The sequence below is a fragment of the Aegilops tauschii genome, chromosome 6 (assembly GCF_002575655.3).
Source record: "Aegilops tauschii subsp. strangulata cultivar AL8/78 chromosome 6, Aet v6.0, whole genome shotgun sequence".
NCBI classification, from domain to species: Eukaryota; Viridiplantae; Streptophyta; class Magnoliopsida; order Poales; family Poaceae; genus Aegilops; species Aegilops tauschii.
The window spans coordinates 437,075,302-437,146,480 of record NC_053040.3 but is presented as its reverse complement, the minus strand read 5'-3'; the positions used below and the strand labels follow the sequence as shown (position 1 = coordinate 437,146,480).

At 47.5% G+C, this 71,179-nt stretch overlaps 4 protein-coding genes and 1 pseudogene across 5 annotated transcripts; 4 read left to right on the top strand and 1 right to left on the bottom strand.

Moving 5' to 3' along the window:
* Positions 1-17,811: 17,811 nt before the first annotated feature.
* LOC109746821 (uncharacterized) lies at positions 17,812-21,990 on the top strand. Its single transcript, XM_020305923.4, has 7 exons — positions 17,812-19,370; positions 20,273-20,312; positions 20,396-20,472; positions 20,817-20,911; positions 21,155-21,222; positions 21,304-21,411; positions 21,499-21,990. The coding sequence occupies exons 1-7, from the start codon at positions 18,134-18,136 to the stop codon at positions 21,896-21,898; spliced, it is 2,025 nt and encodes a 674-aa protein (XP_020161512.1). The 5' UTR covers positions 17,812-18,133; the 3' UTR covers positions 21,899-21,990.
* Positions 21,991-23,453: 1,463 nt separating this feature from the next.
* On the top strand, positions 23,454-27,788 carry LOC109746823 (uncharacterized). Of its 2 annotated transcripts, XM_020305925.4 has the most exons (8): positions 23,454-24,814; positions 25,682-25,765; positions 26,029-26,068; positions 26,164-26,225; positions 26,549-26,646; positions 26,851-26,918; positions 27,006-27,113; positions 27,220-27,788. In XM_020305925.4, the coding sequence occupies exons 1-8, from the start codon at positions 24,130-24,132 to the stop codon at positions 27,611-27,613; spliced, it is 1,539 nt and encodes a 512-aa protein (XP_020161514.1). In that variant the 5' UTR covers positions 23,454-24,129; the 3' UTR covers positions 27,614-27,788. The 2 variants fall into 2 exon arrangements, with proteins under 2 accessions (XP_020161514.1, XP_020161513.1); XM_020305924.4 differs by having other exon boundaries at positions 23,478-24,814; positions 26,851-27,113.
* Positions 27,789-43,506: 15,718 nt separating this feature from the next.
* LOC141026149 (uncharacterized) lies at positions 43,507-43,926 on the top strand. The gene has a single exon (XM_073502127.1). It carries the CDS (start codon positions 43,507-43,509, stop codon positions 43,924-43,926), a length of 420 nt encoding a protein of 139 aa, XP_073358228.1.
* Positions 43,927-45,066: 1,140 nt separating this feature from the next.
* On the top strand, positions 45,067-47,652 carry LOC109746824 (F-box/LRR-repeat protein 14-like; annotated as a pseudogene).
* An 853-nt stretch (positions 47,653-48,505) lies between these two features.
* LOC109746833 (uncharacterized) lies at positions 48,506-49,420 on the bottom strand. The gene has a single exon (XM_020305936.4). It carries the CDS (start codon positions 49,268-49,270, stop codon positions 48,785-48,787), a length of 486 nt encoding a protein of 161 aa, XP_020161525.1. The 5' UTR covers positions 49,271-49,420; the 3' UTR covers positions 48,506-48,784.
* Positions 49,421-71,179: the final 21,759 nt, after the last annotated feature.

The following is a 71,179-nucleotide window of genomic DNA, read 5'->3' as shown; positions in this document are numbered from 1 at the left end:
TAAGTAGACCGACTCCTGCCTGCATCTACTACTATTACTCCACACATCGACTGACTCCTGCCTGCATCTAGAGTATTAAGTTCATAAGAATAGAGTAACGCTTTAAGTAAGATGACATGATGTAGAGGGATAAACTCAAGCAATATGATATAAACCCCATCTTTTTATCCTCGATGGCAACAATACAATACGTGCCTTGCTGCCCCTACTGTCACTGGGAAAGGACACCACAAGATTGAACCCAAAGCTAAGCACTTCTCCCATTGCAAGAAAGATCAATCTAGTAGGCCAACCAAACTGATAATTCGAAGAGACTTGCAAAGATAACCAATCATACATAAAAGAATTCAAAGGAGATTCAAATATTGTTCATAAATAATCTTGATCATAAACCCACAATTCATCGGATCTCGACAAACACACCGCAAAAGAATATTACATCGAATAGATCTCCAAGAGAAACAAGGAGAACTTTGTATTGAGATCCAAAGAGAGAGAAGAAGCCATCTAGATAATAACTATGGACCCGAAGGTTTGAAGTAAACTACTCACACATCATCGGAGAGGCTATGGTGTTGATGTAGAAGCCCTCCATGGTCAATGCCCCCTCCAGCGGAGCGCCGGAAAAGGCCCCAAGATGGGATCTCACGGGTACAGAAGGTTGCGGCGGTGGAAATAGGGTTTCGGCTCCTCTTCTGATGTTTTCCAGGTACGTGGGTATATATAGGAGGAAGAAGTACGTCGGTGGAGCAATGTGGGCCCCACAAGGGTGGAGGGCGCGCCTAGGGGGGTAGGCGCGCCCCCCTACCTCGTGCCTTCCTCGTTGATTGCTTTATGTAGACTCCAAGTCCTCTGGATCACGTTTGTTCCAAAAATCACGTTCCCGGAGGTTTCATTCCGTTTGGACTCCGTTTGATATTCTTTTTCTGCGAAACACTGAAACGCGCAAAAAAACAACAATTTGGGGTGGGCCTCCGGTTAATAGGTTAGTCCCAAAAATAATATAAAAGTGTATAATAAAGCCCAATAAACATCCAAAATAGAATATAATATAGCATGGAACAATAAAAAATTATAGATACGTTGGAGACGTCAAGCATCCCCAAGCTTAATTCGTGCTCGTCCTCGAGTAGGTAAATGATAAAAACAGAATTTTTGATGTGGAATGCTACTTGGTATGGCTTTTTATGTAACCCTCTTAATTGTGGTATGAATATTCAGATCCGAAAGATTCAAGATAATGGTTTAATATTGACATAAAAGTAATAATACTTCAAGCATACTAACTAAGTAATTATGTCTTCTCAAAATAACATGGCCAAAGAAAGTTCATCCCTACAAAATCATATAGTTTGGTTATGCTCCATCTTCGTCACACAAAATACTCAAATCATGCACAACCCCAGTTTCAGCCAAGCAACTGTTTCATACATTAGAATTTTCAAACTCTTTCAACTTTCACGCAATACATGAGCGTGAGCCATGAACATAGCACTATGGGTGGAATAGAATAATGATGGGGGTTATGTGGAGAAGACAAAAAGGAGAAGATAGTCTCACATCAACTAGGCGTATCAATGGGCTATGGAGATGCCCATTAATATATATCAATGTGAGGAGTAGGGATTGCCATGCAACGTATGCACTAGAGCTATAAATGTATGAAAGCTCAACAAAATGCAACTAGGTGGGTGTGCATCCAACTTGCTTGCTCATGAAGACCTAGGGCATTTGAGGAAGCCCATTGTAGGAATTTACAAGCCAAGTTCTATAACGAAAAATTCCCACTAGTATATGAAAGTGACAAAACAAGAGACTCTCTATCATGAAGAACATGGTGCTACTTTGAAGCACAAGTATGAAAAAAGGATAGTAGCATTGTCCCCTTTTTTTAGGGCCTCTTTTTTTTGCCTTCCTTTTTTTGGGACAATGCTCTATGAATGATGATCATCACACTTCTATTAATTTAGAACTCAATGATTACAACTCGATACTAGAACAAAGTATGACTCTATATGCATGCCTCCGGCGGTGTACCGGAATGGGCAATGATTCAAGAGTGACATGTATGAAATAATATGCATGGTGGCTTTGCCACAAATACGATGTCAACTACATGATCATGCAAGGCAATATGACAATGATGAAACGTGTCATGATGAACGGAACGGTGGAAAGTTGCATGGCAATATATCTCGGAATGGCTATGGAAATGCCATAATAGGTAGGTATGGTGGCTGTTTTGAGGAAGGTATAAGGAGGTTTATGTGTGATAAAGCGTATCGTATCACGGGGTTTGGATGCACCGGCGAAGTTTGCGCTAACTCTCAATGTGAGAAAAGGCAATGCACGGTACCGAAGAGGCTAGCAATGATGGAAGGGTGAGAGTGCGTATAATCCATGGACTCAACATTAGTCATAAAGAAATCACATACTTATTGCAAAAATCTACAAGTCATCAAAACCAAGCACTACACGCATGCTCCTAGGGGGGAGGTTGGTAGGAGTTAACCATCGCGCGCCCCCGACCTCCACACAAGGGATGACACTCAAAGAACATCTCATGTTTCAAATTTGTTACATAACGTTTACCATACGTGCATGCTACGGGATTGCAAACTTCAACACAAGTATTTCTCAGTTTCACAACTACTCAACTAGCACAACTTTAATATTACTACCTCCATATCTCAAAACAATCATCAAGCATCAAACTTTTCTTAGTATTCAACGCACTCCTAAGAGAATTTTTTACTACAGTTGAACACCTTGCATATTAGAATTAATTTCATGATTAAAGCAAATTACCATGCTGTTTTGTAGGACTCTAAAAATAATATAAGTGAAGCATGAGAGAACAATAGTTTCTATAAAACAAATCCACCACCGTGCTCTAAATGATATAAGTGAAGCACTAGAGCAAAAACTATATAGCTCAAAAGATATAAGTGAAGCACATAGAGTATTCTAATAAATTCCGAATCATGTGTGTCTCTCTCAAAAGGTGTGTACAGCAAGGATGATTGTGGTAAACTAAAAAACAGAGACTCAAATCATACAAGACGCTCCAAGCAAAACACATATCATGTGGTGAATAAAAATATAGCTCCAAGTAAAGTTACCGATGGACGAAGACAAAAGAGGGGATGCCTTCCGGGGCATCCCCAAGCTTTGCCTTTTTGGTGTCCTTATATTATCTTGGGGTGCCATGGGCATACCCAAGCTTAGGCTCTTGCCACTCCTTGTTCCATAATCCATCAAATCTTTTACCCAAAACTTGAAAACTTCACAACACAAAACTCAACAGAAAATCTCGTGAGCTCCGTTAGCGAAACAAAACACCACTTCAAGGTACTGTAATGAACTCATTCTTTATTTATATTGGTGTTAAACTTACTGTATTCCAACTTCCCTATGGTTTATAAACTATTTTACTAGCCATAGATTCATCAAAATAAGCAAACAACACACGAAAAACAGAATCTGTCAAAAACAGAACAGTTTGTAGTAATCTGTAACTAACGCAAACTTCTGGAACGCAAAAAATTCCACCAAATTAGGAAGTTTTAGATAATTTGTTTATTGATCTACTGCAAAAAGAATCAACTGAAAAGCTCGTTCCTGAGATTTATGAAAACTAATCTCGTGCACGCAAAGTTTCTGTTTTCTGCAGTAGGATCAAATAACTATCACCGTAGGTTATCCTAACGGTTTTACTTGGCACAAACACTAATTAAAACACAAAAACGAATCTAACCAGAGGCTAGACAAATTATTTATTCCTAAACAGAAGCAAAAAGCAAAAAACTAAAATAAAATTGGGTTGCCTCCCAACAAGCGCTATCGTTTAACGCCCCTAGCTAGGCATAAAAGCAAGGATAGATCTAAGTATTATCATCTTGGATTTTCAATTTTTTAGCGGAATTATGCTCGAATCCGGGAGGTTCCTTACGTTTCCCTTCATATTCAGAAATTTTTAGATCTAAAGAATCCAACCGCTTATTGCAAAGGGTAATCAACATATTCATGTGGTGGAGATTCCCGCTAACACTCTTAAGAGGTTCAAGAGATTTTTGTAATATTTTCGTTACTTCGCAAATTTTCTCAAAAACTTGTGTTTCTTCCTGGGTATGATGAGGCCCCTTTTGTTGAGGTAATGTTCCCACTATACCTTCTATAATTTCATGAGCAATACTGGGATCAATTTCAATAAAATTGCCTTTGGCAACGCAATCCAAGAGTTGTCTATGAGACATATTCAGCCCAACATAAAAATTGCGAAGCAAAATTCTAAAGTTCACCTCTAGAGTACAATTACGATAAGATTCCATCATTCTGAACCAAGCATCTCTTAAGTTTTCTCCTTGCCTTTGTTTGAAGTGAAGAACTTCAAACTCGGGGGACAAAGGAGTAGATAAAGGACTAGCCATAATGACGACACAAGCGAAAAAGAGGCGAACGGAAAAGAGAGGGCGAATAAAACGGCAAGGGTGAAGTGGGGGAGAGGAAAACGAGAGGCAAATGGCAAATAATGTAATGCGAGGGAGATGAGTTTGTGATGGGTACTTGGTATGTCTTGACTTGTGCGTAGACTCCCCGGCAACGGTGCAAGAAATCCTTCTTCCTACCTCTTGAGCACTGCGTTGGTTTTCCCTTGAAGAGGAAAGGGTGATGCAGCAAAGTAGCGTAAGTATTTCCCTCAGTTTTGAGAACCAAGGTATCAATCCAGTAGGAGACCACGCGCGAGTCCCACGCACCTACACAAATAAACAAGAACCTCACAACCAACGCAATAAAGGGGTTGTCAATCCCTTCACGGTCACTTACGAGAGTGAGATCTGATAGAGATGATAGGATAATATTTTTGGTATTTTTATGATAAAGATGCAAAGTAAAATAAACGGAAATAGAAATAGCAAAGTGTTGGAAGATTAATATGATGGAAAATAGACCCGGGGGCCATAGGTTTCACTAGTGGCTTCTCTCAAGATAGCATAAGTATTGCGATGGGTAAACAAATTACTGTCGAGCAATTGATAGAATTGAGCATAGTTATGAGAATATCTAGGTATGTTCATGTATATAGGCATCACGTCCGTGATAAGTAGACTGACTCCTGCCTGCATCTACTACTATTACTCCACACATCGACTGACTCCTGCCTGCATCTAGAGTATTAAGTTCATAAGAACAGAGTAACGCTTTAAGTAAGATGACATGATGTAGAGGGATAAACTCAAGCAATATGATATAAACCCCATCTTTTTATCCTCGATGGCAACAATACAACACGTGCCTTGCTACCCCTACTGTCACTGGGAAAGGACACCGCAAGATTGAACCCAAAGCTAAGCACTTCTCCCATTGCAAGACAGATCAATCTAGTAGGCCAAACCAAACTGATAATTCGAAGAGACTTGCAAAGATAACCAATCATACATAAAAGAATTCAGAGGAGATTCAAATATTGTTCATAGATAATCTTGCTCATAAACCCACAATTCATCGGATCTCGACAAACACACCGCAAAAGAACATTACATCGAATAGATCTCCAAGAGAAACAAGGAGAACTTTGTATTGAGATCCAAAGAGAGACAAGAAGCCATCTAGCAAATAACTATGGACCCGAAGGTCTGAAGTAAACTACTCACACATCATCGGAGAGGCTATGGTGTTGATGTAGAAGCCCTCCGTGATCAATGCCCCCTCCGGCGGAGCGCCGGAAAAGGCCCCAAGATGGGATCTCACGGGTACAGAAGGTTGCGGCGGTGGAAATAGGGTTTCGGCTCCTCTTCTGATGTTTTCCGGGTACGTGGGTATATATAGGAGGAAGAAGTACGTCGATGGAGCAATGTGGGCCCCACGAGGGTGGAGGGCGCGCCGGGGGGGGGGGTAGGCGCGCCCCCCTACCTCGTGCCTTCCTCTTTGATTGCTTTACGTAGACTCCAAGTCCTCTGGATCACGTTTGTTCCGAAAATCACGTTCCCGAAGGTTTCATTCCGTTTGGACTCCGTTTGATATTCTTTTTCTGCGAAACACTGAAACGGGCAAAAAAACAGCAATTTGGGCTGGGCCTCCGGTTAATAGGTTAGTCCCAAAAATAATATAAAAGTGTATAATAAAGCCCAATAAACATCCAAAACAGAATATAATATAGCATGGAACAATCAAAAATTATAGATACGTTGGATACGTATCAGGGAGCAATTAGCTAGAGTAGCTCCGTGCAGAGTATTGTAGACATAGAATATTTGCAAAATACATACGGCTCTGAATGTGGCAGACCCGTTGACTAAACTTCTCTCACAAGCAAAACATGATCACACCTTAGTACTCTTTGGGTGTTAATCACATAGCGATGTGAACTAGATTGTTGACTCTAGTAAACCCTTTGGGTGTTGGTCACATGACGAAGTGAACTATGGGTGTTAATCACATGGTGATGTGAACTATTGGTGTTAAATCACATGACGATGTGAACTAGATTATTGACTCTAGTGCAAGTGGGAGACTGAAGGAAATATGCCCTAGAGGCAATAATAAAGTTATTATTTATTTCCTTATTTCATGATAAATGTTTATTATTCATGCTAGAATTGTATTACCCGGAAACTTAGTACATGTGTGAATACATAGACAAAACAGAGTGTCACTAGTATGCCTCTACTTGACTAGCTCGTTGAATCAAAGATGGTTAAGTTTCCTAGCCATAGAAATGAGTTGTCATTTGATTAACGGGATCACATCATTAGAGAATGATGTGATTGACTTGACCCATTCCGTTAGCTTAGCACTTGATCGTTTTAGTATGTTGCTATTGCTTTCTTCATGACTTATACATGTTCCTATGACTATGAGATTATGCAACTCCCGAATATCGGAGGAACACTTTGTGTGCTATCAAACGTCACAACATAACTGGGTGATTATAAAGATGCTCTACAGGTGTCTCCAATGGTGTTTGTTGAGTTGGCATAGATCGATATTAGGATTTGTCACTCCGATTGTCGGAGAGGTATCTCTGGGCCCTCTCGGTAATGCACATCACTATAAGGCTTGCAAGCAATGTGACTAATGAGTTAGTTGCGGGATGATGCATTACGGAACGAGTAAAGAGACTTGCCGGTAACGAGATTGAACTAGGTATTGAGATACTGACGATCGAATCTCGGGCAAGTAACATACCGATGACAAAGGGAACAACGTATTTGTTGTGCGGTTTGACCGATAAAGATCTTCGTAGAATATGTAGGAGCCAATATGAGCATCCAGGTTCCGCTATTGGTTATTGACCGGAGACGTGTCTCGGTCATGTCTACATAGTTCTCAAACCCGTAGGGTCTGCACGCTTAAAGTTCGGTGACGATCGGTATTATGAGTTTTTGTGTTTTGATGTGCCGAAGGTAGTTCGGAGTCCCTGATATGATCACGGACATGATGAGGAGTCTCGAAATGGTTGAGACGTAAAGATCGATATATTGGACTATATTTGGACACGGGAAGTGTTCCGGGTGGTTTCGGAGAAAACCGGAGTGCCGGAGGGTTACCGGAACCCCCCGGGAGAAATAGTGGGCCTTATGGGCCTTAGTGGAGAGAGAGAGGGCTGGCCTAGGGCAGGCCGCGCGCCCCTCCCCCTCTGGTGCAAATTGGACTAGGAGAGGGGGGTGGCGCACCCCTTTCCTTCTCCCTCCCCCCTTCCTTTCCCCCTCCTAGTAGGAGTAGGAAAGAGGGGAGTCCTACTCCTACTAGGAGGAGGACTCCTCCTCCTGGCGCGCCTACAGGGGCCGGCCGGCCTCCCCCCTTGCTCCTTTATATACGGGGGCAGGGAGGCACCTCTAGACACACAAGTTGATCATTGATCTCTCCCAGTCGTGTGCGGTGCCCCCTCCACCATAATCCACCTCGGTCATATCGTAGCGGTGCTTAGGCGAAGCCCTGCGTCAGTAGCATCATCAACACCGTCACCATGCCGTCGTGCTGACAGAACTCTCCCTCGAAGCTCTGCCAGATCAGAGTTCGTGGGACGTCATCGAGCTGAACGTATGCTGAACTCGGAGGTGCCGTACGTTCGGTACTTGGATCGGTCAGATCGTGAAGACGTACGACTACATCAACTGCGTTGTTCTAACGCTTCCGCTTTCGGTCTACGAGGGTACGTGGACACACTCTCCCCTCTTGTTGCTATGCATCACCATGATCCTGTGTGTGCGTAGGATTTTTTTTGAAATTACTAAGTTTCCCCAACACATACCCCACAAACTTAGGGACTGGCTTAATCTGTTTCAGCCAGTTGCAATCATCGGTGACATGGTTCTTTTTTCCACAAATCACACAGTGTCCAAGAGGGCAATCTTTTGTCAAGTGATTCGAGTCTTTGCATGTATTACATAGTGTCCTGTTCACTCCACTAGTTCCTGGCCTCCCCCATCCTGTGAATTTTTGTTGTTATACTGATCTCTGTCAATAGGACCAGATCCTCTCAGTCCTTGGGGTCCCCTCCACTATTTATCATCAATGTTTCTCTTCCTTGCTTTCCCAGGGTCCTGAGTTCTGAATTCACCTTGTTCTCTTCACTAACTCTGGAATCAACACCCCGCAGAGTCTGTCCAGTGCTAAGCCCAGGTCTGGGATTTGCCTCATTGCCAGGAAGAAGATTGCCTTGTGAGATTTGCGCTAATAGAGTGTTGAGCAGTACCTGTTGCTGTTGCAGCAGATCTTGTCCTCCTTTTCCTTGAGATCCAACAGGCTCTCCCTGAATAGCACCAGTATCTTCTTCTTTTCCTTTGTTCTTGTTATTTGCAACCTCTCCATCTTCAGCTTCTCCTCTGGCGATCAAATCCTGTCTTGTCTCCTGTCGCTCCTGAGATCTCCAGTTCTCTCTCCCTCTAGCAAAATCTCTCCTCTCCTCCCATGGCATCTGGTTTCTGTGGTAATTCTCCCCTTCCTCTTTTCTTCTGTGCTGCCACCCATCTCTCTCTCCTCTATTGAAACGACCCCTCTTCCACCAAATCTTCCTCCAAATCGATCCATATCTTCTTCTTCTCCCTGCGGCGCACTGGTAAACCCTAATCCTGGTTCCTCCCCCTTTCTGCCTTTTATATATAGGTCGGAGTTAAGATAGGAGAAAGAACCAGAAAGCTTATTCTCACTCTCCGTTTCCCCTTTCCTTGGGCCTGGCTGTCCTCTAGTTGGGCTCAGATCCAAGGCCCAATTCTCCAAATTATCATCAGTAATAATCCTTCTCATTGGTTGTTTTTTGTGATTCTACTGCCAATGGAAGTATTGATCTCACAATTAGGAATAACCAGGATATCAGTGTCTAAACCTATCTCTGACCAAAAATTTGGTATATCACTTTTCTTCCTCATTTTTCCATAACCAAAGCACCATCTATAATATCTCTATTGATTTTAATATTCTCTGCAACCACCTTTTCCCCAACCTCATTAGAACTTTTTTTGTTCTGATTATGATCATGTACATTGTCCATATCATCTATTTTCACTTTTTTCTTTTTCATATTTTCTTGCTGCCTTTACTATGACAAATAGTCATTTCGCTTTGGCATGTATTCAGCAAGTATTTTTGGGGAATGGTAATCTTACCTCTCGGATCTGATGAGGTGCCGTCCTCCTCCCAGAATCCTCCCCAGCCAGCAGCCAGAAGTGGTTGCCAGTGGGGGAGAAGCCTAGTCCTCCGCCGCGAACCTGGCCGCCTCCTGAAGACGCGGCGACCTGCGGAGGAAGCGCGGGGTGTAGTTCTTCTCCTTTATCTTCTTCTCTCCTCCTCGCTTCTCCACCACCTGACTCGAGCTAGCTCCCAGATCCATCTGATCCTCCTCCGAATCTGACTCGCTGTCGTTGATCTGAATGGGCACCCAACGAGTCCCCGGAGTGGGGATGGCCATCACCGCCCCCACCACGAACTCCTCCGGGCCGGTGGGGAAGCGGCGTCGCGGGCGGAACGCCCACCACTTCTGTCTCTGCGCCAGGTCGCCACCTTCTCTCTCCTCCATGGCCCATACCAGAGCGGCCAGCGAGCTCATCGGCGCACCAGATGGGGTGGTCATCCCATTCGGAGTGAGCCGCTCGTCTTCCTCCACCGTCAGGTTTCTGAAGACGCGCTTCGCCGCGCGTCGCATCTCCTTCCTGGTTGAGAACCAGGATACAACCTCCCTCGCCTTCTCCAGCTTCACCTTGTCTCCGCTCGCGAGCTCCACCATAGCACGCTCCATCTTCATCCTCCAATAGGCCATGGTCGCCGGAGTCGCGCGCCCGCGCTCTGGATGTGGATGCGATGGGTCGGGGTGGTTGGGGATTTTTGGCGTAGGTTGTGTCGACTCACCTCCGAGGGTGGGGGATTTATTTCCCACCTCCCCCTCGCATTCATGGCGGTCGCCTCCCTCGGAATTCCCCCCGCCGCCCCCAATTTCCAACCCCGCCGCGTCTCCAACCCGGGCCACGTGGCACGGCATCCAAATTATCGAGCTCGATGAAATTTCCTCCCGATCTCGCAACCCTCGACTGTCAACAATCCTTCCCTCCTCATCAATCAACAGGATTCTCCAAATCGTACCTTGGATGAGGAGAATTCCCCTCCGGTAGCATAGGATCCCTGCCTATAGAAGATTTGGGATGTACATGACCGGCCAGCTCTCATCGTCTCGATCTCCATCCGCCGGGGGATCGCCGTTGCGATCGAGCGCGTTGGCGTCGACCTTCTCCGGGAGATCGATCTCCCCCTCGTCGCCTCTCCGATCGCCTTTCTGGTCACCGTCCGAGTCGCGTGACGCGTCAGCCATCTTGTCAATAGTCGTTCAGTTGCAAAATAAATAAGTATAATAAATAAACAATAGAAAAGGTCAACCTCCACCTGTTTCCCCGTGATGAAGCGGAGGTCGCCACCGCCCTCAGCTCTGTCGTGGGCTCTCGCGGCATTGCAGCACCGCCGTATTCGTGCGGTCGTGCCACACGCCGGTGCGCTCACGGCACACTACGCCTGGGTCGCCCCACAACGCCCATCACCGAGTGTGCCGCACCTTTGTTGTGGTTGCCGCTCAGACCATCGTAACATTTTTCGTCGTCGGTCGCAGTTCTCCTCACAGAGTCGCAACTTTCGGGGGCGCCGGTCGCAAACTTCCTTCCGTGCATGTTGTAGTTTTTTCGGTCACTGGTCGAAGCTTTCGCCGTTGCTGGTCGCTGCTTTTTCCCGGGTGGGCGGTGGTCAGTCATGGCACCGCCGTCGACGGTTGCAGTTTTTGTTGTTGCCGATGTAAGGCCTCAGCCAAATCCACCGGCCGCTACGTCTGGGCGGGATCTAGACTTTCTTCACAGACCAGCACCTGTTTTTTCTGCACACTTTATCCTCACACGTGCACAACCCAACTAGAGCGAGTGGATGGAGCGAATGAGCATGAAGGGGCAGCCCAAACCCATGATTTCGAGAAACCCGGAGAACAAGTCCACATCCCGGATCAAGATGTAGATCAAAGTCATGAATTTTCTACAGATGCATCAGAATATTTGAGATGAACAGGTGCGCGTTGTAACCCCCCGAGAATCATGCTAAAGTAACTCCACACTACTGATGCCAAGTCACCCTTCTTACTAAACTAAATTGCCCCTTGATTGAAAACCAATTCAATTTCAAAATTAAATTTGCAAGTCAAATATTTACAATTTCAAAAATGCAAACAGAATAGTTCATAATTTGGCAAATAATCCCTAAGTATTTATCATGTAGAAACCTGTTGGGGATCGTAGCAGAATTTTAAAATTTCCTACGCATCACCAAGATCCATCTATGGAGTATACTAGCAACGAGGGGAAAGGAGTGCATCTACATACCCTTGTGGATCGTGAGCGGAAGCGTTTCAATGAACGGGGTTGATGGAGTCGTACTCGCCGTGATCCAAATCACCGATGACCGAGTGCCAAACGGACGGCACCTCCGCGTTCAACACACGTACGGAGTAGCGACGTCTCCTCCTTCTTGATCCAGCAAGGGGGAAGGAGAGGTTGATGGAGATCCAGCAGCACGACGGCGTGGTGGTGGAAGTAGCGGGGATCTCGGCAGGGCTTCGCCAAGCTTCTGCGAGAGGGAGAGGTGTTGCAGGGGGAGAGGGAGGCGCCAGGGGCTGTCTTGCTGCTGCCCTCCCCCCCACTATATATAGGCCCCCTGGGGGGGCGCCGGCCCTGGATCCCATCTACAAGGGGGGGCGGCGGCCAGGGGGAAACTTGCCCCCCAAGTCACGTGGGGCGCCCCCCACCCCTAGGGTTTCCAACCCTAGGCGCAGGAGGGCCCATGGGGGCGCCCCAGCCCACTAGGGGCTGGTTCCCTTCCCACTTCAGCCCATGGGGCCCTCCGGGATAGGTGGCCCCACCCGGTGGACCCTCGGGACCCTTCCGGTGGTCCCGGTACAATACCGGTGACCCCCGAAACTTTCCCGGTGGCCGAAACTTGACTTCCTATATATAATTCTTCACCTCCGGACCATTCCGGAACTCCTCGTGACATCCGGGATCTCATCCGGCACTCCGAACAACTTTCGGGTTTCCGCATACTAATATCTCTACAACCCTAGCGTCACCGAACCTTAAGTGTGTAGACCCTACGGGTTCGGGAGACATGCAGACATGACCGAGACGCCTCTCCGGTCAATAACCAACAACGGGATCTGGATACCCATGTTGGCTCCCACATGTTCCACGATGATCTCATCGGATGAACCACGATGTCGAGGATTCAATCAATCCCGTATACAATTCCCTTTGTCAATCGGTACGTTACTTGCCCGAGATTCGATCGTCGGTATCCCAATACCTTGTTCAATCTCGTTACCGGCAAGTCACTTTACTCGTACCGTAATGCATGATCCTGTGGCCAACTCCTTAGTCACATTGAGCTCATTATGATGATGCATTACCGAGTGGGCCCAGAGATACCTCTCCGTCATACGGAGTGACAAATCCCAGTCTCGATCCGTGCCAACCCAACAGACACTTTCGGAGATACCCGTAGTGCACCTTTATAGTCACCCAGTTACGTTGTGACGTTTGGTACACCCAAAGCACTCCTACGGTATCCGGGAGTTGCACGATCTCATGGTCTAAGGAAATGATACTTGACATTGGAAAAGCTTTAGCAAACGAACTACACGATCTTTTGTGCTATGCTTAGGATTGGGTCTTGTCCATCACATCATTCTCCTAATGATGTGATCCCGTTATCAACGACATCCAATGTCCATGGTCAGGAAACCGTAACCATCTATTGATCAACGAGCTAGTCAACTAGAGGCTTACTAGGGACATGGTGTTGTCTATGTATCCACACATGTATCTGAGTTTCCTACCAATACAATTTTAGCATGGATAATAAACGATTATCATGAACAAGGAAATATAATAATAACCAATTTATTATTGCCTCTAGGGCATATTTCCAACAAAACCAACCTCATTTGACTTCCCATTTTGCCCCTAGAAAATCAAATCGAGGAACAACAGCACTTTTTCAGCCCTTTTAAATTGCAAACATAAATTAAATGAATTCCGTTTGTCCCCAAACTTTTTGTGCCACCTAATAATAATATACTTGATTTTTGTGCAAAGTTTCATAGTTAACAAAAATTATTTGGTAACCAAAATAAAAAGAAAACCGAAGGGAAACAAAAAAAGGAAAAGAAATAAAGAAGTGCAACAGCCTACTGTGCACTTCGGCCTGGTTGCTACAGGCTGGCCCGGCCCAACGTGGCTGGCCTTTCCCCTACCTTCCGCCAGCGACACGGAAGGGGCCGACCGCCATGGCCAAACCGTCTGTTCTCCCTCGCCACTTCAGCACTGTGGGATGGATAAGGTGACTGCCACACACCCTCGTTCCCCTCTCTAACCCTAGCCGCGGTCCTCCCCCTCGCGCCTCCCTCGCTTCAGTTTGAGCTCGCCCGAGTGCATCCGTCGCCGCGCCCTCGCCGCGCCCTCGCCGTGCACTGATATGTCACCAACGTATCTATAAATTTTATTGTTCCATGCTGTTATATTATCACTCTTGGATGTTTAACAATCATTTTATAGCATTTTTGGGACTAACCTATTGATATAGTGCCTAGTGCCAGTTGCTGTTTTTTTGCTTGTTTTAACTTTGCAGAATATCAGTACCAAACGGAGTCCAAACGCAGCAAAACTTTTTGAAGATTTTTTCTGGATCAGAAGACACCCAGTGGGCCAAAGAAGTACCAGAGGGGAGGCCCGTGGGGAGCACAACCTACCAGGGCCCCACATAGCCCCCCTGCATCGTCTCTTCGCCCTATAAATTCCCAAATATTCCAGAAACCCTAGGGGAGTCGACGAAACACAATTCCAGGCGCCGCAAGTTCCAGAACCACGAGATCCAATCTAACACCTTCACGGAGGGGTTACTCATCCTCATTGGTGCCTCTCTGATGATGCGTGAGTAGTTCACCATAGACCTACGGGTCCGTAGGCAGTAGCTAGATGGCTTCCTCTCTCTCTCTCTTTTGATTCTCAATATAATGGTCTCTTGGAGATCTATTTGATATAACTCTTTGTGCGGTGTGTTTGCTGGGATCCGATGAACTTTGAGCTGATCGGATCTATATCCATTAATATTATTTGAGTCTTCTTTGATCTCTTATATGCATGATTATTTATAGCCTCGTATTTCTTCTTCGAATCTTTGGTTTCACTACAAAAAAAAGACACATCCGTGACATTTTGGGCCGAACGAATTTTTTTTCTGTCATACTTATGACACTTCTATGACGATAATTGTGACAAAACCCGGTATCACCATAGATGTGGTGGGCTCCTACTTCTGTGACAAAAAATCATGACAGAAAATGGGCTTTTCGTCCTGGGCTGGCCGGAAACGCAGCTGCATGACATTCTTTGGGCCGTCCATGACGGAAAAAACCGTGGTATAAGTGAGGGCGTGAAAAATATCAGGGAGTTCCCGGTTACGGTGGGTGGTCGGGGGCCGAGCGATGCGCGTTTCTCTCGTACGTACGTGCATGTGTGCGAGACGTTGGGCTCTAACTGAACCCGAGCGAGGCGTTGGGCTCTAACTGAACCCGAGCGATTGCACTGCAGGCTACGCGTTACTGAACCCGAGAGATCGATCGAACCCTTGCTGTTAACTAAACCCGAGTGATTCCTTCGCTACTGCTGCTAACTGAAGCCGATCGATGTTGCCTCTGGATGAACAGTGAGCGTTGTTGGGGGGTTTGGATGAACAGTTCCCGATGGGGGGTTGGATGAACAGGACCCCGTGGTAGTAGAGGCCGTTGCCACTGGATGAACAGGACCCCAATCGATCGAGCCGGTGGTGGATGAACAGGACCCCGTGGAGGGCTGGATGAACAGGACGACCCCGTGGAGGGCTGGTTGAACAGTAGCTGGTCGAGGGCTGGATGAACAGTAGCCCGTGGAGGGGTGGTTGAACAGGACCCCGTGGAGAGGGCTGGTTGAACAGTAGCCGGTGGAGGAGCGGTGGAGGCTGGATGAACAGGAGCCCGTGGATGAACAGTCGCAGGTGGAGGCCGGAGGAGGTCGACGGTGGATGAATAGTAGCCCGTGGAGGCAGTCGACGGTGGAGATGAACAGTATCCCGTGGACTCCCGTTTTGCGGTACGCCACACTCCTCCTAATGAACAGGACCCCCGTTTCGACCGTAGCGCTCCAACACAAGTCCGTTTTCTCCGTTTTGCAGTACGCCACACCCCTCCCGGTCAACAGGACCCCGTTTTGATCTGGGTCATGACATGATGGTTTAGTTCAAAAAAGCAAGACCAACATATGTAAATTTTATTAATAAAAATAATTTTATGATCTCAGAGTACTATATTTATGATGTGATGGAGTTTATTTACCAATTGTTGACAGATAAACACCGGGTCTCTCTTATTATTGAATTTAGGAACTTAGATCTAAAGGAATCTGTTAAGATACTAAGCTCCTTACTGAACATTTTTAAACCCGTGAACAGTTTTCTAGTTCACATGCATTGTTTGAAATCTACAAATATATTTTAAATTCATGTTAGAATTTATTTTTAAAATTTACAACATTTTTAATCCAGAATTTTAAAAAATACATGAAGTACTTTTGATTTAATGAACTTCTTAAGAAAACATGATACCCGTTTTTCTCCTAAGCTAGCGGTGCAGCGTGCGAGCGGGCAGGGAGCAAAGCTGAACAAGCGAAAGCTTCATGTGCAGGCTGATGTGAATGTTATAATAACAATTCTACAGTTTTAATGTGGAATAAGAACTTTCAAGGGGCTCACACAATCACCGCCGGTTGACACCGGGACATTGAAGCTAAAACGTTTAAGGACTCCACACCCATACACCTAACAACTTCACTATTCTCTCAGAACAAATATCATCTCCAACAGTAGCCCAACACAATATACGAACGGAATAAAAAACATCATCTGAACACAATTAAAAACCAAGCCAGCCTAGATAAAACAAAAACAAAACAGCCGATCACAATGCCCCCATACTAGAAAAAAAGCTTAATTAATCTATTAAGATGCTGAGCTCCCTATTTGGAGCTTCCTGGGCATCAGGGGCTATGGGAGTGCTATGGCCCCACCTGTAAGAATGTGTGTCATGGGCCAGTCGATTTTCTTGGTTTGAGAAGGCATTGCCTAGTTTATTTCTATGTTTTTATCAGTTTTCATAGTTTCTGTTTTTTTCCTGCTTTTTTCTTTACTGTTTGTTTTTCCTCTCTTTTTATGTTTCATTTTGTTCACATGCTAATTCATGAATGTTTATTAATTCATGAACATTTTAAACGACTTTGAACACTTTTTTAGAATTCATGATTTGTAAATTTGTGAAACTTTCAAAATATTGAACATTGTTTGAAATCCATGAATATCTTCTAAATTCACAAACATATTTATAATTTTTATTTTTAATTCTCAACATTTTTATATCCAAGATATTTTAAAATACATGATATACTTTTGATTTAATGAACCTCTTAAAAATTACGACACCCTTTTTTTGTTGAGCTAGCAGTGCATCGAACCGGTTGAGAGGTGGGGGAGGGGGGGGGGCAGAGAACCGAGCTGAGCAAGCGAGAGCTTCATGTGGCGGTCCATGTGAGTGCTATGACAACAATTCCACGGTTTCAATGTGACATAAGAGCATACAAGGAGCTCACATAGGGAGCGGCGCGCCAGACATTGTTCATGTGATCTGGTCCTCGCGGACCCTAACCTCGTGGAGGCCTTGGGCGTTGGGCGGTCCAAGACCAGCATAGAGACCTCTGTCCGCCACCGGATCAGTGACCAGCTCCTCATAGTAGGGTTGGCCGACTCCGAGCGATCGCTCACAACAGTGGGCGGCGCAAGCTCTTTGTCCGACCGTCGACGCAAGGCGGAGGCCACCGAGCAACTACACCGCGATCAATCATGGCTGTCGCGACGTCTGGCGGTCCTTTCGCCGCTAGAAGGACGACGAGTACGACGGCTTGAATACCGGCGTCTGCGGAGACCGTGCCTATGAGGTCAACATCCGGTTGCTCGTGTAGCTTTTTAATTTTAATTTCGATGTTGGAAGAAACTTTGTCAAATTTCGTCCCTTTTGATTGTAGATAATACTCCCTCCGTCCGGAAATACTTCGAAGAAATGGATGTATCTAAATGTATTTTAGTTTTAGATACATCAATTTTTATTCATTTATACGACAAGTAATTCTGAACGGAGGGAGTATATATCAATCAAAACATAACAAATATTGTCTGGTTTAGCATAAATTTTCACAAGTTTCACAAGTTTTGGCGGGTCTGATAGTGGAGGGCTGCTAAATGAAAAGTGAGGGTTCCCCTCCCCGTCCTCGATCTCCAACCAAATCAAATCAAATCAAATCAAAGAAAAGAAAAAATCCCCAAGCTCGCTCGTTCCCCGCATCGACGGCGCCGGTGCCGGCGATTCACGCCTGCGTCTCCCGCCGACCCGCCTCCGTACCACCACCACCACCACCACCCACCTTTCCCCAGTCGACTTGACCAATCCCGTGTTCAACAGGCAATCTGATCTGGTTCCCCAAATTTTGTTGGTTGCCCTAGCCTGTTTCGTCCGACCTCAGTATCCAGATCCATGGCGCCCTCCGATTTCTCCTTCCACCCCTCCGCCCTGATGGGCTCAAACGCCGCCGGATCCACCTCCCGGTTCCCCGACTGGGCCCTGCTCTGCGAGGAGCCGCGTCTCTCGGAGCGCCGGAACGAGACCACCGCCGAGTGCGAGACCAGCGAGGGCCAATCCGTGGAGGTCTCCTTCTGGCTCGTCGACCCGCCCGGCGCCTCCTACTTCTCCTTCAACTGCCCCGGCCTCCACGCCTCCGCCTTCGACGACTACGCGCCGCCCTCCCTCGTCTGCGCCGGGGCCGCCTTCGTCCTCTTCAGCCTCACAATCAGGGGCTCCACCCACCACTTCGTCTACAAAGCCGCCCCCGCAGGGGAGCAGTCACTGCAACTGCTCCCGGACCCTCCAGTCCCCAGAAGACGGCGGTTCGGCCTCTTGCCCCGCGGCGACGGCGAGCACTTCGCCGTGGCCTACCTCGACCGCCAGTGGATCTCCCAGGACGACGATTGGCGGTTTGATGCGCACGTCTATTCGTCTGAAACGCAGGAGTGGAGCAGCCACAGGTTGTCGTTGCAGCACTTATCCGAGTCTGACAAGCTCATGTGTTGTCACCATAGCTTGTACTACAGGCATATCGCCATTGCAGGCTCACTGGGCTGGGTTGATCTCCTGCGTGGTGTCCTCCTCCTTGGGAACCTGTTTGACGGGGATCCTGTCATCGAATTCATCCCATTGCCCGAATCAAGGGTTAACTTTCTCGACAAGGATGGTCTTCCTTACCGTGCCTCGGAGTATTACTGCAACGTGGCCTGCTGTGATGATCTCCTCAAATTCATCGAGATAGAATTTGACGACCCTCTTGTCAGGACCAACCGTAAAGGTTGGAGAGCCAATGTGTGGAACAGGAAGATCTCTTGGAACAAGTGGGAGCTCTGCTCCACAGTTGATGTTGCTAAAATCTCAGTGGACCAAAGTTATTCTGTTTTATTGCCTCAACTGCGGAGTGACGAGACCCAAAAACTGGACTTGCAGAAACTGATTTTCTATGCCCCAGTGCTGAGCACCCGTGATGACAATCTTTTTTACATGATGGCCAAGGTGAATGCTGAAGACGAGACTGCCTGGGCCATCGCAGTTGACATGGAATGTGCAGCTGTGGAAGCAATGGCCCCGATTACTCTTGGACAGGACCACTACCACATTGCAATGTTCTGTCCATGCGACCTCCCCAAGTACCTCAACATGACCCCAGGTGATTCTTCCATCTTTATCCCCCACGTGATTTAACTAGCAGTCTTATCTTTTGAATTCTTTCTTGTCTGCTGGTTATATGTGCTTAGGACAATGTTTCAGTATTGATGCTATGGACATTGGACTGTTCGTGGTCATTAACTTTAGCTGCTCTTCATTAATCTTAAAATCTAACTATGTTTTCCCATGTTTTGATTCATACATTTTGATGTGTTAGAAGCATGCATGAAGCTGCAGCCCGTACTTTAAAAAATGTGCTCAAGTTTCATATCGTGGTCAGATGCAAGTATGCAAAATGAAATAGCTGCTGATATTGTCAAAGATAGTCGAGGTGTATCATGAGGCCATTTTTTTTGTTTTTCGTGGGATGATCCCATACCTAGTTAACTTTAGTCAGCACATAGCGCTTATGATAACTGAGGCTGTGCATGATGAACTGACTCATCTGTTCCTCCAACCAAACAGAAAAAACAACGATTTGTTGATGCTATAATTCAAATCTGTTCCATGAACCAAATTAAAGTATCAACGGATATGGACAACCTCAAGTGGCTTATGCAGCATTAAATAACCAAATTATCTTGAAAACCCACTAATAACAGCAATCTGCTAGGGCGTGTCTTTTCATCTCATGTTGCTGGTTGTTTTGACCATGTGTGGTGGACCAACCTGCGCGCATCCTCAGACACCATATTACCACTGCAGGATGGCCTTGCTATGCGTGCTGTTTATGGCACACTGATATAATTCGTTAGAAGAAATGAGAGCAATCCAACGATGTATCCACCAAAAAATTGATCCATGATCTGCTAAGGAGGCAATAAAATTGCTCAATTGATAAGTTATATGTATTTCTTTTGCTGTCTTTTGTACCTAACTGTTCCTTTGTCCAAACTTTTGCAGGGGCAGACATGGATAATCCAGCGGACAAGTGCTCTAAGCGGTAGTTCAAACTTTGCTAATTTTACTTGTTCCAGTGTTTTTTTTTGCATGATGTCTTTTTAATTTATGCTGCTGCTTCTGTAGGATGCCTGTTGCCAGGTGGAGTGCGAAGCAGTGTGTGGTGCAAGTGCTGTGGACTCTAGACTGGCTTCGAGAACTTGGTAACTAATAAGTCTGACTTCTTGATATACGCTCTTTATTTGTCTTGGGTATACTAGATGTGCAGCCAACATTCACCAAGTGCATGTCTGGACCGTTGATCTACAATTAATTTCTGAATATCTGCTGAATTTAATCTGCCGCATTACTCTAAATGCTTGCCCATTTCAATTATAATATGCTTGTAAATTTTATATGATTTCACTCTTCATTTGGATGTTCTGTAAGTTGGTGAAAATCTTGAGCAAGTGCTGCCCGTGTGATAGCATTATTAGCTCCGGAGATATATGTTCTTGCAAATTGGCTGTCATGACCAGGACATTCACATCTGTATGGTCAATTGCAGATCAATGCTTGGAAATTGAGAGGTCAACTTACTACGCATGCAGATTATTACTTCAGTTTTCTCCAGTATCATCTCTGCGTTCCAGTATCAGACCAGTAAGTTCTGTTATTGTATCCCACAGATATAGTCCAGGGCTTCATGTTACGAGTGTATCCTTATCTCTTTGCTAACCCTTTGTGGTCAAGTTTCTAGTTTTCTTTATGTAGGCAGATGTGCTAGCGTGTTTATAAAACAATTGCTTGATTTCAAATTATGAACTCTCAGCATTCTTGGGCAATTATTTATATTTATATTATGAATTCTCAATGTGACTGAATCCTAAGAAAATCATGATGCAGATGGTAAAATATGCTTCCTATAATGGTCAAGATGAAGCTGCATCAAAGGCTGTGGATTTTTGCCTAAGGTATATAGATGAGGAAACCAGGCATTTGTTTGTGAAATAAACTTACCTTTATATCTGATCATAATGTTTGCTGTTTACTAGAGCTTTGGAAGATTTTGATTTGGCTCTACACGGATCACCGAGTGATCCATCAGCATCTGTTGAAGCCATGCGTAGCAAAATCAGCGATGTCATTCAAGCTTTGGACAAGTACAAGAAAATAAGTCACCTCTCTTCTTTATTATTGAAAGGAGCCCTTTACTGATCTTAATTTTATACTTGGTTCAATTGTTTCAGCGTCATGCAAATTGTGCCATCAACACTGATACAAAAAGAAAGGTTGCTTGGAGATGCCAGCGGCCAAAAAAGATCAAAGGCAACATTTGAAACTTGTGAGAAGCCAATCGAGACAAAGAATACAGCCCATGGGTGGCTGCAAGTGAGATTCAAGCCCATTCATCAGGAGAGGTATCAATGTCGCAGGGGATGGGGGAAAGCTAGCCATGAACAACGAGCTGTGGTCGATGCAAAGGATACACCTGGCAAGTGGGAGCAAGGGAAATTCAAGCCCAGTAATTCTCGAAGGGGAAAGGCGGTGGTCCTGGGTGTCTGGTTGTTGCCTCTCTGCTTGCTGATATCGATGGTCGTGGTTATGTCATCTTCCCGCCATTATGTAACGGAGCCGGTATCTTACTGATATGGAATGTCTGTAGGAGCATAAGCTTATTGTATATGGAATGTTGAGTTATGGTTTCGGCCGTGGTTAATGTATGAACATGATCATGTGAAGGTGCTGGTTGCTGCTACCTAGTAGACACCTAATTGTAGTACTACATATGTTGTTGCTACTTGCTATACCTTCTTGCTGCTTGCGTGCATGAAGAAACTGGTGGCAGGTTGTGCTCTTCTGAGTTAACTCCAATTAGAACCCCAGATCTCAATCCTGGTTGTACCTAGTAGGTGAATGAAGTGTCAATTGTTTTACTTGATTGCCATTTTTGCCTACACCGTTGCTTATTGTATCATAAGATGGACTTGACTCATGTTTTGTTGCTGGAGGCTGTAAAATCGAGTTGAGGTATTGATAAGTATGTAAATGGCGCGTGTTTAAACCCATTTAAGCCCACTTATTGGCCTAACAGTTAAACAAGTTTCTTTTCCTGAAAAAAATGAACTATGGAGCAACCAAACGGGCCTTGTGGCGCCGTTTATCATGCCATTCACATCCGAGGTATTGAGATTGAGTTATAAAACCTCAGAGTATTCTGGTCGATGTACACCCTGCTTGCTACTCCATCTGTCATAAATTACTTGTCATTCAAATGAATGTATCTAATGCTAAGCGAGGCGAAGTGGAGATGGGGTGAAGAGCTTGGACCGACAGCTACCATGTCGTTCGGCGGAGTCCGAAAAGTACCATGTCGTCTGGCGGGGTCTGGAAAGAGGGTTGATGGGTGGCAAATGGGCGATTTTATTGGTACCGAAGAAGGAGGGGATGGCGGGGTCTAGAAAGAGGGTTGGTGTGTGGCAGATGGGCGATTTTATTAATACTAAAGAAGGAGGGGATGGCGGGGTCTGGAAAGAGGGTTGATGGATGGCAGATGGGCGATTTTATTGGCACCGAAGGAGGGGGGGGGGGGGGGGTCAGCCATTAACTAGTTCTGAGTGTCTTTGTTTCAAAACAGCCATAATAACAAATAAAATATTTCAATATGCACCGTATAGACTGAATGAGTGAACGAGCACACCAAAACGTATATTCAGAAAAAAAGTTAGAAAATCTTATACTTGTGAATCAAAGGAGTATCTAAACTTTTGCTCCCTCCCGTCACAAATATTTAGATATTTTAATATGAACTACTAGTACATACATACCGGAGTAGGTGAAGACACTAAAATTCGTCTATATACATCCGAATCAGAGAGTACTTTGTGACAGTGAACGGAGATGCATATTTTGCTGCCTAAAATTGTAAAGAAAAGCATTTACCACACTGAGCTTATAGTACTCCCTCTGTTCCTTGGTATAAGGTGTATAGATTTTTGAGAAAAAATGCGAAATATAAGGTTTATTGCGTTGCACCACTCGTTTGGATATTTTTTTAAGGGATTTGATTACATTTCCTTATATAGGGCAAGCTCCTCTATTTTCTCATGTCAATTAGTCAGGTGCAATCTCTTTCAAAACTTGTGAAATTTTCTTTCCACATGTGTTCTTTAATTTCTGTACCAAAAACTATACACCCTATATTGAGGAACGGAGGGAGTAGAAAAGAGAGGGAGAGAAAGGCAATCCAATTCCCCGCGGCCGTGCCCTAGCTCGCCGCGCCGCCCTCGACCACTAGAGAGATCCATGGCGTGGATCACCACCGCTTCCTTCAACCCCTCCTCCCTGACCGGGCCATACATCGCCGGCGGCGCCGCCGCCTCCCCACGCTCCTCCGCCTATCCCGACTGGGTCCTACTCCGCAAGACGGCGCGCATCTGGGCGTTCCGGAACGCGACCACCGCCGAGGGCCACACGGCCGAGGGCCGAGCCGTCGAGGTGTCCTTCTGGCTCGTCGACCCGCCGGGCGTCTCCTACTTCTCCGTCCACTGCCCCGGCCTCCAAGAGGACGACTTCTCCGGCGAGCCCCAGGTCGTCTGCGCCGAGGCCGCCTTCGTCCTCTTCCGCGTCAGATTCAGCTTCCCCAGCGAGAGGCGGATCTCCACCCATCACTTCGTCTACACGGCCCGCGGCGCCGCGGGGGCGCCCTCACTGCAACTCCTCCCGGAGCCCCCCGGCGTCGAGGCCGTCAAATCCCACCAGCTTGGCCTCTTGCCGCGCGGCGGCGAGCGCTACGCCGTCGCCTTCCTCGATCGCAATTGGACTGCCCGAGGTGACGCCTGGCAGTGGCAGTTCGATGCCTACGTCTTCTCGTCAGAGACATGTTCCTGGAGCAAGAAGGAGGCCACGCCGCATTGTTGCGTCCCTATGCGACCTCCAAGCAGATCGCGGTCGGAGCAAGCGCGCTGGGCTGGGTTGATATCTCACGCGGCATTACTCTCCTCTGCGACCTGTTCGACGAGTGTCCTGTCGTAAAATACATCCCCTTCCCGGCGCCAGGGGTTTGCATCACACCCTACTACCGTCTCACTCGTCACTCGGCGCAATGCTTCCACGATGTCGCCTGCTATGACGGTCTGATCAAATTCGTCGAGATAGGCTTCGATGAACCTGACTGCATGATAAAGGGTAAAGGCCGGAGAGCCACCACATGGATCAGAAACATCTCTTGGGGAAGTTGGCGTAAGCACACCAGAGTTGATGTCGCTAATATCTCGGTTGATCCAAGATATTCTGCTCTGTTGCCTGAGCTGTGGAACCATGAGACCCATAAGCTAGAGCTGAAGAAACTGGTTTTCTTACTACCCACCCTGAGCGTGCGCAACGATGATCTTCTTCACATCATGGCCAAGGTGGGTGGGGAACATGACAAGGCCTGGGTCATCGCCGTTGACATGAAAAGTGCGGTTGTGGAGGGACTAGCCCCGGTTTCGACCGGACGGTACTGCCCCAGTACAATGTTCTCCCCATGTGCCTTCCCCAGTTACCTCAACAACATGACCCAAGGTCTGATTATTCTGCCTTCTTTCTCCTCATACCTCATGTCATGTGATTTGCTTACCATTATATCTTTTGAACTCTTGGTTGGTTAAGTCTTTACTTAGGACAACTATGTTTTAGTTTTGACATTATTGGCATTAGACTGTTTGTGTTCATTACAATTTAGCTGTTCATCAAACTTGAAAATCAACAGCCAGTTCAGTAACCTTCATGAGTTAATGTTTCATGTTGTGGTTAGTTACCAGTATGCAAGGTGAAACAGCTGCTGATACTGTCAATGCAGAGAGTCAAGATGACTCAGGATCTTTGTGAGATGATTGGTACATTACTTCTTTTATTGGCATGGTGCTTATGCGATGTGAGGTGGTGATGAGCCAACTCGTTCTGTTCCTCAAATCAACCAGGGAGAATTTGCATTTTACTCTGAATTGCATATTTCAGAGACTGTCAGTTTGGTTCTTTTTTGGCAATTATTAGGAAACAAGCTGGAATATAACCATTCATGGTAGAGACTGTCTGTTTGGCATAGAGTCAAGATGACTCATGATTTCTGTGGAATGATTAATTTGATAAATCCACTCCTCGAAATACTAGTTCTTTATGGGATTGATTTGGTTGTAATATACCACATCTTCAGGTGCAGATATGCATGCTTAGAGTTTTGATTCATGGCAGAGACTGTCCTCATGATTTCTGTGGAATGATTGGTACATGACTTCAATAATTAGTGTCATGCTTATGGGGTTCGAAGCCGTGATGTGCCAACTTGTTCCGTTTCTCTAATCAAACGGGGAGAACACATTTTAGTTTGCATTTTTCTCCCAGTTGCATTCGTTGGCAGACTGTCACTGTCAGTTTTTTTTTTCCAATTAGGAAACAAGTCTGAAGAACCACTCGTTGGATGTGATGGAGGAATCTTGGAAGAAGAGGAAATTCAAGCCGAGCACAGGATAAGAGGCAAGTCGCATTTCTTGTTCATGTTGATCTGCGTTTATGTTCCGTATTTACTTCGTTATCTATGTTATGCACTGTTTTTTTTGTACCATTTATTTTAAATGATATGCTATCTCGTGCCTACCACGGCATATTATGTAAAAAATATCCAGAGAACAAGCACTTTGAGATTCCCCCCTCTCATAAAAAAATGCCCCCTTGAGAAGTTGTATCATCTCTTTCCCCATCTTTTGTATATAACTCTTCCTTTGTCGAATAAATTGCAGGGCCTGAGATGGGCAACCCAGTGGACAAATACTTTAAGAGGTAACTCATGCATTGCTATTTTTACCTGTATTTGAATTTTCATTTGCATGACATCGTGTTGATTTCTGCTGCTGCTGTTGGCTGCTTATTGCCAGGATGAGTGCTTCACAGTGTGCTCTGCAAGTGCTGTTGACTCAACGCTGGTTCAGGGAACTTGGTAATTGATAAGTCCACTCCTGAACTTCTACTTTTTTATGGGATTGATTTGGTTGTAATATACCACATCTTCAGGTTCAGATGTTTATGCTTAGAGTTTTGATTCCGAATTAATCTCCTTACTACCTCTGCACATGTCCTCCCAGTTTAATCTGCAGCATTACTGTAAATTCTTGTTCAAGTCAATAATACTATTGTTGGAATTTCTGTTAAGCAAGCATATCTGCTAACTTGTTAGAGAACAATTGTTTGCTTCTGCGTATATTGTAAATTGACTGTGATGACCAGAATATTCACATGTATTTGGTGTTTGGTCCTTTGCAGATGAATGGTTGGATTCTCAGGGGTCAGCTTGTGATGCATGCTGCAAATCACTACCTTACTGGTGTCCAGCATCAGCTCTGTGTTTCGATATTAAGGCAGTAAGTTCTGTTTTGGTGACTTGCAGGCTTAATTAGTCCAGGTTTTCATGTTCTGAGTTCAAACTGTGCACACATATTTTCTTCCAGAGCTTCAAATTCTTTTTCGAAGTCTCTTGAAACTATGACACAGCTGTCGCTAGTGTATTTGTATTCCAGATTATGAACTGTGTAGTTACCTAAATCCTTTAAAAAAACTTGGTCCAGGTGGTAAACTATGCTTCCTATAATGGTGAAGGAGAAGGTGCTTCCATGGCTGTAGATTCCTGCTTACGGTATGTATGTATGTGTGTATATATACGAGGAAACTTTATGAACTGCACTTTGTTTGTGGGACTATTTAACGCCTCTTGCTTCCCTAGAGCTTTGGACGATTTCTATAAACTACTGAAGGAGTCACCTCTGAGTGATCCATCAACAACTGAAGCCATGAAGCGTCAAATCAGGGTTGCCCTTGGAGCTCTAGACAGGTACTAGCACTCGAAACAGAAAATAAATAAATAAATCCGTCTACTTCAAAATCAGAAGAACCATGTACTGACCTTTTTCTTTTTCGCACTTTTTCCATCTTTTCAGCATCTTGGAATTTGTACCACTAAACCGTATGCCCAGGAGCATACAAAAGGCGCTTGTAGATGTTTGCCTGGAAGAAAAAGAAAAAACACTAGTATGTGAACACTTGGAGAAGCCAGGCCATACAGAGGATGAATCTGACGAATGGCAGCAATGGGGATCAGACTCGGGGGACGAATCGGATGAATGGCAGCAAGGGTCATCCGACTCGGAGGATGAATCTGATGAATGGCAGCAAGTAGGACCCGACTCGGATGACTCTGTAGAGACTCGCGGGGAGAAGCAGGCACAGGTTCTGGGTCGCCGGTCGGGGCACTCGTATTGGCTGTATTTTGTTGGCTGTGTGTTGGTAGCGGTCGCCGCAAGAGCGTTGAGTCACCTCACTTTAATGTCATAGAGCCAGTATCTTGTTATTCTCTCTCTGCCGGAAGAGTAATTATGCCAATCAAAAAAGAAAGGGAAAGAAAAGAGAGAGCATATTCTAGCTAGGAGCTCCTGTGCCGTGCATGTAAAAAGGTAGTGTTGTGGAAACTAGTGTTCAATGAAGGTTTATATAGGTGGTGGTTAATGTATCAGCCTGATCCCTGGTGCCAGCTTTTGTTCATGTTCTTTTTCCTGAATCCGATAGATTTGCTCTTGAACCTGAAGGACATCTGCGGCTATATGTTGCATCTGCTTCTGGGCTCTCACAGGTTCAGATGGCACTGACAAGGTGTTGTGATCACTTTAAGCTGTTGAGCAAGTTAAGGGAAAAGAAAAAACAATGGTTGGGAGTAGTATTTTCTTAACCAAGTCGGAACCTCACCTGAGGCGCTGTCGAGGAGGATGGCGAAGCACTTGAAAGCAAGCTGAAGATCCCGGTTTAAGGTTTGGTGAGCCCAAGAGGAGGAAGAAGGCCTTGCCCACGCCCGACGTTCCGGTCCGATCATCCGATTCGACGCCAGGAAAATCAAGGTCAAAGGTGTGCGGAGAGCTCAACGAGCGACTGTCGACCTTACCAAGTAGCCCCAATGCTGCTGCCGCGACAAGCGCAGCGCGCGCGCGCGCAGTGCTCCGTGGGGCATACGGCGGCGTCTGGGTCGGGGACGTACGGCGGCCTCTCTGCTCTCGCACGTCCGCCCATGTGCTGCTGCGCTGAGACTCTTGTCAACCGGTCTGGCTGAGAGCAACTACCTGAATCCCCGAGGCAACACCCCGAGCCCGAGGTCTGTGATACTGCAGCCCGCACAAGACCCCGGCCGAGGCAACTACTTTCAGATCTCAGAGTTCCATCCATCGCTGCACAACCTGAATAATGTGTAAAGCTAACTGTCTGAATCTGCACTACCAAAACGGTTGCAGACAAGGGCTGGATGGGACTTCCCCCCGGAGAGCAAGGACTGACTGCAGTTGGTTGGTTGAATCCAGGGTTCACCCTGTCTGCTGATGCTGCTTCTTGGACTTGGAGGGCAGTGAGTTGCAGCATACAGAGACTCGCAGCTCTGTACCACTTCTTCCACTCCGTCTTCTGCTTATGGTTGCAACTCGTAAAAGCTTCTACCGAGTTTCTAAGAGTGAACTGAAAACTAAACACTGCTTCACCCAGGCCAGAAGCTTAAGCTTGAGTTGACATGGAACCCTTCTTGGTTGGTTGCGTTCATGTCAGAGATGTCTCGGCCAGTGCTGACGAGTAAAGTACAGGACAGGGTGGGAAAAGTCGGGAATGCGATTCCCACCCTGTCATGTACTGCATTTCACTTTTTTTTGCGAGATTTTTTTTTGAGCGGTGCGAGATTTCTTTCTTTCTTTCTCTCCTACAGCTTTTCCACGTTCTTCACTAGCCAATTTCGATTAGTTTTTTTTTGTGAGGTCAATTTCGATTAGTTAACTGGCAGCAAAATCGAACCTAAAGCGCTGTTTGTCTGGCATCAAATATTTTAAGGAAAAATATTAAAATCAACCGACTGATTTATCACGAGCGTAAACCGCGTTGTGCGCTCGACACGTGCCCCTTGGGCCATCCACTGCTTTCCCCTTCCAGCGACCTTATCTATTCACGTGCGTCTCCTTCCACCTCTGTTCGTTCCTGCGCGAGAGAGGATTTCCCATGGCAACGCCGCCACCTCCGTGACGCTGCTGCGGAGCGACAGCGTGCGCCACCAGCTGCATCGCCACTACAATCGAAGGCAGATGAAGCCCCGCACATAACCGCCATAGTGCTGCACTGCAACCCCTCGGTGGCGACGCTCGATGCACTGCTGCGACGCAGGCGGGAGGGCGGCCGCTGTTGAAATATGAGATGGGCCTAGAGCCCATATGGCAATTTCAGATTTAATTTCTAAGGGTCCAGTAGGTGGCATGACAAGGTGGTGGGAAGTTTAGTCCCACCCCGGAAATGGAAGGAGAGTTGGAGTGGTTTATAAGGGATTCTCTCCCTCATGCTATTGGAGCTTGAGAAGAAAAGAAGCCCTCGCGCACTCCTCCTCCTCCACCAGCTGCCTATTTATTCATCAATCCAAAAACCTAATCTGTGTAGGAGTTTTTCGAATTCTGGTTTTGCTGCTGCACTGAAACCGTCCCCATTTACGGGGACGTACTTTAAGTGTTGGCAGACTAAAACCACCTTATGGCTCACAGCCATGAACGTGTTCTGGGTCGCCGGTGTGACTCTCACAGGAACGATCGCTCCTGAACAGGAGAAGGCGTTCAAGGAGGCCACTGTCGTGTTCCTCGGGGCAGTTCTGAGCGTGATTGGAGATAAGCTGGTTGACGCATATTTGCATGTGCGGTCTGCCAAAGACTTGTGGGAGGCGCTCGAATCTAAGTTCGGGGCGGCCGATGCAGGGAGCGAGATGTATATTATAGAGCAGTTCCACGATTACAAGATGGTTGAAAACCGTCCTGTGTTGGAGCAGGCTCATGAGATAATATGCATTGTTAAGGAGCTTGAGCTTCTTAAGTGCGAGTTACCGGGCAAGTTTGTCGCGGGCTGCATGATCGCCAAGCTCCCCAATTCCTGGAGGAACTTTGCCACCACTCTGAAACATCAGAGGTGTGAATTCTCTGTGGAGGATGTCATTGGCCATCTGAGTGTTGAGCAGAATTCAAGGGCAAAGGACTCGCACGGAAAAGGGGTCGAAGGAACTTTTGTGGCCAATATGGTGCATCAAAAGAACTCCAATTCCCACAAGCCCAAGGGAAAGAACGGTGTCCAACGGAGTGCCGACTTTAAGAAGAAGGGTAAGAAGACCTTCAAGAAGAACAAGAAGGATGAGGGCTGCTTTACTTGTGGTTCGGTTGAACATTGGGCCAACAAGTGCCCAAACAAGTACAAGAAGCCAGGGTAGGACTCCAAGTCTGTCAATATGATTGTGAGCAACAATGAGAGTGGTGCATCTGGGTACGGTAATTTATTTGCTGTATTTTTAGTTTGGCCTTCCACCGATTGGTGGGTCGACACAGGTGCAGGTGTTCATGTGTGTGCTGACATTTCATTGTTTTCTTCTTACCAGGCCACAGGTCACGGGTCCGTACTGATGGGGAATGGCGCGAGTGCTTCTGTTCTTGGTGTTGGCACGGTCGATTTGAAGTTTACTTCGGGAAGGATCGTGCAGCTGAAGAACGTGCAGCATGTCCCCGCCATCAAGAAGAACCTCGTTAGTGGCTCCCTTCTATGTAGAGAAGGGTTTAAGTTGGTATTCGAGTCTAATAAATTAGTTGTTACGAAATATGGACTATTTGTTGGAAAGGGTTATGAATGCGGAGGCATGTTCCGCCTTTCTCTTGCAGATCTATGTAATAAAGTCGTGAACAATATTCATTTGAGTGTTAATGAATCTGAAGTCTGGCATTCACGTCTTTGTCACATTAGTTTCGGCGTTATGACGCGGCTAGCAAAATCGAATTTAATCCCGAGTTTCACTTTAGCCAAAGGTTCTAAGTGCCATTCGTGTGTGCAATCTAAGCAACCTCGCAAGCCTCACAAGGCAACAGAGGAGAGACACTTGGCGCCACTGGAACTCATACATTCTGATCTTTGTGAGATGAATGGTGTGTTGACTAAAGGTGGAAAGAAATATTTCATGACTTTGATAGATGATTTCACTAGATATTGCTATGTGTATCTGTTAAATACTAAAGATGAGGCTCTACACTACTTCAAAATCTATAAGGCAGAAGTTGAGAATCAACTTGAAAAGAAAATTAAACGAGTCCGGTCAGATCGTGGTGGAGAGTACTTCTCGAAAGAGTTTGATGCCTTTTGTGCGAAACACGGCATTATTCACGAGAGGACGCCTCCCTACTCACCCAGTCAAACGGGGTTGCCGAGCGGAAAAAACCGTACTCTAACTGATTTGGTTAACGCCATGTTAGATACATCAGATTTATCCAAGGCGTGGTGGGGGGAGGCTATAATGACATCATGTCATGTCCTGAATAAAGTTCCGACAAAGGATAACGAGATCACTCCTTATGAGAAGTGGACCAAGAGAAGGACAACACTCTCGTACTTACGTACTTGGGGCTGCTTGGCGAAAGTTAATGTGTCGATCCCCAAAAAGCGTAAGCTTGGACCAAAGACCGTGGACTGTGTTAATTTGGGCTACGCTATGAATAGTGTTGGATTTCTAGTAGTGAAATCTGAGGTACCTGACATGAAGGTCGGTACAATTATGGAGTCTAAGGATGCTACATTCTTTGAGGACATTTTCCCCATGAGAGATGTACAAATCACTTCTAGACAGGAATCTGAGGAGACTCCTGAACCTGCCATTCCGATGGAATATTATAAACAAACACATGATGAAAATCCTGAGGAGGATAATGAGGAAACCCTTGGTAGGGGCAAGAGACAAAGGACTGTAAAGACCTTTGGTGATTATTTCTTCATATACCTCGTGGAGGATAATCCCACTTCTATTTCAGAAGCGTATGCATCTCCAGAAGCTGACTACTGGAAGGATGCGGTCCGTAGCGAGATGGATTCCATCATGGCTAACGGGACTTGGGAGCTTACTGAACGTCCTTATGGTTGCAAACCATTGGGATGCAAGTGGGTGTTCAAGAAGAAGCTTAGGCCCGATGGTACAATAGAAAAGTACAAGGCTAGGCTTGTGGCCAAGGGCTACGCCTAGAAAGAAGAAGAAGATTTCTTCGACATTTATTCACCTGTGGCCAGACTGACCACCATTCGAGTATTACTCTCGTTGGCGGCCTCACATGGTCTTCTCATTCATCACATGGATGTTAAGACGGCTTTCCTGAACGGAGAGCTAAAGGAGGAAATCTATATGCAACAGCCCGATGGCTTTGTGATAGATGGTCAGGAAGGAAAGGTGTGTAAGTTGGTGAAATCTTTGTACGGCCCGAGACAAGCGCCTAAGCAATGGCATGACAAGTTTAATGAAACGTTGACATCTGTTGGCTTTGTTGTTAACGAGGCCGACAAATGTGTATACTATCGCTATGGTGGGGGCGAAGGAGTTATACTGTGTTTGTATGTTGATGACATACTGATATTTGGGACTAATCTCAAGTTGATCGAGGAGGTTAAGACTTTCCTATCTCAGAACTTTGAGATGAAGGACCTTGGAGTGGCTGATGTTATCTTGAACATCAAGCTATTGAGAGATGACGAGGGTGGGGATACACTTCTGCAATCCCTGTTGGAAATATGCCCTAGAGGCAATAATAAAATGGTTATTATTGTATTTCCTTGTTCATGATAATTGTCTGGTGTTCATGCTATAATTGTATTAACTGGAAACCGTAATACATGTGTGAATACATAGACCACAACATGTCCCTAGTAAGCCTCTAGTTGACTAGCTCGTTGATCAATAGATGGTTATGGTTTCCTGACCATGGACATTGGATGTCATTGATAACGGGATCACATCATTAGGAGAATGATGTGATGGACAAGACCCAATCCTAAGCATAGCACAAGATCGTGTAGTTCGTTTGCTAGAGCTTTTCTAATGTCAAGTATCATTTCCTTAGACCATGAGATTGTGCAACTCCCGGATACCGTAGGAATGCTTTGGGGGTACCAAACGTCACAACGTAACTGGGTGGCTATAAAGGTGCACTACAGGTATCTCCGAAAGTGTCTGTTGGGTTGGCACGAATCGAGACTGGGATTTGTCACTCCGTATGACGGAGAGGTATCTCTGGGCCCATTCGGTAATGCATCATCATAATGAGCTCAATGTGACTAAGGAGTTAGCCACGGGATCATGCGTTACGGTACGAGTAAAGTGACTTGCCGGTAACGAGATTGAACAAGGTATTGGGATACCGACGATCGAATCTCGGGCAAGTAACGTACCGATTGACAAAGGGAATTGTATACGGGATTGATTGAATCCTCGACATCATGGTTCATCCGATGAGATCATCGTGGAACATGTGGGAGCCAACATGGGTATCCAGATCCTGCTGTTGGTTATTGACCGGAGAGTCGTCTCGGTCATGTCTGCATGTCTCCCGAACCCGTAGGGTTTACACACTTAAGGTTCAGTGACGCTAGAGTTGTAGAGATATTAGTATGCGGTAAACGAAAGTTGTTCGGAGTCCCGGATGAGATACCGGACGTCACGAGGAGTTCCGGAATGGTCCGGAGGTAAAGATTTATATATGGGAAGTCCTATTTTGGCCACCGGAAAATGTTCGGGATTTTTCGGTATTGTACCGGGAAGGTTCTAGAAGGTTCCGAAGTGGGGCCCACCTGCATGGGGGGACCCACATGAACGTGGGTAGTGGGGGCAAGGCCCCACACCCCTAGTCAAGGCGCACCAAGATCCCACCTTAGAAGGAATAAGATCATATCCCGAAGGGATAAGATCAAGATCCCTAAAAAAGGGGGATAACAATCAGTGGGGAAGGGAAATGATGGGATTTCTTCCCCCCACCTTTGCCAACGCCCCAATGGACTTGGAGGGCAAGAAACCAGCCCCCTCCACCCCTATATATAGTGGGGAGGCGCATGGGAGCAGCACCCCAAGCCCTGGCGCCTCCCTCCCTCCCGTGACACCTCTTCCTCCCCGCTTCCGCTTGGCGAAGCCCTGCCGGGATCCCGCTACTTCCACCACCACGCCGTCGTGCTGCTGGATCTCCATCAACTTCTCCTCCCCCATTGCTGGATCAAGAAGGAGGAGACGTCCCCGCTCCGTACGTGTGTTGAACGCGGAGGTGCCGTCCGTTCGGCGCTAGGATCATCGGTGATTTGGATCACGACGAGTACGACTCCATCAACCCCGTTCTCTTGAACGCTTCCGCTCGCGATCTACAAGGGTATGTAGATGCACTCCTCCCTTCTCGTTGCTAGCATCTCCTAGATTGATCTTGGTGACACGTAGGAAAATTTTGAATTTCTGCTACGTTCCCCAACAGTGGCATCATGAGCCAGGTTTATGCGTAGATTCTATGCACGAGTAGAACACAAAGTAGTTGTGGGCGACGATTTGTTCAATTTGCTTACCGTTACTAGTCTTATCTTGATTCGGCGGCATTGTGGGATGAAGTGGCCCGGACCGACCTTACACGTACTCTTACGTGAGGCAGGTTCCACCGACTGACATGAACTTGATGCATAAGGTGGCTAGCGGGTGTCTGTCTCTCCCACTTTAGTCGGATCGGATTCAATGAAAAGGGTCCTTATGAAGGGTAAATAGCAATTGGCATATCACCATTGTGGCTTTTGCGTAGGTAAGAAACGTTCTTGCTAGAAACCCATAGCAGCCACGTAAAACATGCAACAAAAATTAGAGGACGTCTAACTTGTTTTTGCAGGGTATGCTATGTGATGTGATATGGCCAAAAGGATGTGATGAATGATATATGTGATGTATGAGATTGATCATGTTCTTGTAATAGGAATCACGACTTGCATGTCGATGAGTATGACAACCGGCAGGAGCCATAGGAGTTGTCTTAATTTATTGTATGACCTGCGTGTCAATGAAAAATGCCATGTAATTACTTTACTTTATTGCTAACCGTTAGCCATAGTAGTAGAAGTAATAGTTGGCGAGACAACTTCATGAAGACACGATGATGGAGATCATGATGATGGAGATCATGGTGTCATGCCGGTGACGAAGGTGATCATGCCGCGCCTCAAAGATGGAGATCAAAAGGCGCAAGATGATATTGGCCATATCATGTCACTTTATGATTTGCATGTGATGTTTGTCATGTTTACATCTTATTTGCTTAGAATGACGGTAGCATAAATAAGATGATCCCTCACTAAAATTTCAAGAGATGTGTTCCCCCTAACTGTGCACCGTTGCGATGGTTCGTTGTTTCGAAGCACCACGTGATGATCGGGTGTGATAGATTCTAACGTTCGCATACAACGGGTGTTGACGAGCCTAGCATGTACAGACATGGCCTCGGAACACAAGCAAAACACTTAGGTTGACTTGACGAGCCTAACATGTACAGACATGGCCTCGGAACACAAGAGACCGAAAGGTCGAACATGAGTCGTATAGTAGATACGATCAACATGGAGATGTTCACCGATGATGACTAGTCCGTCTCACGTGATGATCGGACACGGCCTAGTCGATTCGGATCATGTATCACTTAGATGACTAGAGGGATGTCTATCTAAGTGGGAGTTCATTAAATAATCAGATGAACTTAATTATCATGAACATAGTCAAAAGGTCTTTGCAAATAATGTCGTAGCTTACGCTTTAGTTCTACTAAGATATGTTCCTAGAGAAAATTTAGTTGAAAGTTGATAGTAGCAATTATGCGGACTGGGTCCGTAAACTGAGGATTGTCCTCATTGCTGCACAGAAGGCTTATGTCCTTAATGCACCGCTTGGTGTGCTGAACCTCGAGCGTCATCTGTAGATGTTACGAAACATCTGACATACACGTTTTGATGACTACGTGATAGTTCAGTGTGTGATGCTAACGGTTTAAAATTGTGGCACCAAAGACGGTTTTGAAACGTCGCAGAACATATGAGATGTTTCAAAGACTGAAATTGGGATTTCAGACTAATGCCCACGTCAAGAGGTATGAGACCTCTGACAAGTTTCTTAAGCCTGCAAACTAAGGGAGAAAAGCTCAATCGTTGAGCATGTGCTCAGATTGTCTGAGTACTACAATCACTTGAATCGAGTGGGAGTTAATCTTCCAGATGAGATAGTGATGGTTCTCCATAGTCACTGCTACCAAGCTATTAGAGCTTCGTGATGAACTATAACATATCAGGGATAGACATGATGATCCTTGAGCAACTCGTGATGTTTGACACTGCGAAAGTAGAAATCAAGAAGGAGCATCAATTGTTGATGGTTAGTAAAACCACTAGTTTCTAGAAGGACAAGGGCAAGAAGGAATACTTCATGAAACGGCAAATCAGTTGCTTCTCTAGTGAAGAAACCCAAGGTTGAACCCAAACCCGAGACTAAGTGCTTCTGAAATGAGGGGAACGGTCACTGAAGCAGAACTACCCTAGATACTTCGTAGATGAGAAGGCTGGCAAGGTCGACAGAAGTATATTGGATATACATTATATTAATGTGTACTTTACTAGTACTCCTAGTAGCACCAGGGTATTAGATACCGGTTCGGTTGCTAAGTGTTAGTAACTCGAAATAAAAGCTGCGGAATAAACGGAGACTAGCTAAAGGTGAGATGATGATATGTGTTGGAAGTGTTTCCAAGGTTGATGTGATCAAGCATCACATGCTCCCTCTACCATCGAGATTGGGGTTAAACCTGAATAATTATTATTTGGTGTTTGCGTTGAGCATAAACATGATTGGATTATGTTTATCGCAATACGGTTATTCATTAAAGGAGAATAATGGTTACTCTGTCTATTTGAATAATACCTTCAATGGTCTTGCACCTAAAATGAATGGTTTATTGAATCTCGATCGTAGTGATACACATGTTCATGCCAAAAGATATAAGATAGTAATGATAGTACCACATACTTGTGGCACTGCCACTTGAGTCATATTAGTATAAAACGCATGAAGAAGCTCCATGTTGATGGATCTTTGGACTCAGTCGTTTTTGAAAAGATTGAGACATGCGAACCATGTCTATTAGTATATATGCATGAAGAAAGTCCATACAGATGGATCATTTGGACTCACTTGATTTTGAATCACTTGAGACATGCAAATCATACCACATGGGCAAGATGACTGAAAGGCCTCGTTTTCAGTAAGATGGAACAAGAGAGCAACTTGTTGGAAGTAATACATTTGATGTGTGCAGTCCAATGAGTGCTGACGCACGCAGTGGATATCGTTATGTTCTTACTTCACAGATGATTTGAGTAGATGCTGAGAATATTTACTTGATGAAACACAAGTCTGAATTATTGAAAGGTTCAAGTAATTTCAGAGTGAAGTTGAAGATCGTCGTGACAAGAGGATAAAATGTCTGTGATATGATCATAGAGATGAATATCTGAGTTACAAGTTTGGCACACAATTAAGAAATTATGGAAATTGTTTCACGACTAATACCGCCTGGAACACCATATTGTGATGGTGTGTCTGAACATCATAACTGCACCCTATTGGATATGGTGCATACCATGATGTCTCTTATCGAATTACAACTATCGTTTATGGGTTAGGCATTAGAGACAACCGCATTCACTTTAAATAGGGCACCACGCAATTCCGTTGAGACGACACCGTATGAACTATGGTTTAGAGAAACCTAAGCTATCGTTTCTTAAAAGTTTGGGGCTGCGACGCTTATGTGAAAAAGTTTCAGGCTGATAAGCTCGAACCCAAAGCGGATAAATGCATCTTCATAGAATACCCAAAACAGTTGGGTATACCTCCTATTTCAGATCTGGAAGCAAAAGTGATTGTTTCTAGAAACTGGTCCTTTCTCGAGGAAAAGTTTCTCTCGAAAGAATTGAGTGGGAGGATGGTGGAGACTTGATGAGGTCATTGAACCGTCACTTCAACTAATGTGTAGCAGGGCACAGGAAGTTGTTCCTGTGGCACCTACACCAATTGAAGTGGAAGCTTATGATAGTGATCATGAAACTTCAGATCAAGTCACTACCAAACCTCATAGGATGACAAGGATGCGTACTACTTCAGAGTGGTACGTAATCCTGTCTTGGAAGTCATGTTGCTAGACAACAGTGAACCTACGAGCTATGGAGAAGCGATGGTGGGCCCGGATTCCAACTAATGGCTCGAGGCCATAAAATCCGAGAGGATCCATGTATGAAAACAAAGTATAGACTTTGAAAGAACTACTTGATGGTCGTAAGGCTGTTGGGTACAGATGGATTTTAAAGGGAAGACAGACAATGATGGTAAGTGTCACCATTAAGAAAGCTCGACTTGTCGTTAAGATGTTTTCCGGCAAGTTCAAGGAGTTGACTGCGATGAGACTTTCTCACTCGTAGCGATGCTAAGAGTCTGTTAGAATTATATTAGCAGTTACTGCATTATTTATGAAATATTGCAGATAGGATGTCAAAACATTGTTTCCTCGATGATTTTCTTGAGGAAAGGTTGTATGTGATACAACCAGAAGGTTTTGTCAATCCTGAAAGATGCTAACAAGTATGCAAAGCTCCAGCAATCCTTCTAAGGATTGGAGTAAGCATCTCGGAGTTGGAATGAACGCTTTGATGAGATGATCAAAGATTTTGGGTTTATACAAAGTTCATGAGAAACTTGTATTTCCAAAGAAGTGAGTGGGAGCACTATAGAATTTTTGATGAGTATATGTTGTTAACATATTGTTGATCAGAAATGATGTAGAATTTCTGGAAAGCATCCAGGGTTATTTGAAAAGTGTTTTTAATGGAAAACCTGGATTAAGCTACTTGAACATTGAGCATCAAGATCTATAAGGATAGATAAAAAACGCTTAATAGTACTTTCAAATGAATACATACCGTGACAAGATTTTGAAGGAGTTCAAAATAGATCAGCAAAGAAGGAGTTCTTGGCTGTGTTACAAGGTGTGAGTATTGAGTAAGACTCAAGACCTGACCACGGCAGAAGAAAGAGAAAGGACGAAGGTCGTCCCCTATGCTTTAGACGTAGGCTCTACAATATGCTATGCTGTGTACCGCACCTGAAGTGTGCCTTGCCATGAGTTAGTCAAGGGGTACAATAGTGATCCAGGAAGGGATCACATGACAGTGGTCGAACTTATCCTTAGTATCTAGTGGACTAAGGAATTTTCTCGATTATGGAGGTGGAAAGGGGGTTCGTCGTAAAGGGTTACGTCGATGCAAACTTTGACACTAATCCGGATGACTCTGAGTAGTGAACCGGATTCGTATAGTAGAGCAGTTATTTGGAATAGCTCCAAGTAGCGCGTGGTAGCTGCATCTACAAGATGACATAGAGATTTGTAAAGCACACACGGATCTGAATGTTGCAGACCCATTGACTAAAACCTCTCTCGTAAGCATAACATGATCAAACCCTAGAACTCATTGAGTGTTAATCACATGGTGATGTGAACTAGATTATTGACTCTAGTAAACTCTTGGGTATTAGTCACATGGCGATGTAAACTTTGAGTGTTAATCACATGGTGATGTGAACTAGATTATTGACTATAGTGCAAGTGGGAGACTGTTGGAAATATGCCCTAGAGGCAATAATAAAATGGTTATTATTGTATTTCCTTGTTCATGATAATTGTCTGTTGTTCATGCTATAATTGTATTAACTGGAAACCATAATACATGTGTGAATACATAGACCACAACATGTCCCTAGTAAGCCTCTAGTTGACTAGCTCGTTGATCAATAGATGGTTATGGTTTCCTGACCATGGACATTGGATGTCATTGATAACGGGATCACATCATTAGGAGAATGATGTGATGGACAAGACCCAATCCTAAGCATAGCACAAGATCGTGTAGTTCGTTTGCTAGAGCTTTTCTAATGTCAAGTATCATTTCCTTAGACCATGAGATTGTGCAACTCCCGGATACCGTAGGAATGCTTTGTGTGTACCAAACGTCACAACGTAACTGGGTGGCTATAAAGGTGCACTACAGGTATCTTCGAAAGTGTCTGTTGGGTTGGCACGAATCGAGACTGGGATTTGTCACTCCGTATGACGGAGAGGTATCTCTGGGCCCACTGGGTAATGCATCATCATAATGAGCTCAATGTGACTAAGGATTTAGCCACAGGATCATGCGTTACGGTACGAGTAAAGTGACTTGCCGGTAACGAGATTGAACAAGGTATTGGGATACCGACGATCGAATCTCGGGCAAGTAACGTACCGATTGACAAAGGGAATTGTATACGGGATTGATTGAATCCTCGACATCGTGGTTCATCCGATGAGATCATCGTGGAACATGTGGGAGCCAACATGGGTATCCAGATCCTGCTGTTGGTTATTGACCGGAGAGTCGTCTCGGTCATGTCTGCATGTCTCCCGAACCCGTAGGGTCTACACACTTAAGGTTCGGTGACGCTAGAGTTGTAGAGATATTAGTATGCGGTTAACCGAAAGTTGTTCGGAGTCCCAGATGAGATACCGGACGTCACGAGGAGTTCCGGAATGGTCCGGAGGTAAATATTTATATATGGGAAGTCCTATTTTGGCCACCGAAAAATGTTCGGGATTTTTCGGTATTGTACCGGGAAGGTTCTAGAAGGTTCCGAAGTGGGGCCCACCTGCATGGGGGGACCCACATGAACGTGGGTAGTGGGGGCAAGGCCCCACACCCCTGGTCAAGGCGCACCAAGGTCCCACCTTAGAACGAATAAGATCATATCCCGAAGGGATAAGATCAAGATCCCTAAAAAAGGGAGATAACAATCGGTGGGGAAGGGAAATGATGGGATTTCTTTCCCCCACCTTTGCCAACGCCCCAATGGACTTGGAGGGCAAGAAACCAGCCCCCTCCACCCCTATATATAGTGGGGAGGCGCATGGGAGCAGCACCCCAAGCCCTGGCGCCTCCCTCCCTCCCGTGACACCTCTTCCTCCCCGCTTGCGCTTGGCGAAGCCCTGCCGGGATCCCGCTACTTCCACCACCACGTCGTCGTGCTGTTAGATCTCCATCAACTTCTCCTCCCCCCTTGCTGGATCAAGAAGGAGGAGACGTCCCCGCTCCGTACGTGTGTTGAACGCGGAGGTGCCGTCCGTTCGACGCTAGGATCATCGGTGATTTGGATCACGACGAGTACGACTCCATCAACCCCGTTCTCTTGAACGCTTCCGCTCGCGATCTACAAGGGTATGTAGATGCACTCCTCCCTTCTCGTTGCTAGCATCTCCTAGATTGATCTTGGTGACACGTAGGAAAAATTTGAATTTCTGCTACGTTCCCCAACAATCCCATTATGTCGAGAAGGTGTTGAGTCGCTTTGGATATTCGGACTGCAAACCATCTCAAACACCATATGATTCTAGTGTGCTGATTCGAAAGTCTAAAGGCACAGCTATAGATCAATTGAGATACTCTCAGATTGTTGGTTCACTCCAGTATCTAGCGAGCACAACGAGGCCTGACATCGCATTTGCTATTAGCAAACTGAGCCGATTTGTTTCCTGGCGTGCTCTTGAGAGAGTTATGCGCTATCTGAAAGGTACTATGAACTATGGACTTCACTATACCGGATACCCGTCGGTACTTGAAGGGTATAGTGATGCGAATTGGATCTCTGATGCTGATGAGATGAAGGCCACAACTGGGTATATGTTTACTCTTGGAGGTGGTGTTGTTTCCTGGAAGTCTTGCAAGCAAACAATCTTAACAAGATCGACAATGGAAGCAGAATTAACAGCATTAGACACATCGGGTGGCGAAGCAGAATGGCTTCGAGATCTGTTGATGGACTTGCCAGTGGTTGAGAAGCCGGTTCCGGCCATCCTTATGAAGTGCGACAATCAAACAATTATTGTCAAAGTGAAGAGTTCAAAGGACAACATGAAGTCCAACAAACACATAAGAATGAGATTGAAAGCTGTCAGAAAATTGAGAAACTCCGGAGTGGTAGCGTTGGATTATATTCAAACAGCTAAGAATCTGGCAGATCCCTTCACTAAAGGGCTATCACGTGTTGTGATAGATAGCGCATCAAGGGAGATGGGTATGAGACCCACATGAGTTGCCATGGTAGTAACCCAACCTATGTGATCGGAGATCCCATGAAGTAGGACCTGGGAAAACAAGCCAGCGGTGAACTGAGGAGAGTAACTTTACTAACCCACTCTGTTGGAGATGCAATACTCTCGGAAACTGTATGGAAGGATGACTACTGTCTTAATGTGTTCCAAGGCTTATATGTATAAGCAAGATGCTATCCTACAGAGCGATCTTTGGAGGAACACAACTATATGAGCCCGACTGCTGGTCACAGTCTATGAGATTGGGGTGATCTCTAGCAAGCTCATGAACAGGCCAGGAGTGTGACTAATATGCTCCACCCGAGGGGTCGGCCTTCGGCAGCCTCGTATCAGTGAGACTTGTGGTGAAACTTCTTGACGCCAAACTGACAATTCAAGGCATAGTCCATTGTTCAGTTGTGAAGGAGTGTAACTACTTGGTCTAGGTGGAGCTCAACCCTAATCGGTCTCCACTGAGATGCTGGTATATCAAAACAGCGTTTGGAACAAAGGACAAGTGGGCCCCTGAGATCTGGTGGGGGATTGTTGAAATATGAGATGGGCCTAGAGCCCATATGACAATTTCAGATTTAATCTCTAAGGGCCCATGTAGGTGGCATGACAAGGTGGTGGGAAGTTTAGTCCCACCCCGGAAATGGAAGGAGAGTTGGAGTGGTTTATAAGGGATTCTTTCCCTCATGCTATTGGAGCTTGAGAAGAAAAGAAGCCCTCGCGCACTCCTCCTCCTCCGCTCGCCTCGCCACGCCGCGGGTTGCGGGATTGAGCCGAGCCGAGCTCACTCCTATGCGCTTCTTTTTGCCGGTCAGGAACGGAGAGTCTTTGACAGGTAGGACCACGATCTGAGACGTCGGATCATGGGCTATCGACTTGGACGTGGGTTCAGCCCACGTCTCTCCACGCGTGGCCGCACATATATATGTGGGGCGCTGCCAACCCAAGCCGCCGCGAAAACAGAACACATCTCCATCTCCGCCTCCACGCCCATGTTGTTCCTCTGCTGCTGCTGCCGCCGGCGACTCCGTCCCATTCACCGCGTACACGGTTGACGGGAGAGCAGGCCTCCGAAACCCCGCCTCTCCGGATCCTGTACGGGAGAGGGGCGATTAGGTTTTTGGGTAGCGACTACGCGACTGCTCGCTTCTGTTCATCTACGTCCGCATCACCTTCGTCATCACCATGTCAACCGATGCCGACCGTGCCGCCGCTGAGAAGGCCGAGGCCGACAAGAAGGCCGCTGAGGATGCCGCGGCTGCTGCCACCGCCACCGCCGCCGCGTGGCCGATTGGAGGGTATACATCGTTTATCCCTCTCGTGTTTCTTTCTGTTGTAGCAGTACTAGCAATATGCGTAGATGTTTCTACTATGTGTGTAGTACATGCTCTGTTAGATCGTAATCAGTGTGTTACCAATGCTGTCCATGTCATGCTCATGATTCATTCATGGATTAATTTAATCGAAAAACTGCCTATTTATTCATCAGCCGCTTGTTGGTGCTACCGGCACCGGTGTCTCGGCCGCATTGAAGCATGGCTGAGATGCGACGGGGTCGCCGATGCTGGGTTGGAGCACCGCGTGCCGGTGTCTCGGCTGCATTGAAGCATGGCCGGAGCTTCGACGGGGCCGCCGGCGCTGGGTTGGAGCACCGCGTGCCGGTGTCGCGGCTGCGTTGAAGCATGGCCGGAGCTTCGACGGGGCCGCCGGCGCTGGGTTGGAGCACCGCGTGCCGGTGGCGCAGCTGCGTTCAAGCATGGCCGGAGCTTCAACGGGGCCGCCGGCTCTGGGTTGGAGCACCGCGTGCCGGTGTCGCGGCTGCATTTAAGCATGGCCGGAGCTGTGACGGACCGCCGGTGCTGCGTTGGAGCACCGCGCGCTCGTGCCGCAGCTGCATTGCATCCCCCCCGGCGCTGCTATGCAGCACTCCCGACGCACGCAACAAGAGGCACCGGTGCCGCAATGTAGCTCGTCGACGCGGCGAGCCTGCGAGGCAGCACTCCTGAGGCTGCAAGTCGGCGTCACTGCGACGATGCTGCGTGACGGTGGGGATGCTGCAGAGGCCGGCGGTGATGTTGTGTGGTTGGCTGCAATGGAGCACGCAAGGGAGGCCGGAGGCGCCGGTACTGCAACGCAGCTCGCCGCCGATGAAAGTGAGGTCGGAGGTGAACGCAGCTCGCGCATCGGTGCTCGGCAGCGCTGCGACGGCTTCCCGATGGTTGCTTCGTGGCGTCTGAGAGTCAAGGAGCGAGGGGCGCGCTGTTATGCCGATGCAGTCAGAGGAGAATGAAAGGGAGAGATCCGACGAGAGGACGACGATTCGATGTCGCGTTGATAGGATCCGACGGCTAGCAAGCCGACTGATTTATGTAAAAATTAGTCGGCTTATTTGTAGCAGCCGCCTTTTTTTAAGTGGAGATGTTCTCTTGCGTACTCCCTCCGTACTTTAAAGAGTGTACTTTCAACTTTGTTGGAAAGTCAAACTTTTTTATGTTTGACCGTATTTATATAATAATACATCAACATTTATACCATTAAATTAGTAGCATTAGATTCATGATAAAATATATTTTTATCATATACTTGTTTGGTTTCATAAACATTGATATCTTTTTGCACAAACTCGGTCAAACTTTGAGATAGTTTGACCTTTCAATAATGTTGGAAGTACACTCTTTAAAGGACGGAGGGAGTAGTCGGTAATTCTTGCTGTTTTTTTCTTTTTGACTTTTTTGGGGAGTTTTTCTTTTTCTTTTTGAGGGATGGTAATTCTTGCTGCTGCGAGGCCCTATCATCAAGTCGGGCCAAGCCCAAGTCACCTTTGTTGGTGCTGCGAGGCCGACGCTCAAAACCGACCCACGCCACGAGGAAGGCGAGGGTTTTGCTGTCGACCCCCTCGCCGCGGAGGTCTCCCCACCCATTCCAACCCCTGCTCGCGGCCGTTTCCGCCCAGCACTTCCCTCCCGGCCGGCGCCCCACTTCCTGGTTCGTCGGCTCCTCCGAGGTACGCGCCTGGATCCATTCCCTACCCTTCTCGAGCAACATTGCTCTGCTGATGCAGTTAGCCCACCGCGTTTGGGTCTGGAATATCGGTGAGATTCTAGAGGAAATAGCCTGGTTTATTTATTTTGGTAAAACCTGTTCTGGAGTTGGTTAGGTCCTTCCAGATATGCGTGTTAAATTCAGGAGGTGGATGTTCGATCATCTCGTGGACTTGTGTTGTTTTAATTGGTGTACTTATTATAGGAAATCCCCTCCCCCTACCCCCACCGAGCAGCAATTTCATATGATTAGGTCGTTTGGTTAATTTTCCCTTGTAACATTTTTCTGTTCCATGATATAAATATTAGCCTGCAGTCAGTTGGTTACTGTTCATTGTGAAGATGAGCACATGAATCTTTCAAACTGGTATAAGAAAAGTTTAATATTTCACTGATGTTTCCTTTTACATTTGTTCTTACAGCTGTTAATTGGTTATCTTGTTATGTTCCATTCTGATAATAGAATCTTTACTTCAGCACCAAGCCGGGTCTTGAGACTGCCCAAGTTGTGCAGCTGAGATACTCGATGGAGGGTCTCCCAGAGCCACTGCTTGGAGAGATCGTCAAGAGGATTACCAAGACAAGTGATCTTAATTCTCTTTCCCTCGTGTCGAAGCAGCTCTGCACTGTCGAGGCGGAGCACAGGGATGCTATCCGTGTTGGCCGTGGACTCGACCCTTGAACAGAAGCCTTGGTATCGCTGTTTTCCCGGTTCCCCAATTTGGTAAAAGTAGAGATCAATTACTCTGGGTCGAAGTCCAGTAACGGGGACCAGTTGAACAACCAAGGCCTACTTGTTTTATCATCTCACTGCTCCTTGCTGTCTGATCTTGCTTTAAGCTTCTGCTCATACATCGATGACACTGGTCTAGGTTATCTAGCTGAGTGCAAAAAATTGAGGTCCCTCAGGCTGAACCATGCACCAGCAGTCACTTCTACTGGGATTTTTCGGGTGGCGGTTGGTTGCAGGTATCTTTCGGTTCTCCACCTTGTTGACTGTACAGCAGTAGACAGCAGGGAGTGGTTGGAGTACCTTAGGAGGTATGGATCACTGGGGGAACTTGTTGTAAAGGATTGCGATGGTATCAGCCAGTATGACCTCTTAAAGTTTGGTCGAGGATGGTCGAATCTCCAAAAGTTTGAGTTCGAGATTAATGGAAATTACTGGATGCCAGGGGCCTGTGATCCCTCCTACGTGTCTGGCTACCCATATAGCTATGACATCTGCTGTGATAATCTGAAGGATCTTAGGTTGGCTCATATAATAACTGAGCCAGAAATTGGACTTCGTTTTCTCTTGGGGAAGTGCAAAGCATTGGAGAAACTTTACCTGGAGTATGTTATTGGTCTAAATGAGAATGAGATGATTGCACTATTCCAGAGGTGCAGCAACCTTAAAACCATCTCACTTCGTCTCATGCCTCTGCGATGTGAAGATGGTGAGTTTAGGACGCCATTGACTGATGCTAGCCTTAAGGCTCTAGCTCTTAGCTGCCCTATGCTTCAGGTTGTTGAGCTCACCTTCACATTTTGCGATCCCATTTATCCTACTGAAATAGGCTTCACACAAGAGGGTATTATAACGCTCATCCAATCATGTCCGATTCGTGCTCTTGTTCTAAATGGTGCCAGCATTTTTTATGACGAGGGGATGAAGGGCCTCTCATCCTCACAGTTTCTGGAGAAGCTCGAGCTCGTGGATTGCAGGTCTATAACTGATGCTGGTATGAATTTCATTATACAGGCTCCTTGCTTGAGTAGTCTCACGCTCCGCAAATGTAAGAGAGTGACAGATGATGGAATGGCTGCCTTGGCACGTGCACAAAAGCTGGAGTTGCTGATCGTTATAGGCTGCCGCCGGATCTCTCAGGAAGGCGTGCAGAGAGCTGCCAAATCAGTTCACTACTCCGGGGAGGCTGAAAGCCATGACAGCCTAAAAGGAATGATCGCCAAAAGGAAAGGATAGCACACACACCAATCATTGTTGGTTTTCCTTTAGCCTTCACTTTGGAGATTTTGAAGCTGTATCTGTCATTTTCTCTTCTGATGAGTTCCAGCACTCGAGATTTCTTCTTCTGATGAGTCCGAACATGCTTCTGCTTCTATCTGCACCTTTGCGTTGTTTCTGTTTGTAAGGTCTCCTCCTTGCATCGAGATCTCAAAACATGGCACCTTTGTTTTATAGTAGCTGTGATGGGGTTCGGATTTTGAAAGAATACCAGGTTCTGTTGGCTGCCTGAAAATGCAGGTGTTCCTGTAATATTGTCTGGTCATCAGGTCTTGCTTCTTTTAGATTCATAATCATCTTTGTGATCTTGGCTGCTGCTTCTGTAACCAGACTCATTTGTCCCTTGTTTGTGCTTTGTGCCTAATGGAATGCAGAAAAATCTGGAGCACATTTAATAAAAAATCTGTAGGTGCGACTGAAAGAAAAAGAAACTCCGAGAAATCGAGCCCGTGCGACGCCAACAGGAACTCCTCCGTGAGATTCCGGTCGCTACTCGCTAGGAAGGGAAGCCAAGAAATGTCACATACAGAGGGTGACAAGAATCTGGAATACTTGGGGTCGGTTGCTTTTAGTTTTAGGTACTCGCCCCCACACGGTCATCTAGTAGCGCAGAAAGGTGCTTTTACTCGTCCATCACCGGCCGAAAGAGAAGAAAGATACCTGTATTGCATTTCTCTTTCGTTCGTTCGTTCTTTCTTTCTTTCTTTCTTTCTTGCAGCGTTTCCACGTTCTTCACTGGTCAATTTCGATTAGTTAACTTTTTTTTTTCTTTGCGGCACAATTTCGATTAGTTAACTGGCAGCAAAATCAAAACTAAAGCTAGGCGTGATCGGTGTTTGCTAGTAACATATTGTACTTTGGTTCCTTTTCGGGAGAGAAAATGCATTCAAAGATTCGTCGTTTAATATAAAAGTACTGATGAAAGTAGTAGTACTTTGGTTAAGCGGTTTGGTTCTTATATTCTTTGCAAAGATTCGTGGTTTTAAAAGACTAAGTGTATGTTCAGAGAAGGAGGGATGCCTCATAGAGAACCAAATTAATATGCACAAATGATACAGTACAGTACGAGTAGTGTTTCTTCGGTTGGAGAGCAATTTGTCAGCTAAAAGACCGAAATAATTTGATAACTGCCAAATGCAAGAATACTGCTCTTTATTATTTATAAGTATATCACAACAGTTTATTGCAGTTTACATCCTCCAAATACCCTAGTGATAGTTTTCTGACGGCTAAGACATCTCTGATGGTTTAGACAGCAAAATCCTGCTCTGCCAATTGCCGATAATTTTCTTGCCTAGTACAGTAGTACTCCCTCTGTGAAGAAATATAAGAGAGCTAGCATTGCCCGTACGTGACCAAATGCTATACTAGTTCTAGGCTTCTAGCTGCGCGCGAATGATCCGATCGACGGAGCTCAGCGCCGGCGGCGGACGACGGGGGACCACCAGTACTGGAAGCAGGACTGGTAGGAGATGAGCAGCAGGACGAGCGCCAGCGCCAGCGCCACGCCCCACGGCGACGACGCGCCGCCGTCCCGCTGCCGCTGGTCGTACCAGGGCGGCTGCTGCTCCCACGACACCACCGGCGCCGGGGCCGCGTCCAGCGACGACGACGAGTACGACGACGACCGCCAGCGCCGCCCGGTCGCGGACCAGTACTGCGCCGCGAGGAGGAGGACGAACGGGGACAGGACGACGGCGACCCGGAGCTGGTCGACGAGGCTCTCCACCGCGGACTCGCAGTGCGAGTAGAGCGACACGCCGCCGAGGAGGCACGCCGTGGCCAGGAACAGGCACATGTGGAACGACGTCGCCGACGGCGCGGCCTGCTGCCGCGGGTACGAGTAGCCGTAGCCGTACCGGTCGCCGTGGTAGTATCCCCCCGCGCCGCCGCTCGCCATGCTCGATCGCGCGCGTCGCGTCACATGAACTCTACAGAAACCCGCGGCTTTGGCGCGCGCGCGTGCGGCTGTTTCCTCGACGTCTGTGTTTGACGGCGTACGGGAGGGCGAGGAGCGGAGGATTATATAGACGGGGCGAAGGAATAATGGAGAGGGAGGGAGACTGGGAGAGGGACGCTTGCGCACTGAGCCTTGCTTTGCTTTACTTGGCGCGAGGGGATTCCAGCCGGCGCGGATACCTTCACGAGGGGGTGAAGGTGGGAGCGCGGGCAAACCGCGCGGCGACGCGTGCCGTGCGCCGCCGCCGACCAGGCTGGCCGTGGGTGGAGTGGAGGCGTCGGGATGGCATGGAAAGCGTCCGCGAACACGTCGGCGTCGATAAGACGGAAGGATGCCCCTCTTGGAGATCGTTATGCACCGTAGGTGGCTCAAGGCAAAATATACGGGATCTTTGCCGTGCATATGCACTGGATATTTTTGCTGTGTCCGAGCCCTATTCTCTCTAAAACTTCAAGAAATGTATATACAAAGACCAATAAAAAAAAATACGGATAAGTATAGAGGGGATACCCGCCAATGCACATGCGAAGGTTCATGCAAAAAAAAAGCACATGCGAAGGTCCAAGGGAAAAAAAATGAACATCCATGCAGACAGTGACCCTTAGCAAAATAACTGGTAGTATATTTTTCCTAAATCCAAAGTGCACGCGCACTATCTAACCGAACCGGGCGGCCGCTTCCTGGCCGCACGATCGCGCCCGGGTGCGCCAGGTGCCACCCGGTCTGGATTGGCCCCGCGCCGCGGTTGGGGGCGGTTTGTCCATATCCGAACGTGGGGAGGCCCACATGTAAGCCGTAGAGGAGGGAGGAGTGGGGGTCGGCGGTTTCGAAATCTGTGCCTGAAATCCCTCGCCCACAGCGGTGCTCTCTCCCCATTCCATCTTCGTCTTCGTCCTCACCAGCCTCTCCACTGAACGGGCGCGATACGGGGGAGTCGCGGCGGAGTGCTCAGGTCGGCGGCGGCTTGCGGGTGGTTCTCCGCGCGGGAGAATCGCTGCTGCTCCTCGGCGTCGGAGGTATGCTCGCCCGCGACTTCTCCATGATTCTCCTCCCTCTCTCTGTCTCGCGGGGCGCGGATGCACCGATATGTGAGGGGAATGCTTCCTAGGGTTCGGGAATGGTGTCGGCGTTCTGGGAACAGGGGTCCCCAGACTTGCCTTCCTGCGGCCCACGGCGTGGCTATGCGAGCAGGCCTGTACGACCCATCTTCATCAACAAGGCATTCAAAACCCTCGCGAGGCGGACGACACAAGACCCCCTCAGGAGCGGCCTCGCCAGGCAGGCTCGCGAGGGGCGGAGAGATCAAGGCAAGGCAAACCTCGCGAGGTTCCCGTGACGTGAGCCATGACGATCGAGACCAGGCGGGCGCCAGCGCGCGCAACGTCCTTGTTTCCTCTTTGGTGCAAAGGGGGCAAGCGCAGGCGCGGAGTACCGAGGCATCAAGCAAAGGTTTCCATATCGGTGCAACGAGACCAAGACCAGCAGGACGGCAAGACGGAGGTCACCATGGAGCCCAAGACGGCATCACCACCAGAGCCTTTTGCAGGCGAAGACCGCTTTTGTCAGGATAAGCCGTACTAGCTGTCCCCTTTCAAATCGGCCGTTGTTGGCTTCCTTCCCGCTCGATATTTGGGGAGAGGACCGGAGCCTATATAAATAAGACTAGCCACCCCGTAGGGAGGACGGGTTCAGAGGCATCTCACCTGATCCTTAGCCACACACCGAGCACAAGAACACCTCACCCTCAGGAGGCTGTTCTTCCCCTTGTACTGTTCATCATCAGCCCAAGAGGCAATCCACCACCACCACACTGGAGTAGGGTATTACACCACAACGGTGGCCCGAACCAGTATAAATCTTGTGTCCCTCGTGTTGTGAGTTCGTCGAGTCCGTTCTTGAGATCTTAGCTAGTTAGGACGTGGATCGGTAGGGAGGAAACCTTCGTGCGCACCCCAGTGTTCGAACCTTAAGGGTTTTGCCGGAACCCGCGATCCGACATTTGGCGCGCCAGGTAGGGGTGCGCCGGAGCCTCTTCCCCGCCAATCGACCCGCCGACGCTCCGCGGTCCTGATGTCCGGCGACCCGAGGGCCGACTCCGACCGCTGGGCAGCCTGGCCCGCCCGGGCGGCGCCACCTGCCCATGAAGACCTCAACCCCGCGGGGCGCGGCCAGGCGCCGTCCACCCTCACTCCACGACAAGTGCGAGCCGCTGCAAGGGCTGCAAGCCACGCCGCAGCAACGACGCCACACACCCGGCGGGAGCAGGCGAACATGCGGGCAGCACTCACAGTGGCGCGAGAGTTGCTGCGGTGCCGACTGATGGAGAGCGGCCGGGATGCACTGCTGGAACATGTCGCTGAGCTGCTGGATGCGGCGGCATCGGGAGCGCCGCCCTTCTGCTATCTGCTTCCTTCTCGAGCCGCTACTGGATCTCACGGTGGGCCTCGCCGCAACCACGCGCCCTCGGGTGTGCCTGGGGGCTTCATCAACACCGGGACGACCGGCGGCGCCGGGGGCCCCGTTGCCCCCACGTCGCCTCCGATGAGCATGGGCACGAACGTTGCCTCCCATGGTCCCAACGAGACGTCGCACTATCATCCTCAGGACGCCGCGCTGGGCCGGGCAACGTGGAGTGTGGGGCACTACGGCGAGGTGTTTGGGGTAACAGCCTCGGAAGCCTACGTGCCCCGCATGATGGACCAAGAGTACGCGCCGGAAGACGACCCTGGCTCGTTCCTCGGAGAAGGTTGGGAAGAAGAGGCGCCAGAAGTTGAGGCCTTCCAGGAGCCGACGGGGAACCACAACGACCGCGCCTGCAACAACAACTACAGGGTACCGTTAATCTCTTAGGAGCAGGCTTACGCTAACCATGGGTTGCAAGTGAATCAAGTCACGACATCGGCCGACGACCCCGGCGCAGCAGCCCCCCTTCCGTCAGGGGAAACGCGCTGGGGGCTGCATGGAGGGAGCCAGGAGCAAGGCCCCTCCCCACGTCGCGCGAAGCCAGGAGTCACCTGGAGGTAGGCCCTCTGCCGGGGAGGCGCCGGCGAGCCTTCCCCCGACAGAGGACCCGTGGTCGCCGAGGGCGCCGCTGGCGTCCCCTTTCCCCCCTTTGTGTCGTCCTGGTTGCCGGTCGGCTCAAAGGTGGTCGAGGGTGGCGCAAGGCGGGGCCCTCGCCTGGCGATATGAAGCAAGGCCGGTACCTGTGAAGAAGGCCCATGTCTGTGAAGATCGCCGCCCGTGACACTCTCACGTAATAATGAGTGGGGCTGTACACGCCCCGAAGTCTCCAGAGAGCCGCCCTCGGTCCTCGGGGGCTCCCTCCCATGCCTAGTGGCAGCACTTAGCTCCGCGCCGGTGAGAAGACCAGAAGACTAGACTAGGCACCGGACGCGGCCATTTGCTTTGGATCTCTTTTCTGTAACCTTTGCCTTCTGGATTTGGATTTAAGTTGAAGTTGAGTTTTTATCGATGCGCGCGGGGGAGGGGGGGGGCTTTTCTCATTCAAGCGATTTCTTGCCATCTGGTTCTTGCCTTGTTCTGAAGCTCGCGCTCGCTGCCTCCCCCTCGCGGGCCCCTCGCGAGCGGGGCTGGGCGCGGCACACGCACCGCGCGCGCCGGTTGGCGCTAGATCCTCGCGAGGCCCGCTCGGGCGGATCAGTAGACCCTTTAGGAGCTCCGCGGCAACTCTCGAACTTACAATCCGATTCGGGGCCCGCCCCAGCTAAGGTAAGCCGCAGCAACAAAACTTGCCGCCAAACTCATGGACCCACGAAGGCGCACACTCGGCTTGGCAAAGAAGAGTAAAAATTGCGATTTGTTTACATGAGGGGCTCCCCCTCTCAAAATGCTCTCACAATCTTTAGGGGCCACGCCCAAGTTTTTGCATACAGGGTAAAACAATAAAGGAACAAGGGATCAGCCAGATATGTCGCTCGCCGCGTCCTCCACGTCATCTTCAGACGCACCGCTGGCGTCGCTGTCACCGTCGTTGGCGTCGCCTCCACCTTCACCAACGCCGGCATCACCATCGTCAACCACGTCACCTTCGTCTGCAGCGACCACCACCGCATCGTCTTCAGAAGCGAAGGCTCTGACCAGCGCGTCCATGTTGTCCTCCACCCACCGCGCCAGGTCGCCACGAATAGCCTGCGGTACGGGGGCAATTGCGGCGTCGAAGTCGAAGTCGGGGAAGGTGTTCCGAAGGTGGCTGAAGACACGGGAGAACGCGCGCCCGAGCAGGCCCCGGCTTCTCTCTTCCACAAGCTGGCGAGCTCTATTGGACTGAGCTTCCAGGCGCGTCACCACGTCAGCAAAGAAGCGCAGATGACTGGCGTAGTCATTCGAGTGTGGGTGCGGAGCATTCTCGTCGCAGACATGGCCCAACGCTGCGTTGGCCCTGACCCTGAGGTCCTGGAGGATGGGGCGTGCTCACGCGCCAGCGTCCGCCGCTGAAGCACTTCCTCCCGACTCTGCCACGCAACGGACTCAGCGTCAACAACCCGCTTCTGAAGAGAGAGCAGCTCGGCACGGGCGGAGGCCAATTCCGCCTGCGCTGTGACCAGGGCGGCTGCCGTAGCCTCCTCGCGCCTCTCCACTTCAGCCAGCTTGGGCCTGAGGGCGGCGGCCCTACCCGCATCCTCCGTCCCCGCAAGCTTCAACCTCAAGTCATACCTACCCTCAAGATCCGCGCGAGCCTCGGCCACCCGGCGATCAACCTCCTCCTGAGCCTTGGCCTCGCGTGCGCCAACGACATCTTCCGCTTGGGCAACTTGACGCTCCCTCGTCTCCAGCTGCTCAAGCTCGAGGCTATGCTCCACGGCCTCCAGAGCCAGCGCCTCCGGATCTCTTCTTCCTCGGTGGGCGCCCCCTCAGCGACGCAAGGGCGGCTTTGCGCGCCTCCACCTGCTGCTCTAGGGACGCACTCCAGGCCTGGAGCTCCCACGCGCGCTTCTCCACAGCCTTGCGACGGCGGTCAGCCTCGCGAGCCTCCTCCAGAGCTCGGGAGCAAGCTTCACGGGAAACCTTGAGGGACGCCTCGGCCTTCGCGTTATCAAGATCACGCTGGTAGCGTCCAAGGTTGATGGCCACCTTCAGCTTACGCCGTTCCTCCACCAGCCGAAGACCCTCAGCCTTGAGGCGTGCGTCGACGTCCGTAAGTTCATCGCCAAGTCGGCTCATCGCGCTCATCGCCTCCTGAAAGAGCTCATGGCGAACGATGCTTCGCTCGCGCTCGAGCTCAAGCACGCGGCCCGCCTCATCCTCCGCCTCGGGGGCTGCAGGCCGGGCGTGAAGTGGCGCGCCCCCTCTCAGCAGGGGGCTGGGGGCTGGTGCCGCCCCAGGCGCCAGCCCGGCCTCATGAGGGGCCCCGGCCAGTCGGGGCCCGCTCTTGAAGGGGAACCGAAGACCGAAGCCAACCAGCTACTGTCCATGACCAGAGGAGGGGTCCGGGGCATGCCCGCCAAGATCCAAGCCAGGTCGTGGAGGAAGGACGGCGGGGCCGCAGATTCGAAGCGCCATGAAGGCGAGCGCACCTCCCCGGCCGGCCCTGCTCCAGGCGCGACATGCAGGCTCGAGACGGTCAAGGCCAGCGGGGGAGTCGAGGAAGGCGGAGGTTGCTTCTCGGGGGACACAGCGGCCCTGACGGAAGGGGTCCTGGAGAGCCAACGTCAGGGGGAATCAGGCCGGCCCAAAGGGCATCGATGAAGATTGGGACCCCGGTGGCTGCCCGGGCAATGCGAGCGCGAGACGCAGGCCAAGACACCATCTTCCCCCACTCGTTGAAGTTGGTGGTGAGCATGGGACGCACCTTGCCCATGGCCTCATCGTTGAGCACCAGGGATCGGCCGACTGCAGGCTCGACAGCTAGAGGCGCGCTTGGCAAAGACAGAGGCTTCTTCCCCTTGTCTGCTTGTTTCGGCGCCATGGCGATGAAGCGGGCAGAGTGCAGGTCAGATTGGAGAGGAGGAGCAGAGTCTCAAGGAAGCAGAGGGATTGGGGAAGCAAGGCGTGGGCGATGGAAGAATAACTGTGTAGGTAGCGGGGGCCGCATAGCCAGGCGGACTCCAAGGCAGCGTGGGGAGGCGGAGACGCCCACGTCCAATCAACCGCCATGCGTCGACCGAGGCCGCAGGCTTTTGGGGCCCGCGGTGCTCCGCGCTCGACCTTTAGCTTCGCCTCAAAGCCAAGCCCGAGCGCGCCTTGGGCCCGGGGGCTACTGTCGGCGTTCTGGGAACGGGGGTCCCCAGACTTGCCTGCCTGCGGCCCATGGCGTGGCTGCACGAGCAGGCCTATACTGCCCATCTTCATCAACAAGGCATTCAAGACCCTCGCGAGGGGCCAAGCCTCGCGAGGCGGACGACACAAGACCCCCTCAGGAGCGGCCTCGCCAGGCAGGCTCGCGAGGAACGGAGAGATCAAGGCAAGGCAAACCTCGCGAGGTTCCCGTGACGTGAGCCATGACGATCGAGACCAGGCAGGCGCCAGCGCGAGCAGCGTCCTTGTTTCCTCTTTGGTGCAAAGGGGGCAAGCGCAGGCGCGGAGTACCGAGGCATCAAGCAAAGGTTTCCATATCGGTGCAACGAGACCAAGACCAGCAGGACGGCAAGACGGAGGTCACCATGGAGCCCAAGACGGCGTCACCACCAGAGCCTTTTGCAGGCGAAGACCGCTTTTGTCAGGATGAGCCGTACTAGCTGTCCCCTTTCAAATTGGCCATTGTTGGATCCCTTCCCGCTCAATATTTGGGGAGAGGACCAGGGCCTATATAAATAGGACTAGCCACCCCGTAGGGAGGACGGGTTCAGAGGCATCTCACCTGATCCTTAGCCACACACCAAGCACAAGAACACCTCACCCTCAGGAGGCTGTTATTCCCCTTGTACTGTTCATCATCAGCCCAAGAGGCAATCCACCACCACCACACTAGAGTAGGGTATTACACCACAACGGTGGCCCGAACCAGTATAAATCTTGTGTCCCTCGTGTTGTGAGTTCGTCGAGTCCGTTCTTGAGATCTTAGCTAGTTAGGATGTGGATCGGTAGGGAGGAAACCTTCGTGCACACCCCAGTGTTCGAACCTTAAGGGTTTTGCCGGAACCCGTGATCCGACAAACGGCGCGAACTACCCCCGCTTATGCTCGAATTTGGTCATGTTGAGTTCCTCTCTCCTCTCGGGTAGCACGCACCCAACGGTGGTCGGGATCTACAAGGACGCGTCTAGTGGGGTTGTTTAGGGCACGGGGTGGCTGGCCAGGGCCAAGGTGTAGTTGGCCAGGGCACGGGGTAGTCGATAGGTAGCAGGGGATGCACGTCCACGGCGCCCGTTGCGTGATTTTAGGGCGATTGGTAGTGCTGATTAGTTCCTGTTCAATTGGCAGGGGTTTGAGACCTGTTCATGATTCCTAGCCCTTCTCCAAGTTGTATTGTTTGTAATGCATTGGCTGATTTGAAGTTGTTGTACAGAGATTTAGGTAGATATTTTTGGTTAGTTGCACAAAATTCTTCCCAGTTGCCTGCATCCATATAGTAGTTGGCTGTCCATATGCTCTGTAGTTGCACCAGTTGTCTTGGTTAGTTGGCTTACTGCTTGTACTAGTTGGTTGTCTACATGGTGTTCAGTTGCACAAGTTGCCTGCTTAGTTGGCTGCATCACTTTTACTAGTTGGCTGTTCATCTGTTATACACTTGCGCTAGTTGCCCTGCTTAGTTGGCTTGCTGTTTCCCCCTGCTGTGTGCAACTAGGGACTCTTGTTTGTGCAATTTAGCACCAATGCTTGCCAGTTTTCCAATATAGTCTACCCAATTTGCCAGCCTTTGTGGTGGATGTGGTGGTTCATGTGTTTTTCTCCTGCTGTGTGCAAATAGGGACCATCACTTGTGCAAAATAGTACCAATGGTTGCCAATTTTCCAATATAGTCTACAGATTTTTCTGCCAGCCTTTGTGCTGGATCTGGTCGTTCGTGTGTTTCCCCCCTGCTGTGTGCAACTAGGGCCCTTGATTGTGCAAATGCTTGCCAATTTTCCAATATAGTCTACCCAATGTGCCAGTCTTAATGTGGATGTGGTTGTTCACGTGTTTCCCCCTGATGTGTGCAACTAGGGACCCTTATTTTTGCAAATTAGTACTAATGCTTGCCAATTTTTCAATATAGTATACCCAATTGTTTTGCTGGATATTTGGCTATGCATTTTTTGTTTGTCCCAGTTGCACAAGTTATCATACTCAGCTGGTTGCCTTTAGTTAACAATTTTCTGCCTAGTTATTACTTGCCATAGTTAAACTTAGTTGGCTTATATGATGTCCAGTTGCACAAGTTTGACTGCCCAGTTGGCTGCATCATTGTAGTAGTTGGTTGTCCACATATTTTTACAGTTTTTTGCACTAGGTGTCCTGCTTATGTGTAGAGGTCTGCAGATCAAAGCAACCTTTTATGATTTCTCTAATTTATTTGCGCATTTTCTAACTATGTTTTCTTTTGTTGTATTTCCCCCCACAGGGCAAAAATGGTTATAATAGGAGGAGATGCGGATGGCAATGAAGAAGATGTATTTTTTCACTTTTTTGTGTTTTTGAGTTGTTTCAACTTATCCATGTATGCTAATGTCCTTTTTTCATGTTTTTTTGGTTCCTTAATCAGCATTCTGGAAGCCAGTCCCTTCGCCGGAACTCGAAGCGTCCTGCTAATCGCTAGCCACGACGTGCGGGTAGTGTTCAGCAGGGAGAGGAAGTTGAAGTAAGTGGCATGCTGATGACACAAGCACCTTATTTTGGTTTTGTTTGGTCATATAATAATTTTTTGTTTTTTCCCATGTCCATGTTTTTTATTTTCTTAGGATGTTGTTTAGTTTCGGGTTGTAAAGCGTACTAGACGTGCAACAGTTGGAAGGGGAGCTGAGTCATCTACTAGGGTAAGTAAATTCTTGAATATAAGTGTTTCTCTCTTTTTAGACGCTGATGAAATATGCAGCCATTGGCACCACTATTTTTGTTGTAGTTGGTCAATAACCATCTTGTAGTTGACATCATTGGTCATGTTGATCTAAATATAGTTGACATTAGTTGGCATTAATTGGCATCTTGTAGTTGACATTAGTTGGCATCTTGTAGTTGACATCACTGGTCACCATTTGTGAAGGCAGCAGTTGCTGGAGGAGCTGCCGCATCTTCCGCAGTAGATGCTAAGGTATGTGTCTGTTTTTTGTGTGTTTATGAGCTATCGAACAGTTCCTTGCAAACCTTTTTTTAGTTGTTGTTATCATGTTGCAATATCATTCTTATCGTTGCACATCCCCTAAAACTTTTTGTAGTTGTCAGGTCTAGTACATTTTCTTAGTTTTTTTGCAGGTTGCACACTGGTAGTCTTCACTTGTCATCATGAGCTTTCATAGTTGCACAAAAACATCATATTAGTTGGCATGATCCATTTTATGTTTATATAGTTTTTGCAATACTGATCCAAATGATGATTGCTAGTTTTTTTTTCAGTCCGGTTTTTTGTCTTGTGTTTAATGTTTCCTTAATGTTTTATTTTCTCATCAACAGGCCAGCGGTGAAGGAGTTGAGGTGGCTATAGGGCAAGATGTGGAGCGACCATCACAAGCGGGCAGGATAAGGGCATGACCAGGGCGGTTTGCAAAGTTCAACAACTCTCTATCCCCACCGCAGAAGTCTGAGCTAGTTTCAAGGTTGTTTGGGGGCCTCTTGAACTTATCAGACACACTTCCAGCAGACCTCACTAAATTCCTGGTGCAGTCCTACCAGCCAGACAGCTCCGAAATGGTGTTCCCAGGCAAGGGAAGGATCCGTGTCGATGCTGACAGTGTCCACAGGGTATTTGATCTCCCAAACAAGGGTCAAAAAGTCAGATATGTAGTTGACAAGGATGCAACTAGGAGATTCAGAGAGGCTTTCAACATAACTGGATATTCTCATCCCTAGATCACTATATGGCGCAAGATGATTAAGGATATGGCGGGAAGAATGGATGACACATTCTTTATGGCCTGGCTTGCGGTTGCATTCAGCACTTTCCTAGCACCAACCACGGCCCTGAGGCTGAGCCCAAAGTGCTACGGACATGTGCTAGATCATGAAATGCTCAAGAACACAAACATCTGCCTCTTTGTAGTAGAACACATAAATGAAGCTTTCCGGAACATGGACCAGGAGAAGCAAACCGTCTGCTGCTGCTTGTATCACTTGATGGTTAGTGAAGACGAGCAATTCCATGTGTTTTTCTTCTTTGTGCAGTTATAGTTTCTGAAATACTCCTCATAATAACCGAACTTTGGGTTTCCTTTGGTGGTTCTGGTGCAGATACTATACCTTGATGCGCTCGTTCATGATATCCCAGTAAGCAACTGCGTGATACGAGCGAATGCATGGGACAGTGTGCTAATTTCCAAGGTGATCAAGAAGGACACGATCTCTCCTGGTGTGTTTGGCAAATTACAAGCAAGTTCTATTTTTTTTCCAACAGTGCCTTCTTTTTATGTTCTATTCATGTCTGCTCACTTTTTGGTAGTTGCACAAAAACTGCGATCAGTTGGCACAACAATGTCTGTAGTTGCACAACTTGTAGCTTTAACTTTGGCATCTGCACACATGTTCATTTTTATTTGGCACATCATCACTTTTAAGTTGCACAGTTTTTCTTGTTGCACAGATGTGTGACATCAGTTGGTAGACACTTTTTTTAGGTGCCCTGTGGGTTGCATAGTTTTTTTGGTTTGTTCAGTTGCATATATGTAGAATCCATTTGTGTACCCAGCATCTTGTTGTAGTTGCACAGGTTATAATGTTTGGTTTTCGTTCAACACACAAATCTGTTTTGATAACCTGGTTCTTTTCTTTTTCTCTTTTTTACATCAGCTTAAAGAGGAGTATAGGGGCACGGAGCAGACACCACTGTTTGGTGGTATTTTGCAAGCTGAAGCATTCGTGGCATCCAAGTTACCAATAACCTACGATCCGCAGGTTAGTCTTTTGCATACAGAAGTTTGGATCAGTTACCGACATTTTCTTTGGCTGGGATGTATGTTCAGTTGCACATATATGTTTTTTTAGTTGCGAGAATACATGATTTAGTTGACTGGGATGTATGTTCAGTTATATATGCTTTTTTAGTTGCACATATTCTTTAGACAGTCAATGTGTTCGTTTTGCAAACAATAACTTCAACTTGGTAGAATGCATGTTTAGTTTTGGCTACAATGCATGTTTAGTTGGCTAGAATCATGTTTTTAGTTGGCCAGAAAATGTGTCTTAGTCGGCTTGCTGAACACATCATGGTCAGTTACCGACATTTTGTTTTTAAAAATGGTTTATAACTGAATCAGTACTGAATCTTTTTTTGTGCTGATGCAGAAAAAGGCAAAGATTGCCAAAGTGGTTAATGACCTGTGCAAGGTACTAACTGAACAGGTTGGCACCTTCATCGAAGTAGTTGCCAAGATCGATGATGAGGAGCCGGATATTGATCCCTACGTACAACAACCATCAATGGAAACCGGGACGTCACGCCGTGCTCCAAAAAGAAAGAGACGAGTTTCACCTATACAAGAAGAAGAAGAGTTTGTTGAGGAGGAGTCGGAAGAAGATGAGGAAACAGATGCAGATGAATCAGAGGAGGAGGATAAAGTGGAGGATGACAAAGAAGAGGATGTAGAGGAGCAGGAGGAGGGGGAGGAAGAGGAGGAGGAAGAAGAAGAGGAGAAAGAAGAGGAGGACAAAGAAGAAGAGGACAAAGGAGAGGAGGAGAACAAGGAAGAAGATAGTGAGGCAGAGGAGGAGGAAGAAGAAGATGAGGCCAAAGAGGGTGACGGAGACAAAGGTGCAGCAGTTGATGGTAGTGAGGGGGAAGGGGATGACGATGAAGAAGACGAGGATGTTGATGGTGATGATCAAGGGGGATCCAATGGAGGCAGTGAAAGCAGCGATGACGATGATGGCAATGCCCCTGGATCTGGTGGTACAGGCGGCAACACATCCAGGAGGACTAGCAGCTCTGCCAACCCTGCCAGTAGCAGCAATTCATTGAGCAGCAGGAGCAGACTGCAGATGTTGATCGACAAAACTTGCTAGAAAGACAAGGATTTGTCGAAGTCAAAGAAAAATGACGAAGCAGAGTCTTAGGGGAGCATTGATATGTTCAAGTTGTGCAACTTGAAGCCAGCTTTGCGAACCACTTTTCCCGTGCCAGATTTTAGTGACAAAGACATGTGTGAGAACATCAACTTTGCCATTGATCAGAAGCTGTTCTTATCAAGTGAGGCTGAAAAGAATCAAATCGACATGGAGGAAGCAGGAAAGGGTCTTGACTGGGTTCATTCAAAGAAAAAATACAAGGAATATTTGAAGCAGCTTCCAGATATAAGCTCCAACAAGATCAAGGCAGCATCCGTGGCAAACCCTCATGTGGTCCAGAAGCGCAAATCAGTTTCAATGAAGAAGAATCTGGAGTTGCCTCAAACCAAGGAGAAGATGGTGAGGGAAGATGCTGAAATAAATGTGGTCAAGGAAGCTGTGGTTCCAACTGATATGCCAACTGTAGTAAGCAGAGAGCCAACCACCACTCGAGATGTGATAGCAATGCATGTTGAGCCTACAACCATCACAGGAGTTCAACAGATTAAGGGGAAGACTCCTCTTTCAGCAGTCCCACCTAAACCAGTTAAGCAGCAAAAGATTGTCAAGTTTGCCAAGGGCACAAAATGGGAACATGGCACAAAAGGTGTGGGGTTCAGACACAAGACAGAACTACGTGCCGCAGCCATAGATGCAGGGGTGCCAAGTTCTGCTAGATTGCTGCCAACTCAGACTGGAAATATGCCAACTGCAGAAACTAGTGTACCAACTGATGTGTCAGTTAGCAGCGTGGTCACAGTCAAAACCACCACTGCTGCTCAGGAAGGCACCACTGCAACTGCAAGCCCCAAGGTGCCAACTCATATAGATACTTCAATGCCAAAGGCGAAAGGAGGTGATCAAACTGCCAAAGTGCCATCTCCAAGAGCTAGCACACAACAGCTAAGCAAGCCTGCATCACCAAGAGCTGACTTTCAGCACTCATTAACACAAGAGGAGGTGTTCAACATTATAAGTAGGTGCAAGCCACCTAGGCCGCCAACTACAACACTATTGCGAACCAAGTTAGCGAATGATGCACCTGTGTTTGTGCCGCAAGGAGATGCCCTGGGCCTTCAACCCATACGGAGATTAAACTCTTACACTATCATGGTGACGGGTTCTGCGATGCATCATCTTTTGACCTGGGCATAGATGGTGATGCTAAGGCTGCTCCAGCACCTGCTCCAGCAGCACAAACAGGGGAAGCCAGTGTGGTTGTCATAGATGAGGGTGAGTTGGACCCAGTAGCTGTGAACGAAGGATGCGCTGCTGCTGATGTTGGCAAGGGAATAGCTCAAGAGCCAGATGTTGGATCACCAGACAGTTGCCACACCCCGATATGCGCAGAACCAACAGTTGGCACCGGCAGCTCTTCAGGACCACCTGCTGCACGAAGACAGAGGAGGGTAATAAGGCCTGCATCATCTCAAAGGTCTCCATTCATTGATTACAACAAGAAGAAGACGTTCAACTCCAATGAGGCAGTCAACAAGCTTTATGCTACCCTCTTGTATTGGGCCAGGCATCACCCAGGAGCAAGTGATGAAGCTACCAGGTCAATCAACTCCCCACAGCCAACATATATATCTTTTCAGTTGCACAGGACCACCCACTTAGTTGCACAGAAAGCAGAGCATGTTGCACAGAACAGGGCTTTTAGTCACTGTTTTTTAATACACATTTTTTGTTGCTGTGACCCTTCAAGCTAACTTGTCTTTTATTTCTTTTAAAAAAATCAGCCCTGAGATAATCAGATATGGTGCTTTCTACATTTCTTTAAAGGAGTTAGTTGATTCCATGAAGCCGGTTCAATGGCTGTCAAGAATTGTTATTGAGACTGGAATCTTACACATCATGGATAACTTACCAGAAGGGTCAAAGAAGGTCATTATGCCACTGAGGTTTTCTGTAAGTTTTTTCAAAACCTTATTTACCCTCATCTTGTTTGTAGCACTTTTGTTGACCAATTGAGGGAGTCCTTTCATCTAGTAAGGAGTTTGAGGCATGCTTATAATCTCTGCAGATCAATTTACAGCAAGGGATCCACAATGTGAATGAGATAAACAAGAAGTTTGATTACAAGAACCGTCTCGACAAGGAAGACTTGGTGAGTGTTGTGCCCACATGATCCATCTCTTTAGTTGGCACCCATAGCATGTCCAGTTGCACACGACACATCTGTTAGTTGGCAAATACTTTGTTGCAACCTGTTTTTAACTTCACCATTTCTTACTGGTTTTCTTTACCTACAGCGTGTATCTGCGTATGAATCGTTCATGTGTGCAGGTCATGCTGCCAGTGCTTGAGTGCACTGATATAAACTCTAAGGAGGGAGGGAGGCATTATTGGGTCTTCAATGACAACTTGAGGGACGAACGTTTTGAAGTTCTTGATTCAAGCAGGAAGCTGGACAACATTGAGCTGATGAACACTGCATCTACCATCGCGGGGGCCGTACGCCAGCTATGGAGGAAGCATTACCCAAAGTTCAGCATCGAGCACTTCCATATTATTGACATTGACGTACCGAAGCAACACGACAAGTAAGACAAGAAGCATGGCATTCTTCTCGATTTTTTACCATCAATCTGTAGTTTTTAAAATTTTCTACATGTACAATCTATAGTTTTTTAAGACACACAACTAGTTTGCAATCTATTTTTCATTTTTATGAGTTTATCATGGATTATCTAGTCAGTTGCATAGTGGAACATCAGTAGTTGCACAGTGTCACATAATTAGTTGCACAGTGGCACATAAGTAGTTGCACAGTTCCACTGAGTACATTATCTTTTTTGGTTTTAAATTTCTGTGACAAATTTTCTTTTTTGCCCACCGCAGCAATGAGTGTGGGCTGTTCGCACTGCTTAACACCACTGAGTGGAACAGTAGCCAACTGCCCAACTACGAACCCAAGGAAGTACTCAACATTAGGAAGAAGCTGGCATATGATTAGTTCTGGAATGGGCCTGGGTAACGCTGGCCGCCTCAACACGGTGGTCTGGAAGGCTCTCCTCGGCGTCCTCCCCTTGTTCTGCGGCTGTACTGAGGTGCGGGTAGGGGATGGGGAGCGCACCGCCTTCTGGTTGGATAACTCAGCGGACCGCAGCACTGGTAACCTGGCAATCCACTTCCCAGCGCTCTTCTCGCACTCGCGGCATCCCCATGGTTCTGTTGATGTTGTCGTCGGTGAGCTCTTTGGCCACCTCCACCCCAGGCTCTCATTGGCTGCTACGACGGAGCTCCGCTGCCTAATAGACGGTCTCAACCGTTTGGTGCTACGTCCCATGTCATGGAAGCCCGTGGTCTTCACAGTAGGCTTCTATCCATGGTTAGTTCACAGTAATTCGTGGTACTTGTTTTCAGTTGCAGATATGACACTCATGGGGGGGAGGTTGGGGTATGTGCCAGATCCACCTCTTTTTGAAGCAGCTTCTTGATACGTCTCCAACGTATCTATAATTTTTTGATTGCTCCATGCTATATTATCTTCTGTTTTGGACATTATTGGGCTTTATTATTCACTTTTATATTATTTTTGGGACTAACCTATTAACCGGAGGCCCAGCCCAGAATTGCTGTTTTTTTGCCTATTTCAGAGTTTCGCAGAAAAAGAATATCAAACGGAGTCCAAACGGAATGAAACCTTCGGGAACGTGATTTTCAGAACGAACATGATCCAGGAGACTTGGACCCTACGTCAAGGAAGCTACTAGGAAGCCACGAGGTAGGGGGGCGCGCCTACCCCCCCAGGCGCGCCCTACACCCTCGTGGGCCCCATGTTGCTCCACCGACGTACTCCTTCCTCCTATATATACCTACGTACCCCAAAACGATCAGATACGGAGCCAAAAACCTAATTCCACCGCCGCAACCTTCTGTACCCACGAGATCCCATCTTGGGGCCTGTTCCGGAGCTCCGCCAGAGGGGGCATCGATCACGGAGGGCTTCTACATCAATACCATAGCCTCTCCGATGAAGTGTGAGTAGTTTACCTCAGACCTTCGGGTCCATAGTTATTAGCTAGATGGCTTGTTCTCCCTTTTTGGATCTCAATACAATGTTCTCCCCCTCTCTTGTGGAGATCTATTCGATGTAATCTTCTTTTGCGGTGTGTTTGTTGAGACCGATGAATTGTGGGTTTATGATCAAGTTTATCTATGAACAATATTTGAATCTTCTGAATTCTTTTATGTATGATTGGTTATCTTTGCAAGTCTCTTCGAATTATCAGTTTGGTTTGGCCTACTAGATTGATCTTTCTTGCAATGGTGCTTAGCTTTGGGTTCAATCTTGCGGTGTCCTTTCCCAGTGACAGTAGGGGCAGCAAGGCACGTATTGTATTGTTGCCATCGAGGATAACAAGATGGGGTTTTTATCATATTGCATGAATTTATCCCTCTACATCATGTCATCTTGCTTAAAGCGTTACTCTGTTCTTATGAACTTAATACTCTAGATGCATGCTGGATAGCGGTCGATGTGTGGAGTAATAGTAGTAGATGCAGGCAGGAGTCGGTCTACTTGTCTCGGACGTGATACCTATATACATGATCATACCTAGGTATTCTCATAACTATGCTCAATTCTGTCAATTGCTCAACAGTAATTTGTTCACCCACCGTAAAATACTTATGCTCTTGAGAGAAGCCACTAGTGAAACCTATGCCCCCCGGGTCTATTTTCCATCATATTAATCTTCCAACACCTAGTTATTTCCGTTACCTTTTATGTTGCTTTTATTTTACTTTGCATCTTTATCATAAAAATACCAAAAATATTATCTTATCATATCTATCAGATCCCACTCTTGTAAGTGACCGTGTAGGGATTGACAACCCCTTATCGCGTTGGTTGCGAGGATTTATTTGTTTGTGTATGTGCGAGGGACTCATGCGTAGCCTCCTACTGGATTGATACCTTGGTTCTCAAAAACCGAGGGAAATACTTACGCTACTTTGCTGCATCACCCTTTCCTCTTCAAGGGAAAACCAACGCAGTGCTCAAGAGGTAGCACTTCTCCATGGATTTCTGCTAGATCCATGGAGAAGGGGGTTGCCATAATGCAGTAGAAGAAGGGGGGAAGTGAAGAGGGGCAGAGGGAGGGAAATTACCTGCCCTGATGTTGCTGCCCGGTATGGCTCTGACCACCCTGCCCTTAGATCTTTTTTGAAGCAGCTTATTCTTCTACTTTGGGGCTTCCATGGCGGCTGTGTAGGAGGAGGAAGAAGTGCCTTGGATCCCCTTCTTTCATGGAGAAGAAGAAGGCACCGTGGTGGCTGCACTACAAAAAAAATACACTTCCGTGATGATACATGTTTGTCATAGTAGGTCGCGTTTTTTGTCATGCATGTACATCCATGACGATTTTATGACAGAATCAAGATAGTCATAGCTGTGCTGTCGTAGAAGTGTTCCATGACATTACCAAAATTATCATCACGGAAGTGTCCACTTCGATGACGATAAATCGCGCGTCACAGAAGTGCTTTCGTCAAGGGTGACCGACACGTGGCATCCACCGTAACGGAACGCCGTTAAGCTATCGGGTCGGGTTTTGGATCCGATAACCCGTTAACAGCCCCGACCAATGGGGATTTTCCACGTGTAAAATCATCATTGGCTGGAGGAAACACGTGTCGGCTCACCGTTGGGACAGATGTCATCCGCTCATTGGACCGAAGGCGCCTATGATACGGCGACACGTGGCACGGCCCAACAGAGGCCCATTCCTGTGAAAAGGCCGGCCCACGAAAAGCCTGTTAATGGCCTGTTCGCATATAGCCCATTTACAGCCCGCTAACCGAGGGCCCGTTACGCCCTATCCGAATTAGGCCCAGTAGCGTCATCTGGGCCGTCCAATATGATTCAGCCCGTTTTAACTTCTGGCCCATGTGTGGCCCATGAATTCTTTCGGCCCATATGAGGACCTTTGTAACTCTTGGCCCATTAACGACCCGTGGTGAAACTGGCCCGTAATGAACAGTGTATCACTTTATACCCATTAACGGCCCATTATTCCATTGGGCCGTTTCCAGCCCAAGTTATCTTTCGGCCTTCTCTGGGCCCATTGATTCTTGGGCTCATTTGCAGAATTCGGTTACATACGACCCATTACTGTCATTTTCTGCTTGTGGGCCAAATTCAGCCCGTCGTTACAGTCGGCCCGTTTGCGGACCGTTAATACGTTGGGCCGTTTTCATGTCAAAAAAAACCAGTTGGGCTGTTTTCGTAGAGTTATCAAATATGGCCTATTAACGGCCCGTTATGGTCCACGAATAGTACGGCCCATGATTGGCGAAATGATGATACGCCCCGTAGAAGGCCCATGGATCCTACGGCCTGTATGAGGCCCATGGATAGTATGGTCCGTAGAAGGCCCATGGATCGTACGGCCCGTAGAAGGCCCATGGACCCTAAGGCCCGTATAGAAGGCCGATGGATCCTACGGCCGGATGAAGGCCCATGGATCATACGGCCTGCAGGAGGCCCATGGTTACAACAGTCCGTGTGTTGCCATGATTATTTTGGCCTAGTTACCAAAAATAGGCTATTGTGGCCACTAGAAAAAAATAGAAAAAGAACTGCAGTGACTACAAGCAAACAACTAAACAAGACAATAAGGAAATAAATAAGCAAGCAATTAACGCTAGCCTATTACCTCTATTACACATATTACATCCACTTGGCATCAAAGTCCGCCACCAGTACAAATATAGGGAACAAAGCAGCACATTACATACACTGGCCGTCAAAATTGGCCACCAGTGCAAATAAACGCGGCAGCAAAACAAGAGCATAACTCAAACAACTTCAGAAGAGCTCAAGAAACGTTATCCTGGGTATCCACCATGCTGGCAATAAGCTTAGCAAGCTGATTAGCTTTGTCCTGTTTGCCGCTAAAATCCTCCAACGCTTGCTGTTGCACCAGAAAGTATGCATCTGAATGCTCCAGGGACTTCCGCAGTCCTTCCGCTTCTTGTCGCAGCACAGCTGATCGATGTCTTTCAGCTTGTAGTGGAGACTCAAGAAACTGAACTGATTCAGACAGTGAGTTTGAATAGCTTGTGCAAGCGGTAGTGGCCAGTAACTCGAACACTAAACCAAGACAGGACTTTGGGGTTGTCTCGCTGTCTTCAAGATAGTCTTCCTTAGCTGTTTTGTCAGCTTTGTTGGAGACCAACAAGGATGTGTCACTATCCTGAACCTTATCTGCATTACTTCCTTTACCATTGCTTAATAAGGCACTCTTCCCCAATATTCTGTCAGCATTCTAAAAGAAGAAACAAGCAGACACATAACAAGTTTAGCATGTACTAGTATATGAAACTCATTTCGGTGAACCAGTTCATTAGTAAGGTGGACATGATTAAAGTACCAAGTGTTCTATTGCCAAGTACTAGTACATAATAAAAGCATCAAACAAACATATATCTATGTCCTATGGTCACTGCATTGTCTTGCCAAATCAAAATAGAGACACGGTTCAAATCATATCAGTTCAAGACAAAGCAGCAGTGAAAGAATACAAAGCGTGGGAAACTACACGACACAACAAGATTTCAGATGGGTACCACGGGTCTACATGTACAACAACACTAATGGCTCTGTTGTGATGCTAGTAATGCGCATGATATGAAAGTCAACTGTATACACAATTGAAATTGAAATCAACAGAGCTATTGATAAGAGCAAACCTGTTAAAGAAACATGCGTGAACATACCTGCTGTGCCATTGGAGTTTCGATTGGATCCTTCAATTTAAAAATAAGTTTGTATGAGTAAATACAGTGATACAAGAGCAAAGCAATCATAGTTAAAAAAGGCGCGCCTAAGCGAGCGCTTAAGCGCGCCTAGGCTCTAGGCGTTGGCAAAACGCATTGCGCATAACTACGCATAATCTGTGCATAACTGCGCATAAGCATGCGCTTTGGTCAGTAAAGCGCAAGGCGGTGGCAAAACGCACAATTAACGCCTAGCGCTTTTTTGAACGATGATAGCAATGGAATCTTAAATTAGAACAGTTGTTCTTTAGGTTTAGGCACTTGTTCTACATGAACAGAGTACAGTAAGATGCAAGAATATAATACTTAAAAATAGAAAATGAGCTCATAGACCTTACCACATTCTTGGTTCGGGACCAGTACAGAACAAGGCGTTCCCAGTCATCGTCCAGTAAATGTGTCTCAGGAGAACATAAGGGAATTTGATGAGTTTCTTTGCCGGTGAAGTACGTTTTCTTCAGGTAATTCCGATACTGCCACCAAGCATTCTTGAAGATAGCAGAGGTATTAGCACAGGTTACCTCATCCTGAGTTTCCAAATCGGTCCTTCTCTATAGAGAAAAATGGGAAAATTTGCTGTATTATAACCATCATGGAGGTAGGATGTATGGGACGAAGCAAAGTAATTGCCATGAATAACATTACTTACACATAACTCCTGGACAAACACCTGCAACTGGCATTTTCCTTCATCTTCAGTATAATATTTCCAAGATGGGAAGATACGCACATACGATTTAACAACATCAAATGCGATAGATGCTAAACTACGACTAGCTGGTTGTGCTTCCTCCACAGGAATAGGCGTACTAACTGGTGGAGTTGGGGTTCGCCGTGATAGTACTGGCCCTTTGGGCACTGGAGCTGCCTTACTAACTGCTCTTGTTTGGGAGCTCTGTGGTGGAGATGGTGCTGTGTCAACAGGAACTGGGTTACTATCGGCTGGGGTTGGGGTTAGATTGGGTGAAGCTGGTTCTCTGTCCATCGCAGTAGGGGTACAATCTGCGAGAGTTTGAGTTATGTGTGGTAGGGCTGGTTCTTGTGCATGTACAACCGGGGTGCTATCTCCACCAAGAGGTAGCACTGTTTTATTTGAAGACCGTGTTTTTAGTCCGCTAGATACTGGCATCACCCGCTCCAATTCAAATGGCTGATAAACAGGAAACATAGTTGAATGTACAGACATTGTATGAGAGACAGATGCAATAGATAGTGTGGAAAAAAGGGCATGAAATAGTTGACATGTATATTGTTTAACTAAAACGGATAGCATGACATAATTTCACATATATGATGTCTATCTAAACTGGATAGCATAGCATAACATAATTCAAAGATATGATGAATAACTAAACAGGATCGCATGACATAATTCACCTACATGTTATCTAAGTAATCAGGATCGCATCATTTAATTCACATATGTGATTTATATGCTAAACAGAGGGCATTCGATATGATGTCTGAACTAAGAACATGGTGTTGAATATTGTGTATATGATGTCTAAACTATGCAATGCAAGACACCGTATGCATGATATGAGCAGTATAACCGTGCCAAGTTAGAGCATACACCTCAGTGGGGGAATAGGACTGGTCATCTGTCTCTGAATCCATCTCTGAGGAGCTATCAGGACCCAACAAGAGATCTGCTTCGACAGGTAGCACTGTCTGCTCTGAAGGCCTTGTTTTCACTCCAGATTTTTCCATCTCCCGCCCAAATGGCTGATTCACAGGAAGAGTAGTTTAACGTACAAACATTGTCGACAAATGGAAATGTAATGAAGAAAAGGATGGGCAAGATATCATTCAAATATATGATGCCTGGTTAAACAGGATGGCATTGCACATTTCACATATATTATGGCTGGCTAAAAGACATGAGACTGCATAATTCCCATATATGATATAGAAACTAAACAGGTGGCATTAC

Excerpts from the sequence above, each read along its gene's own strand:
- LOC109746833 (XM_020305936.4), bottom strand. The coding sequence starts at position 49,270 with ATGGCGAGCGGCGGCGCGGGGGGATACTACCACGGCGACCGGTACGGC.
- LOC141026149 (XM_073502127.1), top strand. The coding sequence starts at position 43,507 with ATGTCAACCGATGCCGACCGTGCCGCCGCTGAGAAGGCCGAGGCCGAC.
- LOC109746821 (XM_020305923.4), top strand. The coding sequence starts at position 18,134 with ATGGCGCCCTCCGATTTCTCCTTCCACCCCTCCGCCCTGATGGGCTCA. Across the intron at positions 20,912-21,154 it reads TGCGTTCCAGTATCAGACCA|ATGGTAAAATATGCTTCCTA; the intron begins GTAAGTTCTGTT and ends ATCATGATGCAG. Across the intron at positions 21,223-21,303 it reads GCTGTGGATTTTTGCCTAAG|AGCTTTGGAAGATTTTGATT; the intron begins GTATATAGATGA and ends GCTGTTTACTAG.
- LOC109746823 (XM_020305924.4), top strand. The coding sequence starts at position 24,130 with ATGTTCCTGGAGCAAGAAGGAGGCCACGCCGCATTGTTGCGTCCCTAT. Across the intron at positions 24,815-25,681 it reads CCTCAACAACATGACCCAAG|GAAACAAGTCTGAAGAACCA; the intron begins GTCTGATTATTC and ends TTTTCCAATTAG. Across the intron at positions 27,114-27,219 it reads GCCCTTGGAGCTCTAGACAG|CATCTTGGAATTTGTACCAC; the intron begins GTACTAGCACTC and ends CCATCTTTTCAG.